This window comes from Tamandua tetradactyla, chromosome 6 (assembly GCF_023851605.1).
Source record: "Tamandua tetradactyla isolate mTamTet1 chromosome 6, mTamTet1.pri, whole genome shotgun sequence".
In the NCBI taxonomy this organism is placed as follows: domain Eukaryota; kingdom Metazoa; phylum Chordata; class Mammalia; order Pilosa; family Myrmecophagidae; genus Tamandua; species Tamandua tetradactyla.
Genome location: NC_135332.1, coordinates 84,177,673 through 84,244,490, shown reverse-complemented (window position 1 = coordinate 84,244,490; position 66,818 = coordinate 84,177,673). Strand labels below are relative to the sequence as shown.

Genomic DNA, 66,818 nt, shown 5'->3' with positions numbered 1-66,818 from the left:
GCTCTGGTTCTTTGGTGATTATTAATTTTCAGCTTTATTCTGTTGTGATCAGAGAAAGTGCTTTGGATAATTTCAATCTTATTAAATTTGTAAAGACTTCAGTTTGTGTCCCAGAATATGATCTATCCTGAAGAATTTTCATTGTGTGGTAGAGAAGAATGTATAGCCTGGTGTTTTTTGGGGGTGATCGTTATATGTCTATTAGGTCTAATTCATTCATCCCATTGTTTAAGTTCTCTACATCCTTGTTGATCCTCTGTGTGGCTGGTCTATCTATAACCAAGAGTAGTGTGTTGAAGTCTCCCACTATTACTGTTGAAATGTCTATAGCTTCCTTCAGTTTTTCCAATGTTTGCCCCATGTACTTTGGAGCTCCTTGATTGGAAGCATACACACTTATGATTGTTATACATTCTTGGTGAACTGTCCCCTTTATTAATATGTGGTGTCCTTCTTTGTCTCTTATGATGACTTTACAATTAAAATCTATTGTGTCTGATATTAGTATAACTACCCCTACTTTCTTTTGGTTACAGCTTGCATAAAAGATCTTTTTCCATCTTTTCACTTTCAATCTAATTGTGCCTTTGAGCCTAAGATGTATCTCTTGTAAATGGCATATAGATGGATTATGTTTTTTAATCCATTCTGCCAGCCTTTATCTTATAATTGGCAAGTTTGGTCTGTCAACATTCAAAGTAATTACTGCAAAAGCAGCTTTTTCCTCTACCATTTTATCCTTTAGTTTTTATTTGTCAGATCTATATATTCTTTCCTTCTGTCTCTTTTATCCTTTTAATTACTGTTACTTGTATTTTTCAATTATGTGCTCTCCTCCAGACTTCCCTTTCCGCTCTTTCTCTCTTTTTTTTTTTTCAGCTGACAGGACTCCTTTTAGTATTTCTTGTAGGGCAGGTCTTCTTTGTTGACCAGTTCTTTCAACTGTTGACCAGTTTTATGACTTTGAAGATTTTAATCTCTCTTTCAATTTTGAAGGATAACTTAGTCGGATGAAGAATTATTGGCTGAAAGCCTTTCTCATTCAGGATCTTAGATATATCATACCACTGCCTTCTTGTTTCCATGGTGCCTGTTGAGTAGTACAAAATTTGTGTTTTCCGTTGTATTTAGTAGATTGCTTTTCTCATGCTACTTTCAGGACTTTCAGTTTCTCTTCGACATTTGACGGTACCATTAGTATGTGTCTTGGAGTAAGCCTATTCTGTTTTATTCTATTTGGAGTTTGTTGGGCCTCTTTGATTTGCACATTTATGTCTTTTTTAAGGGTTGGGAAGTTTTCCCCAATTATATCTTCAACTAATTTTCCCAGCCTTTCCTCTTCTCCTTTGGGTACACCAATGATTCTTATATTTGTGCACCACTTGTTGTCTACCATTTCCCTAAGATCTGGTTGCATTTTTTCCATCTTTGTTGTCATTTGTTCTTTTGTCCACTCTAGTTCAACTGCTCTGCCTTCAAGCTCACTTATTCTGCCTTCTGCTTCTTTGAATCTGCTGTCATGTGTCTTTAGTATATTGCTAATTTGATCTATTGCATTTTTTCATTTCTGTGAGATCTGCCATTTTTCTATTTAATCTTTCAAATTCTTCTTTATGCCCTTCTAGTGTCTTCCTGATAGTCTTTACTTCTTTATAAATTTTCTTGAGTAGTTGTTCCATATTCTGTGTCCCATCTGACATTTTGACTTGGTTGTTTGGCTGGGTCATTTCTGTTTGGATCTTCACGTGCATTATGATTTTCTGTTGTGTTTTGAGTATTTGATTATCTTAATAAAGTTATTTTGCAAGTTGGTTTTCTTCACTTGTCTTTTAAGTTTTGTATTTACTTGGTTTTGCATTGAAGGTTTCCTTTTGCAGTTGGTTTGTCAATAACTCCCCATCAAACCAAGGTCTGGATCTCATGTAGGGGTATAATTTTTGTCGAGGGTTTGTTAAGAGCTAGACTGGGGTGCATAGGTACTTCAAGGGCAGATGCCCACCCACCACTCTGGAGACCTGGGCTTGATTCCTGACCCATACACCCCCCCCAAAATTTTTTTACGTAAGTAATAATAATAAAATAAAAATATGAAATATATAACAACAACAACAAAAATCTCACCAGTGTTAGGTTCCAAAGTCCGAAGAAGACACCCCAAGATCTACTGGGGATGAACTCAGATTGGTGCCCCAGAAGGGAAAAATTAAAATTAAAGAATAAGTAAATGCAATAAAACAAAATAGAATTTAAAATAAAAAATAAAAAAATCAATAAAAATGTAAATATATAAATAAAAAGTAAAAATAACAATAATACTGCTAATAAAGAATATACATATATTCTTGCCTTCCATGCAGGAGACCTGGGTTTGATTTCTGGTCCATGCACTTCCCAGTGCTGCCAGTTGTGGATCTGTACTGGGAGGCCTCCCTAGCCAGAAGCTGGGGCAGGCTGTAGGAGGGAGGTTAGCTCCCTCTGATCGCACCACCACAGGCCCTGGGTGAGGGTCCCTGCCAATGTGTTCCATCCCACTCTCCATGGTCCAATCCCCCTTGTCTCGCTCCTCCCCAAAACTTCCTGAGGACACTGCCCAATCACTCACCCCTCTGGGACCACAGTCTCAGTCATTCTCTCCCCATTCCCTATGTTGTCCCATGGAGAATGGGTGACTTGCATCCACCTCACTCCACCATCTTTCCGGAAGTCTAGATGCATATATTTTTATACTCTTTGTATCTTCTTTTCAAATTGAACCCTGTTCTAGTTTGCTAGTTGCCAGAATGCAATATACCAGAAACAAAATGGCTTTTAAAAAGGGGAATTTGATTAGTTGCTAGTTTACAGTTCTAAGGCCAAGACAATATCCCAATTAAAACAAGTCTATAGAAATGTCCAATCAAAGGCATCCAGATAAAGATATCCTGGTTCAAACAGGCTGATGAAGTTCAAAGTTTCTCTCTCAAGTGAGAAGGCACACGGTGAAGACAGTCAGGTTTTCTCTCTCAGCTGGAAGGGCACATGGCAAACACAACATCATCTGCTAGCTTTCTCTCCTCACTTCCTGTTTCATGAAGTTCCCTGGGAAGGTGTTTTCCTTCTTCTCCAAAGGTCATTGGCTGGTGGACTCTCTGCTTCCTGGTGCTGCAGCATTCTCTGCTCTCTCTGAATCTCTCATTCTCCAAAATGTTTCCTCTTTTATAGGACTTCAGAAATTAATCGAGACACACCCAAATGGGTGGAGACACACCACCCCTAATCCAGTTTAACAACCACTCTTGATTGGAAGACATCTCCAGGGAGATTATCTAATTACAGGTTCAAACATACAGTATTGAATAGGGATTATTCTGCCACTTTACGTAATGAGATTTTGATTAAAACACAGCTTTTCTAGGGTCCATAGATCCTTTCAAACCAGCACAAACCCTCTGTCAATACATAGTGATCTGTTCTGTCCCTTGCAACAGTTTTTTACTTAAAGTCTATTTTATCTGATATTAGTATAACTACCTCCTCTCTTTTTTGGTTATTATTTCCAAGATATATTTTTAGGATCCTCTCACTTTTGACCTACTAGTGTCTTTTAATTTAAGGTACTTCTCTTGTAAACAGCATATATTTGAATCATGCATTTTTATCAGTTCTGCCTGCATATGCTTTTTGATTAGAGAGATTAACACATTAACATTCAAAGTCACTACTGATATCGCATGACTTCCTTCTGTCATTTTGCTAGTTTTGGTAATTATTATACCCTTTTTGTCTCTCAGTTCTTCCATTACGATGTACTTAAATATTTGTATGATATATTGTATTATACCATTTTTGAGTTACTTCTCATTTCTTTCTGAATATATTTTTCATATATTTTCTTTGTGATTCACATGGGTCTAATATTTAACATCCTAAATCTATACCAATCACATTATATTTGAAATCAATTTAAGATCATTAGTATATGCATACACTGTTCCTCTATCTCTCCTACACACATAGTTTTATTATTCTTATTACAAAATATATTATACATTGTATGACCAAAACCATAGATTTATCATAACTTTGTATGTCTTCACCTTTTAGTACTTGTAACAAGCAAAAGTGGAGTTACATATCAAAATATATAATGCAATAGTACTGACATTTATAGTTACCCATATGGTTGCCTTCACCAGAGATTTTTATATCTTCATGCCAATTTGACCCTGTCTACCATTCTTTCCCTCTATAGACTTTGCATTGTATGTAAGGCAGGTCTAGTGGTGATGAATTCCCTAAGCTTTTGTGTCTCTGGGAATGACTTCATCTCTCCCTCATAATGAAAGAAACTCTCATTAGTTATGAAAATTCTTGGTCTGCAATTTTTTCTTTCAGCACTTTAAATATTTTGTCCCACTGCCTTCTTGCCTCCAAGGTTCCTGATGAGAAATTAGGACTCAATTTTATTGGGATTGTCTTGTATACAACTCACTAATTTTCACCTGCAGCTTTCAGAACTCTTTCCTTAGCCTTGGCATTGGAAAGTTTGATAACTATGTGCCTGAGCACGGTTCACTTTGATTTTTTCCTATTCGGGGGTCCACTGTTTCTCTTGAATACCATATTCATGTTTTTCATTCAATTGGGGTAGTTGACTGTCATCATTTCTTTGAATATTCCTTGTGCCCTATTTCTCACTTTCTTTCTGATCCATTGGTAACTTCCTTGATGCGTATATTGGTGCACTTAATTGTGTTCCACAGGTCTTGAAGCCTTCATTGGCACTTTTAAAAACTCTTTTTCTTTCTGCTACTCAGTCTGAAAATTTTCAATTGTTTTATCTCAGAAATCACAAATTCTTTCTTTTACCATTTCCAGCCTGCTGGTGGAGACTTTTTCAAAGGTTTTGTTCAGAATGGCCAAAGTTTGGTCCTATTTGCTGATGGTTTCTGTATTTTTACCTTCTTTTGTCTTGTAGTCGCTCGTGGCACATGGTTCATTTTAATAACTTAATGTATTAACGTTGGGATTTAGTCCCTGACATGTTTGATCCTTAAGTTTCAATCCAGGTAGTGACTTATTTATTGAGTGCTAGGAGGTAACAAAAATAAACAAAGCAAAGTAAAAACCAACTTTCACAGCATTTGCAAATTGGATCTCTTTTACCTGGTGGTGTTCTTCACAGCTTAGCCTTCCTATCAAGATGGGCCCTAGGTGAACTCAAAGCACAAGATCTTATCTGCATTATCTGGGCCAGAATGGAGCCATGGAGCATGCTTGTTTTCTTTCTTGTGCTTGCCCATGGCCTTAGAAAGTCAATTGTCACAAGAGTCTCAACGTTCCCTCTAATCTCTTGAAGTAATACTGACTGAGAGTTTTCCAAAATTAATGATGGGCACTGATGCACATTTCTAGAAGCTGAGAGAACACCAAGAGGGTAAAAATTTTTAAAAATGAAAGAAAAAAAAAGAAACTAAAAAACCCACACTATATGAGGGAATATTCATATCGTAGAATACCTATGAAGAATAGTAGAAATACACAAAAAGAAAGCCATGAAAAGGGTCAATTGATATACGTAACCTTAATTTTTCATTCCTTTCATGCCTAATAATGATAGTGACCAGAAGCAATGAGTGTGTCAGGAGCATCCCCAACTCTCCTTGACATTTCAAGTCAGTCCATAGCTGGCTTCAGGGCCCTCCTTCTTCTTAGACGTCAGCACCAGAAAAAGCACTGCATTACCTGTAGGAAACCAGGTGTCATTTTGAGAGGTAACTCCAGTTTCTGGAGACCAGGTCTCACTGGCCCACTAGACGGCTCTGAACATCATTGCCATGGACAATACGATCTATGTTTCACCTCATTTGCCGAACACAGCATCCTCTTCCATTGCTCCCTGACCTGAGGGTCTGGAAAGGATGGATGAGTCTTAGGTGGCCTCAGGAACTGGACTGAGACACAACTGGGACTATTGCCTTGACTGTTCTGCCTTTTCATTAAAATATGCAATGTCTTTATACTCAACTGGCAAGGTTTTACTAGCATACTTGAAAGATGAATTTTAACCCAGGTTCTCTAAGAAAAAGCAGCAGTTCAAATAGGAAAACCACAATGGTATCCCTAAGTTAGCAGGAAGGTGGCTTAACTGAGCACTCTTTTGGCAGCTCCTCCCAGCCTGACAGTCCCTTTCCCACCCACACCTCTCAAGCTATCTTTGTCTGTCCTTGGGGCTCTGGGCCTCTTGTCATGGGCTGCCTTCCCACCTGCCTGCTAATCTCACCCTTGGGGAGGGGGAGGCAAAGTACACGATGGCCCAAAGACTGCCATTCTGTGCCAAAAGGAATAGAGAGGAGGATCAAAACACCAAGGAGCCACCCAAACACCCGAAGAGTGGCGATGATCCCCGTTGCCTTCTCTATCCGCTATGGCCTTGTTGTCAATAACCAGGCCAGAATCGCCTTCTTCTTGTGCTCCTGTCATGACATGGTGTGATGAGGTGATAAAGGGGGAATCCCCAAGTCCCTGCTCCCTATTTCTCCAAGCTGACCCTTTCTTCACCCATTTGGCTGGCTACAATTCTTTTTCTGTACCCACTTTCTGCTCTGTGGGCCACACCGACTCTTACACAACGACTGCACTCCACCCTTGTGGGCCAAGAGGCGCCCAGACAGTCAGCAAAACAACGAGCGTACCTCCGGTCCACAGCGTGGGCACAGCCGGGCGTGCAGCTGCAGCCTGGGAACGGGGCGGGGCCTCAGCCACCAGACAGCTGGCGTGTGCCTCGCTGCCCCCCGGGTGGCTGGAGACCCCTTCTCCACAGGCACACAGGAGGGGGCTCCTGCGGTCAAGCCAAGCCACGGAGCCCCAGCAGCAGACCCCAGGCGGGGGCCCTTCCTCAGCATCCTGCTCCCCCACACTGGAGCGGGCAGAGGCTGCGAGGAGCCCCGACGGCTGGAGCGTCGGCTGACGGGGCGGACATCTAAGCTGCTCCAGGCGGCTTCGGTCTCGGGGCCGGGACCCCAGGGAGCGTGTCTGTGCAGGCTCCACGCATCAGCATCCACCACAGCCTTTACCATGGTGGACGGTAAGGCACAAATGAAAGACAAACTCCCTCCTTGGTTCCTTTCAGAAGAGGAGCGTGGGCCCTGACACATGGTCACCAAAATAGCACTTTTTACGAAAAGCACCTTTGGTGTCCCCAAGGCGAGGCGAGGCCGCACCTTCCCCTCCACACACGCTGGGCGTCCCCGGCAGGCTCCGGTGCTTCTAGAACCTTCCACGCTCTCCTGAGGAGCGGAGCGCGGCGACCAGGGTGCTGCGGGCAGCTCGGCGCCAGGGCCTTTCCGGAAGGTTCCCCACGGTGAGGCGGGAGGCCGGGGCGAAGGCGGCGGCTCAGGTGCTGTGGTGTCGGCGCAGCTCGGCCCGGAGGGCGCGGAGGGAGTGGGCGGCCGTGGAAGGTTCCAGAAGGCAGGCGGCGGCAGGTCGGGCCAGGAGCGCGCGGGCGGCGGGCGGAACTGCGGGCTGGGCCAGGTCAGTGTTGGGGCGGCCCGGCTTCGGGGTGGGGGTCCCGGGGGCGCTGCCCACAGCCTTGGGGACCAGGGACGGCCAGGGAGGGACCCCGCTCCCCTCGGGCTTCGCAGCGCCCCTGCGGACGGGCCGCTGAGATGCCGGGACCACGGCCCGCGCCTTGGCTCCCCTGAGGTCCCACCGGCGCCCCCGCGCCCCCCCTGACTCCACTTCTCTCGGGGGTCCCAGCGCCTACCTGAGCCCCCCGACTCCGCTCCCCTCCAGGTCTCAGCAACGCCGGGTCCGTCCGGCCCCTCTGCCCCCATCGGGGGATCTCCGTGCCTCCCCTGCCCACGCCCGTGTCTTCTTTTCCTTCTGCTTTGGAGGGAGATGATTTGCCGAAATCCCCTTCCTATTTTGGGACAGATGCTTAGATCAGTGATTTCCAAACTTCCTGCCTTTTCTATTGTGTGCTTTTAGGATGGCAGTTTTCCTTCCAAAGCTATTGGGGTACATCTGTCGGGTTTCAATCTGTCATATTTTTTGTGTGTGATTCTGTCTGAAGAATATTTTAAAAATTTCTGTTGGGAATGATTATTCCAGGGCCCGTTTATAATTTGGAAGTGTGTTCTTAATTTCCAAACGTGAACATTTACTAGTTTAAAAACGTCATAGTCTATTTCTTGGGTAATTCCACAGCGTCGGAAAAATGTGCTCCGCTAGGTTTCAAAAATCCCTTTTGGATGTGAAATATCCATCATTATCTGTTTTATTCCTTTAAATTTTTTATTTTCAAATAATCTCAAACGTAGAGGGCAGTTGGAAGAATAATTCAGTCTGGGTAGAGAACTGCAGTATACCCTACCCTTTAACCAGATCCACCAATTTCAACATTTTGCTACATTTCACATCTGCCTTATCAGTTCTTCCATCTATCAATCTATCCACCCACCCTCTGTCTATGTATGTTCTGCACATTTGAGAGTATGTTTGTAGTAGTCAAGATTCTCCAGAGACTCAAAACCAGCAAGATAGAGTTCGGTAGATTGGTAGCTAGATACATAGATAGCTTTTAGAAAGCTGATTTTATAAGTTGTAAGTTTATAGTTCTAAGCCTACAAAGATATCGAAAATAAGGCATCCAGGGAAAGATAACCTTATTCAAAGAAGGTTGATGCATCTGGAAGTCCTCTGCCAGCTGGGAAGGCATGTAGCTAGCATCTGCTGGTCCCTTGCCTCTAAGCTTTGTTGCTGTCAGCCTCTGTTTGCTGTGGAAGTTCTTCACTGGTGTCTGTGGGCCTTTGCTTAGCTCCTCAGGGACACAGCTCTGGGTTCTGGCCTGCTCAGCATTTCATGGAAAGGCACTTGAGGAAGTCCACCAGACCTTGCATCACAAACTTCCAGGTTTCTCACGTAGGCTCTGTTATCTCTGAAGCAGTTGCTTTCCAAGTGTTCACATCTGTTCTGATCATCTCAAAGATGTTTCCTTTTTGAAGGATTTTAGTAAACTAATTAAGACCCACCTTGAATGGGTGGAGTCGCATCTCATCTAATTAAAAGGTCACACCCATAATTGGGCATGCGGCATCACCATGGAGATAATCTAATCAGAAGTTTCCACCAACAATATTGAATTAGAATTAAAAGAAACAGCTGCACCCCCCTCCCAAGATAGGATCTGGATTAAAGCATGGCTTTTCTGGGGTACATGATAGTTCAAACTGGAGCAGACAGCTATTCAAGTTTTTTCATCTTTTTAAAAGTTTACTTCTTTATTCTTTTTGTTGTTGAGTTGAGGAGCTCCTGATGTATTCTGAATGTTAAACCCTTATTAGATATATGGGTTCCCAATATTTTCTCCCTTTCTATAAGTTGTCTTTTCACTTTTTCGATAATGTCCTTTGATGTCAAATGTTTTTAGTTTAAAAAGAAATAACCAATTTATATATTTTTATTTTGTTGTTCATGCTTTCAATATAAAAATCTGAGAATGCCTTGCATGGTACAAGGTCCTGAGAATTTTCCCTTTGTTTTCTTCTACGAGTTTCAGTATTAGTTCTTATTTGTAAGTCCTTGAAACATTTGAGTTAATTTTTTTAGGGTGCGAGGTTGGGTCAATTTTCATCCGTTTGCCTGTGGCTATCCAGTGTTCTTGGTTACCATTTGTTATTGAAAAAACTGTTCTTCCTTCTTTAGTGGACTTGGCACTCTGTCAAAAATCAATTGACCATATACAAAATAGTTATCACCTTGTTAGTTAAGATGTAATGGAGAGGCTGGAGGGAACTGCCTGAAAATGTAGAGCTGTGTTCCAGTAGCCATGTTTCTTGAAGATGACTGTATAGTGATATAGCTTTTGCGGTGTGACTGTGTGATTGTGAAAACCTTGTGTCTGATGCTCCTTTTATCTACCTTATCAACAGATAAGTAGAACATGTGGAATAAAAACAAATAATAGGGGGAACAAATGTTAAAATAAACTTAGACTGAAATGCTGGTGATCAATGAAAGGGAGGGGTAAGGGGTATGGTATGTATGAATTTTTTTCTGTTTTCATTTTATTTCTTTTGCTGAATTGATGCTAATGTTCTAAGAAATGATCATGATGATGAATATGCAACTATGTGATGATATTGTGAATTATTGATTACATATGTTAAGAATGTGTTTTTTTCTTGTCTTTTTTTAATTTAAAAATTAATTTTAAAAATTTTAAAAAATCAGTTGGCCATATAAGAAGGTAGGGGGAGGACCTATTTTAAGTGTCCAAAGCAAGAAATTGCTGATAGAGCATTGTATACTGGCAAAATTATCCTTCAGAAGTGAGAGAAATATTAAGATATCCCCAGGTAAACAAAAGTTGAGGGAATTCATGATCAGTATAGCAGCTCTCCAAGATATGTGGAAGAGAAATTAAAACTTTTCCTTTTACTAATCTTAAAAAAAAATGTGAAAGAGAGTGCTGCAGGTTGAAAGGAACAATAGACAACAGATTGATGCCAATAAAAATATAAAGCTATCTAGTAAAGGTAATAGTATGAAAGAAGTATAAAGATCAGTACTACTGTGTTTTTTGGCCTGTAGCTTTACTGTTTACTTCCTAGAGGATTTAAAAGGCGAATGCACAAAATGTTTTCATAAATCAGAGGTTTGGAACTCCTTATTTATAAATATGTAATATGTGAAAAGAATTACACTAAGGTGGGGGAGATGTGGGGCATAGGAAAAAAGTTCATGCTTATTATCGAAGTTAATTTGGTGACAAAGTGAATGAATTTTTTATAGATTTAGGACAATAAACCTAAGTCCTTTTGGTCACTATGAGAAATACTGGAGAATATACAAACTTGTAGAGACAGAAAGTAGAGTACAGGTTCCAGGGGCAAGGGGCAGGGGAAATGGGGAGTTAAAGCATGTTGGGTGTGGGGTTCCTCTTTGGGGAGTTGGGGAAGTTTTGGTTACAGAGAATGGTGATGGTATTGCAACACTGTGAATGTGATTAATCCCACTGAATGATATGCTTGGGAATGGTTAGATGGTAAAGCTTATGTTTTTAAATGTATTTTCCCAAAATTAAAAAAAAGAAGGAAAGAACTAGAGAGACAATGATAATTAAATGCAGCATATGATCCTGGACAGGATCCAACAAGGGGTTAAAAAAAATCACTCAAAGGACACTATGATGACATATGAAAAAATTGTCAATGTCAAATTTCTTGAACTTGATAATTACACAGAAGCTCGTATGTAAGTGAATATCCTTGTTCTTAGGAAATGATTATGGCAGCATTAAGTGTTCAAGGAAGTATATGTATACCAGCTACACTCAAGTGTTCAGAAAATGGGGTGATGGATAAATAGATTGGTGAATTGTTCGATAAATAGGTAGATGGAGAAAATAATATCGCAAATGTGACAAAATTAATGGATCTGGGTATCTGGGGATGTAGCAGTATATTGGAGTTCTCTGTTTGGTGTTTGCTTTATTTTTGTGGTTTGAACATATTTAGATGTAAAAAGTTTTAAAAAAATCAGTTAGCTGTAGATGTGATGGTTTATTTCTGAAGTCTCAATTTTTTATTCCATTAATCTGTGTATGTCACGGTACCAGCACCACAATATTTTGGCTCCTGTAGCTGCATAATAATTTCAAGATCTGGAAGTGTTAGTTCTCTAACTTTCTTCTTTTTTTTACAAGATAGTTTTGGCTTTCAGGGCATCTTATCATTCCGTGTGAATTCCATGATTTACTTTCTGTGTCTGCAAAGAATGATGTGGAATTTTTATTGGGATTTCTTTGAAAACTAAATTACTTTGGTTAGAATTGATAATATTCAGGCTTCCAATCAATGAATATGTAATGTCCTTCCATATATTTAGGTCTTCTGTCAGTTCTTTCAGCAGCATTCTCTAGTTTTCCATAAACAAATCCTTTACATCCTAGGTTCAGTCTATTCATTGATATTTGATTCTTTCAGTGTTTATTGTAAATGAAATTTTATCTTGATCCCCTCTTCAGATTGTTCATTATCAGTATATAGAAACAACACTGATTTTTTCCATCAAATATTTTTAAAGAAGTTATTAGTCATTTTATTTTTTTCCATTCTACATATATAATCAGTAATTCACAATATCATCACATAGTTGCATATTCATCATGAGGATCATTTCTTAGAACATTTGAATCAATTTAGAAAAAGAAATAAAATGAAAACAGAAAAAAAAATTATACACACCATACCCCTTATTCCTCCCTTTCATTGATCACTAGCATTTCAAACTAAATTTATTTTAACATTTGTTCCCCCTATTATTTATTTTTATTCCATACGTTCTACTCATCTATTAACAAGGTAGATAAAAGGAACATCAGACACAAGGTTTTCACAATCACACAGTCACATTGTGAAAGCTATATCATTATACAATCATCATCAAGAAACATGGTTACTGGAACACAGCTCTACATTTTCAGGCAGTTCCCTCCAGCCTCTCCATTACATCTTGAATAACAAGGTGATATCTACCTAATGCATAAGAGTAACCTCCAGGATACTCTCTGGACTCTGTTTGAAATCTCTCAGTCATTGACACTTTGTCTCATTTCACTCTTCCCCCTTTTGGTTGAGAAGGTTTTCTCAATCCCTTGATGCTGAGTCTCAGCTCATTCTAGGGTTTTTCTCAGTCATTTGATGCTGAGTCTCAGCTCTTTCTAGGATTTCTGTCCCATGTTGCCAGGAAGGTCCACACTCCTGGGAGTCATGTCCCACGTAGACGGGGGAGGGTGGTGAGTTTGCTTGTTGTGTTGGCTGGAGATAGAGGCCACATCTGAGCAACAAAAGAGGCTCTCTTGAGGGTGACTTTTAGATTAGGCTTGATCTATCCTTTGTGGGTTTTAGCCCCAATCCCAAGATTGGGGGCTCAGCCTATAGCTTTGGTTCTCCACACTGCTTGTGAGAATATCAAGAATTCATCTTGGGGAGGTTGAATTTTCCCCCGTTCTCACCATTCCCCAAAGGGAACTTTGCAAATACTTTTCCACTCGTGAAACACCACTGATTTTGTGTGTTGATCTTGTACCCCACCATTTTACTGAATTCATTTATTAGCTCTAGTAGCCTTTTTGTGGATCTTTCATCATTGTCTCTTTAAAGGATCATTTCATCTGACTTAGGAAATCTTTTACTTCTTCCATTCCCATTTGGATGCCTTGTATTTATATTTATCTCCTAAATCTTCTAGATAGAAATTCCAGTACAGTGTTTAATAACAGTGGTGACTATGGGGCATCCTTATCTTGTTCCTGATTTTAGAAGAAAAATGTTCACACTTTCAGTGAAAATTGAATAGGATGTTTCTTGTGGATTGTTCATCTGTGCCCTTTTTCATATCTCTTCTTAGTTTTCTAAGTTTTTTAAATAATGAGTGCTGTTTTTTTTTCAAATTGAGCAGATCATGTGGTTTTAGTCCTTAATTCTCTTAATGTATTTTATTACATTAATTATGTTGAACTACCTTTACATACCTGAGATAAATCCCACTTCAACATGTTGTATACTTCTTGTAATGTGCTGTAGGATTCAGTTTATAAGTGTTTTACTGAGGATTTTTTTCGTCTATATTTATGTGATAATGATTTGTGATTTCTTGTGCTATTTTTATCTGATTTTGGTGTTAGGGTGATGGTAGTCTTTTAGAATAAGTTAGGAAGTGTTCCCTTCTCTTCAATTTTTATAAGCAATTCAGCAGGATTGATGTTAGTTTTTCTTGGGAAGTTTAGAAAATTTTGCTTTAAGCCATTTAGTTCTGGGGTTTTCTTTGCTGAGAGGTTTAGGATTTCTGAGTCAGTCTTTTCTAAGTAATTGACTTGTTGAGATCCTCTATTTCTTATTAAATTAGTATAGGTGGTTTGTGTGTTTCTAAGAGTTTGTCCATTGTATCTACTGGTGTACAGTTGTTCACAGTATCCGCTTGTTGTACTTTTTATTTCAGTGGATTCGGTAGTTATGTCCACCTTTTTTTGTTTTTGTTACCACTTATATCTTTGTATGTCATATATCCAAACCATATATTTATTATAACTTTAAATGCATTTGCACTTTTAGCCCCTGTAGAAGGTAACAAGTAGAGTTACATACCAGAAAAGTACAATTGTATTGGCATTTATTAACCCAAATGATTACCTTTATTGGAGGTCTTATTTTTCATGTCACTTTGAACTACTATCTAGTGTCCTTTCTTTCCAGTCTGAAAAACTCCCTTTTAGCATTGCTTGTAAGGCAGGTCTAGTGGTGATGAATTTCCTCAGCTTTTGTTTTCTGAGACTGTCTTCATCTCTCCCTCACTTTTCAAAGAAAGTCTCGCCAAATATGAAATTCTCAGTTGGTAGCTGTTTTCTTTCAGCACTTTAAGTATTTCAGCCCACTACCTTCTTGCCTCTGTGGTTACTGATGAGAAATTGTATTTCAGTCTAATTGGGACACCCTTATACATAACACACTGCTTTTTTCAATTGCAGCTTTCAGATCCCTCTCCCTGTCCTTTGCATTTGATAGCATGATCAGTACATGGCAGTGCTTATTTTTCTTCATGTTTTTCCTATTGGATGTTCTTTGGCTTCTTGAATGTGAATATACATGCTTTGTGCTAAGTCTTGCAAGTTCTTTGTCATTATTTTTTTGACTACCCCTTCCTGCCCCTTTCTCTCCTTCTTCTCCTTCTGGAACTCCCACAAAGCCTAGACTGGTATGCTTGGAGCTTTCCCACATGTGTCTTGGGCGATTTTTGTTTTTTAAAATTATTTTTCTTTGTTCTCCTCTGCCTCATTCATTTCAATTGTCTTGTCTTCAAGTTCACTGATCCTTTCTTCTGCCAGCTCCAGTCTGCTCTTGAAACCCTCTCATTTTTCTTCTCAATTATCGTGGTCTTCAACTCCAGTGATTCTGTTTTGTTCCTTTTTAAAATTTCTGTCTCTTTACTAAGAATCTCATACTGCTCATTCGTTGTTTCCCTTCACCTATTTCTCTGTGGTTTTCTTCACCTCCTTGAGCATTTTTAAAGTCATTTTTTAAAGACTTTGTGCCATATATCTACATTCTGATCTTTTTAGTTGGTGTTTTCTGGATTTTTTTCCTCTTCCTTTGTATGGGCCATCATTTCCTACTTCTTTGGCTATTGTTTCACTCTGCCCTGGACAAGGGCCATGGCAGAGTAGTCCTAAGAGGAGTCCTAAAGAGGCTAAACTTCATCAGGGCTATGGAATGACGGTTATTTGAAGGGCTGCATTTGCTGGGCAGATTAATAAAACAAACCTTTAGGAAGCCTTGGTAGAAGCTATTTACACCTTTCCCTCTCCAAGGTTCTTTAGAACTGGTTTCAGCCCCTTTTGTGGGTTCTTGGCTCTGTTTTGGCTGGGAAATGCTGACTTACGAAATTCCTCTCTGGTATGCTGCCCCCCCCCCCCCCCGCCCTTCCCCACCACACTTCCAGAATTTGCCCTCCTGGCAAAAGAAACCTGAGACAATGAAAGGAGTGCACAGAAATATAGAGGCGGACAGTTTGGGGCCTTTGTCTGCAGTGGGTTGAAACAAGGCCATCCTCAGAGCCAACCCTGTAGTGATCCAAAGTTGCTGATCAAAAAACCATGATCAGTGAAGGGCTGTGCTCACAGCAGGGTACTTGAGGAAGGTAATTTTTAGGTCCCTTTCTCTCACCAGTGAATTAGCTAGGGCTGGATTTCAGGGTGGCCTGCCATGGGAATGGGGCATGAGTATCAGTAAGTGCTGTGTAGAGAGAGCAGTTTACAGCTCTTTACCATATTTTATCAGCCACTCCTCCTGCTCTTCTCCAGATGCTGTACAGTGTTCTTCTGGCCTCCAATTTCAAATTTTTTGCTTCAGACACTTCTTGCCTGTTTAATAGTTGTTCTTGTGAAAGAAGTGAGTCCCGGAGCTCCCTGTTCGGCCATCTTCACACAATACTCCCGTGGACTCCTCTTTGTTAGGAGGTTCTGATTACTGATACAATCTCTTTACTTGTATTACAATATTGAGGTCTTCCGTATCTCCTTGATTCAGTTTAGGTAATCTGATTTGTTTCTGGGAATTTGTCCATAGCATCTAAGATATCTAATTTGGTCGCATGCCATTGTTCATGTTATCTTTTTAAAATCCTTTTACTTTCTGTGGGGCTTGTAGTAATGCCCCCTTCCTTTCTAATTTTAGTTATTTGCATGCTATTTCTTTTTTTCTTTGTCATTCCAGTTAGTGGTTTTTTTATATTACTGGCCTTTAGAAGGAACCAAATATTGATTTTGTGGATTTTTTTATATTTTTTATTTTATGTTTATTTTAAATATTTTAACATTTTTATTGTGAACTATACATATATACAACAAAAGATAAAGCAATAATTTTCAAGTGCATTTTAACAAGTGGTTACAGAACAGATTTCAAAGTTGGGTATGTGTTACCATTTTACAGTTTCAGGTTTTTTCTTCCCTAACGGCTCCAAAACACTGGAGGCTAAAAGAAAGATCAATATAGTGATTCAGCACTCATACTCATTTGTTAAATCCTGTCTTCATTGTTATAACTCCTCCTTCTCTTTTGATCCTTCTCCAGATCTTTAGGGATATTTGGGTTATACCCATTCTAACTTTTTCATGTTGGAAAGGGGTGTCAGAAATATGGGATGGGGTCTGGAACTAGTTGATGTTCTTGGAGAGGCTAGCCCTCTGGGTTTCAGGACTTATTTAGCATAGGAACCCTTTGGAGGTTATGGGTTTCAGGAAAGTAAACTTAATGCATGAAACTTTTATAAATCTCAGAGTCTTAGGTGTTCTTTAAGATTAACAGGCATGGTGTTGGTTGGGGTTTGGCAAACCATGGCAATTAACAATATCTAGCTGAAACTTGCATAAGAGTAGCCTCCAGAATAGCCTCTCAACTTTATTTGAGCTCTCTGAGCCACTGATAACTTGTTTTGTTACCTCTCTTTTCTCCCCTTTGATCTGGAAGGCATTGTGGATCCCACAGTGCCAGGGCCAAGCTCATCCCTGGGGTATTAATTTGCTATTTCATTTATCTCTGCCTGACTTTGGTATTTCCTTCCTTACGCTCATGAGGGATTTCATTTGCTCTTCTCTTTCTCCTTCCTCCAGGTGTGAGCTTAGGTCCCATTTGTCACCCTTTTTCTTCTATAATGTAAGCACATAGAGCTGTAAATTTCCTTTTCAACAGAGCCTTTGCCGCATACCGTATGATTTGGTATGTTTTGTTTTTATTTGCCTGAAGATATTTCCTAATTTCCCCCATGATTTTTTTCTTTGACCCACTAGTTATATAAAAGTGTGTTGTTTATGTCCACATATTTGTGAATCATCCAGTTTCTCCTTCTGTCATTGATTTCTAGCTTCACTTCATAGTGTGGATAATACAAAATTTTATGATTTCTATCTTTTTAATTAATTAAGACTTGTTTTGTAACCTGACATAAGGTCTGTGCTAAGGAATGACCCTTGTGCTCTAGAGAAGAATGTGGGTTCTGTGGTTGTTTGGTGAAGTCAGGTCGAGTTGGTTTATTGTATCATTAAAGTTTTCTGTTTCCTTTTGATCTTCTGTATAGATGATCTTGCATTAGTGAAAATGGAGTATTGAAATCATTTATTGTTACTGTAGAATTATATGTTTCTCCTATAAAATCTATTCATATTTGCCTCATGTTTTCAGACTCTGCTATTATGTACATTTGTAGTTAAAATTTTTCCATGTTCTTGTTAAACTCACTCTCCTTTCACTATGTGGTGACCTTCTTTGTTTTTTGTAAGATTTTTTTACTTTGTGTTTTTTCTCTGACACTTATATAGTTACATCAGTCTCCTTCAGTTACTGATTGCATAAAACGTTTTTGTTTTTTTTTTTTCACTTCCAGAGAGGGTGTTATAGTGGCAGGAGCAGCTGTGATGTATGCATATGGCCATTGGTGCCTGGAAGGTGATGAAACTGGGTACCAAGGAGACATGGTATCACTCATGTGCCTTTTTGGTCTTCTCACCCATAGGGCTAAGCTTTTCCAGGAAATGATGATCCTCTTTGCCTTGCTACTGGCTGTGGGGTTTCCCCTGGTGGAAACACAACAGCCTACTCGTTGTAAGTATCGGCCACTCTCACATTCTTTGAGGTCATGGAAATTCATCTAGTTACCAAGAGTAATTGGAAGGATAGAGTGAAGTGTGGGCTACCTTGGCATACTTTGGTCTTCATTCTTAGTGCAGTTAGAATATCAAGTCTGTTGGAGGAGTGTTGCCAAGCAAGCGTATCAGGAGCCAAGAAGGTGTCAGGAGAGGGGAAGGCTTCTGAAAAGGGCATCAGATGAGGGGACCTTAGAGGGAGTCTCTACATAAGACTCCTCTCCACCTGAGGCAAGCAGGGGTGGCCTGAGTCCAGGGAAATCCAGGAAGGCATAGACTTCTTAAGAGAATTTCGACCCTCACTGAAGACAAGAATTCAGTCTGTAAAGTGCTATTCACCTGGACCAAGCTGACCAGGAGTATTCGCGAAAGCACTATCACTGAGAACAGGAGAAGGTATTGGGTGTAACTGGCTTCCAACCTGGGGGCTAGTTCTGTCCTGACACAGACCCCCATGGAGGGCTTAGCTGTGCAGGATTTGGGGAAGTCTGGGAGGCCGGGAAGAAGAGCCAGTCATGGGAGGAGGGCAGAGTAGGTGGAGAGTGCACACTGGAAATGACATCTGATGCCAAAATCTCCTTTCTCAGGGACATACAGGGTGAAATGCCTTGAATGTACTTCCATCAACACGTTCAGATGTGGCAGGATTGTGGAATGTCAATATGAAATTAGGCGTTGTATGACAATCGCCATTCGTAAGTACCAGTATGGCTTTATTACCAGTGAAGATTAGTGATCCTACATGAGCAGTTTGGGGTGTCAGGGCCAGCCTGGTTTCTTCTCTGCACATAGCCCCAAATGCCTTTACCATGAGGTTTGCGTATTCTGGAAGCATGTTCATAGGTACCAGGCACAGCCTGGTGATAAGGCAGTATGCATGATCTTGCTCCTCAGTAAGCTGTGAACTGCTTTTCCAAGAATTTCCATCCGTGTATGGCTGTGCTATCATTGACAAAGAGAGGGAGTTGAGTGAGATCTGCAAGGTTGAGGTAAAGCCGAGGCCATAACTCTGGAAGGTCTTAGTGGTTTTAGAAGATGATGGACGTTGGTGATTTCAGCATGACCTCAATCTTATCCCGTTCCTTGTCCATCTCATCTTTTGCTCTGCGAAATCTTCCAACCAACAGCAGTTCCCAAGATGCTCAGCAGGTGCTTAGCTGCTGGCATGCATATACAAAAGTTAGCACATGGAGCGGTTTAGACACATTTCTACAAGAACTCCCCCTACAAAGGCCGAATTGGGAAGCATGATGCCCTTGACTTTTGGTATTTTCCTGCAAAGTTTCACATTTACACCCAGCTTCTGCTTCTAGTGGACATGGTTCTGTACTGTTTTTCTAATCTTCAGAATTCCCTGGTGGAGCCCTTCACTATCTCAGCTCCTCCCACATTCATGTAAGCTGGAATTCCTGTATTGAATGATGCTATATCGGGCTCAGTTTTTCTAAATGAACTATGATGAATACAGGGACCATGAAACCGTAAGAGCCTTAAGCAAAAACTGGAAAGTCCCAAAACCCTTGAATGTTTATCCTTCAAGAAATTTGTTGATTTCCAGGAATGCACAGGATGGTAAGTGGAAACTCTATGTAGAAGGAGTTTGAAAATGAGAGACAGTCTTTACTTTACCAATTATCAAAAAGAGGCAGAATGAGGTGTTAGAGAGCCGGTGATTTAGTTTGCAAGCTCCCGGAATGCTCTATACTAGAACTGGAATGGCTTTTACAAAGCAGAATTTAGTAAGTTACAAGTTTACAGTTCTAAGGAAGTGAAAGTGTCCAAATTAAAGCATCAACGAGAGGTTACCTTCACTCAAGAAAGATCAACTGGGGCTCTGGGACTTTGGCTAGACCCCCAGCTTCCTGGGCTTTTCTGAGGAAGCCCAAAATGCAGATTTCCTCCCTGAATGGTCCTTCTCTTTAAGTGTTGCCAGCTACTTAAGAAATGAAGATGACCCCATGAGGGCCACACAGCCTGATCTATCTGTGCCCTGTGGCCAGGCAGCTTGTCGTTCCAGCTCCTGCTGCAGATGAGTCTGTCCCTTGGTAAGTCGCCATGTCCCGTAGAGCAGGGCCACTCTGGGCCCACCTTTGGGGAGATGGGGACGGCAGCCCCAGCGATGCAGGAAAGGCACTTAGCAGAGCAAAGTGTGAGAGTGCAAGTCTCCCTTTTTGCCTATGGCCATGGTGCTCCCTGGTATCTTGAGCTCCGATGGGCCTGACCGCCTGCCCCTCTAACCCACACCTCTCTCCCTCAGAAGGCTACTTGTCACAGTCCAACTACAACTCCCCAGGGTCTGGAAGAATTACAGTGGCCCTTCCAGCTCTTATCAGCCTGCAGACCACAGCATGAACTACCAGTACAAATGAGCCTCTCCCTGCAGTGTGGAGTTTGGTACCTTCTGCACATGCGGAAGAGGCAGTTTTATAACATGTCAACCAGTTCTCCCGGCCCTCTCATCCCCATCCCTATCCTGGTTCCACGTTGCCACGTTGTGAGGTGCAGCTGCTCAGGCCACAGCCTGTTCTGTGACCCATGTATAGCCGAGTTTGGGACTCTTGGTCTTCAGTAGTTTGTTATTTGCCATTACAACTTTGATTGAGTAGTCTTTTTGAGTTTTTTTCAGATAAGTATCCTTCTATTTACAATTGGTGTTTGTGTTAACTCAGTTTGTCTTTAAATAGTTTCAGAAGGGATACGTCATCTGTAATGCTTTTGTGAAGTGAGTCAAACAAGCTTTCTGTAAGAAAAAAGGTTGATTGGTCTGGCAAAAATAAAAACATGGTGACAATATGAAACCTGGCAAGACGCAGAGAACTTGGATCACTTATCCATACCCCTGGGAATGGGATGGTTGAGTCACTTTGGAAACCATGTGGCCATTTCTTGTGAAACTATATATCCATCTGTCCTCCAACCCCACAGTTGTGTACTTGAATATTTTTCCCAAGTGGAAGAAAACACATGTTCACGCAAAAACCTTTACGTGAATATTCATAGCAGCTCTATTTGTAATCCCCCAATACTGGTCACAACACAAGTTGCCATCAGTGGGTGAAAGGTTAAAAACCATGGCCTCCATACCATGGAATTCTACATCAATAGAAAGAAAAACATTATTGATACACATAACAACTTGCAAGAAGCTCCTGGAAATTATGCTGAGTGAAAAAAGCTAATCCCAAAAGATCACATACTATGTGATTCAATATTCATAGCATTCCACAAATGATTAACTTATAGATATAGAGAATGAAGTAGTTGGCATTGGAAAGGTACTTGTGACCAGCTCTGACTTTTCACTGTCAATATCCTGGTTGTGCTATTGTACTATGGTTTTGTGAGATATTGTCACCAGGAGAAACCAGGTAAAGGTTACAGAGGATCTCTCTGTATTATTTTTCACAAATATATTTCCATATACAAGTTTCTCAAAATATAATGATTAATTAAAAAGGAGCAAAAAAGATTAGCATAGCATTAATTACATGAATATTAAAAAGGCAAGAAAGAAGAGTCTAGAACTTTACTGTGGGATAAGGAATAAGTTATATTTGCTGTTTCCTAGAGATATGTCTTAAAAGAGCACAGAAATCTTGACAATAATGTATGGAAAATTCTATACTGTTTGAATAATGTGAAGACAAAACTCTTAATAGCCACACTCAAGGAAAGTAGACATTTACACAAGAATCATTAAAGATGTGAAGAGCAACATTTTGTGGTAATAAAGAGGTAACACCACTATCTGTAAAAAAAATACATCAAAAATCTAAACCCTAGACTTCAAGTAACATAGAATGATTATCTATCCAGATGAAAATTGATAGGACTTAGGAAAAGTAATCAAAGATCTAGGACTCATTAGCACTCCTCTCTTAGCTTTAGAATGCTAGAGCAATCAGACAAACTATTCATAGCTATACAATGGCTGTTGGCAAACTTTTTCTGTAGAGTACAGTTATTACTTAACTTTGACATTGTAGGTCAAAATTAGTCATGCATGAGAAGAGAACATAGGAGCAGGACTGTGGTCCACTAAAACCTTTTTTATGAAGAAATTCAGTGGCACCCCTGCTCTTGTTATCCAACCTCTGCATAATGTTCATCTGCTATATTCACAGTTGACATGATCCTGTATATAGAAAATTCCAAAGAATCCACAAGAAATCTTTTAGGTTTAATCAATAAGTTCTGCCAGTGGCAAGTGTGAGGTTTAAAACTGTTATGTACTAGAAAAGCCATGTTCTTTCAATCCTAATCCAGTCCTTTTGGGGGCAGCCCTATTGTAGGGTAGGACATCTTAATTAGATTGTTTCCATGGAGATATGACCTACCTAATTGTGGGTTGGGCTTTTGAGTAGGTTATTTCCATAGAGATGTGGCCTTGCCCATTCAAGGTGGGTATTAATTTACTGGAGTCCTTTAAAAGGGGAGATATTTTGTAAAAGTATAGATGCTTAGATAGCTGATACAGAGAGCAGAGAACCAGGACACAGAAACTTGAAGAGAAGAAATCTCTGGCCTTAGGAGATGCTAAGCTAAGAGATGGAATCCAGAGTTTTGCCCTAGAGAAGCTAAGAAAAGCCTGCATGAGCTGAGAGAGCTATTTGAAACCAAAAGCCGGTAGAGAAGGACAGGAGACATCACCATGTGCCTTCCCATGTGACAGAGGAACCTGGATGCTGCCTTTCCTCCAAGAAGGTATCCTCTTATTGGTGCCTTAATTTGAATACTTTTATGAACTTAAAATTGTGACTGGTAACTTAATAAAACTCCTGTATAAAAGCTGATCCATTTCTGGTATATTGCATTTTGACAGCTTTAGCAAACTGAAACAGCAATGTATATATCATCTCACAAAATTCAGTTGTGTTTCTCTGCACCAGTAATGAGCAATCTGAAAGGGAAATCTATAAAAGAATTCCATTTCCACAGGACAAATCATCCCTGAATAAATTTAACCAAAAAAGCTAAAAATCTATAAACCCAAACCTATAAAACATTGATTAAAGATATTAAAGAAGGGCAGGCCATGGTGGCTCAGTAGGCAGAGTTCTCACCTGCCATGCCAAAGACACGGGTTTGATTTCTCGTGCCTGCCCATACAAAAAAAAAGTATATATATATATATATATATATATATATATATATATATATATATATATATATATATATATATATATATATATATATATATATATATATATATATATATATATATATTAAAGAAGATTTGAACATGGAGGGACATCTCCATTCATGGATTTGGGAGACTTGATATTGTTAAGCTTTAATTCCACCTGTCTTTATTTGCCAGGGCTGCTGTGAAAAATAAACATACAGTGGGTCGGCTGAAACAACCAACACCATTGTTTCAGGGTTTCAGAGGCTAAAATTCGAAAATCAAGGCATCCTCAAGGTCATGACTACTCCAGAAGTATTCTGGTCCGGGGTGAACCAATCCTTGGGGTTCCTTGGTTGGCATCTGAGTCCTACCACGTGACTATCTCTTTGTGTTGCTCTTCTAGTTTCACTAAATTCTGGCTCTTTCCAATGGCTTTCTCTGACTGATTAGATCTGAATTTTATGTCTTTAAAAATCTCTAATAATATGGATTAGGCCCACCCTAATTCAGTTAGGTGACACCTAAAAATATTTTAGAAGATCCTATTTGCAAATACTCCTGTGTACATATGGGATCACACCCACTGGCATGTTGATTAAGATTAAAAACATGTCTTTGGTTGAAGTATATGATTCAACCTATGGCATTACCCAAAGGTATTTTCAAATTTGAGTCAATCCTTGTGTTGGTTTGAATCTGAAAGGCTATGTTCTTTTCCAGTCTTGTGAGTGCAGACTTACTGATGGGTGACACCTTTTAAATAGTGTGCTTCCATGCAGATGTGACCCTCCCCATTCAAGGTGAGTCTTAATCTGCTTTCTGGAGTCCTTTAAGAGGCAGACGTTTTTGGAGAGACCTCAGAATTGAAAGAAGCTAAGAAAGAAAACACATATAAAGACATTTTGGAGAGAAAGACTAGCAGACTTCACCATATGCCTTACCTGTGACAGAGGAACCCTGAATGCCAGCAGCCTTTCCTCTGAGAAGATATCCTCTTTCTGATGCCTTAATTTGGACGTTTTCATGGCTTTAGAATTGTAACTTGTAAATTCATAAGTCCCTTTTGTGAAAGCCAACCCATTTCTGGTATATTGTATTTTGGCAGCTTTAGCAAACCAAAATAGATTTTGGTACCAGAGAAGTGTGGTGCTACAATTTCCAAATACAAATAGGCTTGAATGACTCTTTTTTTTTTTTTTTTTTTTTTTTAGTGGGTAGAGGGAAGATTCTGGAAGAATCATGTGAAGTTTAATAAAAAAGGCCTAGAATGTTGGTAGAAATAGGTACTCTAAAGATGCTTCCGGTGAAAGACTTTAAATAGAAATGATGAATATATTGTTGTAAACTGTAAGGAAGGCAATCCTATTTTAAAGTGGCAGAGAATTTAGCAAAATTGAGTACTGGTATTGGATGGAAGGGAGAATTTGAAAGCAACAAGCTGAGGTACTCAGCTGAAGAGATTTCCAAATTAAAGGTGGAAAATGAAGCCTGGATTCTCCTTGTAGTTTACAGTAAAATGTGAAAAGAAAGACATAAGGTGAGAATGGAACTCTTGGGTACAAAGGAACCAGAAATGGAAAATTGTGGGCTTTCAGAAATTGAGAAGCTAAAGAATAGTACTCCACATGAGTATTTAACCAAACATGGAATCCATTAGCCATTTCAGAAAAAACCAGGATTGGGACTATAGTTATCCAGGAAGGAATTGTGGAAAGTCATGTTGTCTGATGATTGGGATCCTTGTTTTCTGCATTGAAAACCAACAAGTTTATTGTGGGTTGGTATAAACGGAAACACTGCCAGTCTAGTCTAAACAAGACAGAAAAGGGACAGATCAAAGGAAAGATAACTTCAAATACAGAACCATGAAAATTTTGGTCAGGAGCAAAGAAACCTTAGGCCAGGAGAGCAGACTTACCATGACCATGGAGAGGGTGAAATTGTCTTGGAGTTTGCAGAGGGTGGTGCACGTTCTCTGGGGATCGAGGAAAGTCTGGCCATGACCCTACTGTTCAGAAAGGGGTGAGACTCTGCCCTAGATTGCAAAGAGTCCAGGTGCCACTCAAATACTTGAATATGGTAGAATGAAGAACAAGGTGATCTCCCCAATGCTCTCCAATGTTGCAACCCTCACCAGTATTTGGAGAGAGCAGAGCTACTGTGTAAGCCCCTGGAGAGGGTGTACTGCCTGTCTCTCAAGCCCCAAGGATAGAACATGATGCTATAAATGATTCTCAGACCTTAACATTTAATGGAGTTTGCTCTATGATTTTTTTTAACTGCTTGGGAACTTTCACCATTGTTTCTCTTCCAATTTCTCCCTATGGCAATGGGAATGTTTATTCTATGACTGTTCTTCTTTTGTATATATGTAGAAGAAAACTTGTTCTAAGGTTCACAGGTCCACAGCTAGAGGAGAATTTTGCCTTAGGACTAGCCATGCCTGTAACTGATTTTGATAGACTTTGTACTTAATATTGTTACTGAAATGATTTAAGGATTTTGTGATATTGTGATAGAATGAATGTATTCTACATATGGGAAAAGAATGTCTTTGGGGGTTCCACAGGGTGGAGGGTGCTCATTTGAATCTGTTATGTGCCACCGAAAAGGCTATTTTTAAATTTTATTTAATCTTGTGGAGGCACACCTATTGTTCAAGTGAGAACTTTTGATTAGGTTGTTTCCGTGGAGATGTGAACCTGGCCATTCAAGGTGGGTCTTAATCTGCTTGCTGGAGTCCTGTAAGGGAGATTCATTTTTGAGCGAGCTTAGAACCAACATAAACTAAGGGAGAAAGAAAACACCCATGGAGACATTTTGGAGAGAAGGACCAGCAGGTGTTGCCATGTAACTTTCCCTGTGGCAGAGGAACCACAGATACCCGCAGCCTTTCCTCTGAGAAGGGTTCCTCATGTTCCTGCTTTAATTTGGACATTTTCACAGCTTTAGAACTGTAACTTGTAACTTCACAAATTCCCTTTGTAAAAGCCAACCCATTTCTGGTATATTGTATTTTTGAAGCTTTAGCAAACCAAAACAATCCTGATATAAATTACATGAGTCTTTTTTGTAAAAATGGAAGAATCAGTACTCAAGTGCATATGGAATTACAAGGGGCCCACATAGCCAAGCAATCTGGAAAGTGAAGTAGAAAGTTGAAGAATTCACACTTCCCATTTCAAACCTTACAGAGTTACAGTAATCAAAGTAGTGTGGTTCTGCTATAATAGCCAACATATAGACCAGTGGAGTGAATTTAGCATTCAAAAGTAAACCTGTACATCTATGGAAGAAGTCCTTGAAATAGAAACAAAAGTTCAACAGATCAATCTTTTGAAAGAGTCATGGTACTGGTAGAATGTAAGAGAAATAAAAAACAAAGAAAAAACCCAAATTTGCAAATGGCTCTGAGTGGGCTATTGTTTGTTGGTTGTGGTAGTAATGGGGGAAGCAGTCAGCAACTGTGGCCATTAGCCTGGCAGGAGAAGGAGGAGAAAGGTAGATGCAGAGTGTGGTCCTGACCTGCCTCCCTGAGCCGTGGGAAGATGAGACCGTAATCTGTGCCACCCAAATTGTTGGATCCAGTCAATGTGAAAGGAAAGGTCTCTGAGGCCCCCTTCTACTGAGTGCATGACAAACCCTAAAAGATGGCCTGGGATCTAGAGAAAACAGCATCATTCTCAGAGGATGAGGAGGTGGTAGGCAAAGAGGTTCATCTGTTTATCATGTGGACTGGTGACTGCAGCAGAATTCCAGTTTTGGTGTTTCCTTGCTGGGGCTAGTCTGACAAAGGACAACCATATTCGAGTAATTGGAGCTTTTTTTTTGGAACTTTTTTTGAAGAGACTAAGTGTGTGATCCCCTCAGTCATCTCAGTGGATCCCAAAATAGAGATGGGATTATCCAGTTAAGATCTGTAGAGGAATCTTTGTCTAATGTAGTGAATCTTAGCAACTGTGCTGGTTTGAAATATTATGAACCCCAGAAAAGCCATGCTTTAATCCTGATCCAATTTTGTGGACGCAGCCATTTCTTTTAATCCTGATTCATTGCTGTGGGTTGGAAACTTTTGATTAGATTATATCCACGGGGATCTGACATACCCAAATGTGGATGTGACCCTTGATTAGCTGTAGATATGGCTCCACCCATTCCAGTGTCTTGATTAGATTACTGAAATCTTTTAAAAGAAGAAACATTTTGGTGAGAGAAGTAACAGAAGCTCAGAGCCAACAGAGAGAGAGCCTACAGAAATGACAGGGCCGACAGAAACTTCAGAGCAGAGTTGACAGAAATTATGGAAACCTCAACTGACAGAGAGAGAGCCAACAGAAACGTCAGAGCAGAGCTGACATAGATGTTGACATTTGGAGAACAGAGACATGGCTGTTTGGAGATGCTTGGAGCCCAGCAAACATTGCCATGAGATGTAAAGCAAGCCAGAACCGGGAGAGAGCCAAGGAAGCAAAGTGAGGAACCCCCATTGGAACAGAGACTGAGAACAACAGAGCCCAGGAGCAAGGGACCAGCAGATGCCAGCCACATGACTACTCAGCTGACAGAGGTGTTCCTGACCTATCAGCTTTTGGTGAATTAAGGTATCTTTCCCTGGATGCCTTAGTTTGGACAAGTTTATAGGCCTAGAACTATAAACTAGTTACTTATTAAATTCCCCTTTTTAAAAGCTGCTCCAGTTCCAGTATATCACATTCCAGTGGCTTGCAAACTAGAACAGCAATGTACACAGGTAGCCCATGAAGTTCTTGAGGATGTCATACCAGCAAAAACACTGCTAGCTCTCTCTGTAAGCCATGTCAGCAGTTGAACTCACTGCTCTCTGCACCCCCCCCCCCCACAACATGGGACATGACTCCCAGGGTATAAATCTCCCATGGGACAGAAATCCTGGAATGAGCTGGGACCTGGCATCTTGACCAAAAGGGGGAAGGGAGTAATTAGACAATATAAAGTTTCATTGGCTGAGAGATTTCAAACGGAGTCAAGAAGTTATCCTGAAGATTATTCTTATGTATTATGTAAATATCACTTTCTAGTTTATGGTGTATTGGAGTGGCTGGAGGGAAGTACATGAAACTTTTAAGCTATGTTCCCGTAGCCTTGAGTCTTGAAGATGATTGTATAAAGATATAACCTTTACAATGTGACTGTGGGATTCTGAAAACCTTGTGTCTGTTGCCCCTTTTATCCAGGGTATGAACGGATAAGTAAAAAAAATATGGATAAATAATAGAAGGGACATAGGATAAAATGAATTGGGTAGATGGCAATACTAGTGCTTAATGAGAGGGAGGGGTATGGTGTATGGTGTGTATGAGTTTTTTTCTTTTTTCTTCTTATTTCTTTTTCTGGAATGATGTAAATGTTCTAAAAGATTATTATGATAATTAATATACAACCATGTGATGATATTGTGAGCCATTGATTGTATACCGTGTATGGAATGTTTCTGTGTGAAGATTTAGCAATAAAAATATTTAAAAAGAAAGAAAAACACTGCCAGCCTGGACTGCAAGAAACAGAGAGAGGAGGAAATGTAATAAGACTGATGGATCACCAAAATTCTACAGAAAAGAAACAAGGTGAAAAATACTCAGCTTCAAGCCCACATTACCTTTCATGAAATAGGTAGGATGACGCCCAAGGTGGAGCCACAAGCCCTGTGAATCACAGGGAATTCTTCTTAGGTCTTGAAACCTAATGTATTTTCCCTGCCTATCTTTTGAAATTACTTGTGCCATCTGTTTCCTTTTTCCTCCCATTTTCTTCCACTTTGAACTGGAATGTCTATAACTGATATACAATGCCCATGACACAACTGTATTTTGGAACCAGATAACTTGTTCTTATCTCACAGATTCACAGGTGGAGAGGCATTTTGCCTCAGGATAAATCAAACTGACTCTCACCCATACCTGATTCGGATGTTGAGGTATGGGACTTTTGAAGTGATCAACCTTAGATGAGATTTTAGAAATTGAGTTGATGCTTTAATGGGTTGAGACTCATAGGAACACTGGAACAGGGTTAATGTGTTTCACAGGTGGAAAGGACAAGAATCTTTGAGGGACAAAGGAACACTTATAGGCAGAGTAATGGTTCCCCCAAAATGTCCACATCCTAATCCTCAGAATATGTGGATATGTTACCTTAAATTGAAAAAATGAAGGAATATTGCAGAAGAAATTAAGGTTGTTTATCAGATGACTCTTAGGATAAGGAGATTTTCTGGATTATCCATGTGGATCCAATATAATCACAAAGGTCTTTTAACATGGAAGAGTGGTGCAGAAAAGGGGTCAGAGTGGTGTGATATGATAAGGATTAGATCTCTCATTGGTAGCTCTGAAGATGGAGAGAGGACCACTCTCTCTAAGGAATGGAGTAACTCCCAGAAGCTGGAAAAGGGAAGGAAACAGATTCTATCCAGAGTTTATGGAAAGGAATGCAGCTTTGCTGATACTTTGATTTTGGCTTAGATAGATTTGTGTTAGGTTTCTGACTTACAGAAATGTTAGACAATAAACCTGTGTTATTTTTAAGTTGAAATTTACAATATCAGAAATGAAAATGTAGATATCTATCGAGACCCTATGACTTTTTTAATAACACAAAAGTACATTTTCATAACATTATAGTGATGTTTGTGATTTCTGATGAAATTAACAAAGACTTGAGAAATAGAACATCATAAATGACCAAAGAAAAAACAGTAAAGCTGAAATGCCCTATTACTGTAATTGGTAATTGAAACGTCCATGAAAATCTTACCTACTTAAAAAATTCCAGACCTGTATTGCTTCTCTGGGAAAAATTCCCAATTGCTTGTGGGAAAACTAACATCCGGCTTACACAAACTCTTCCAGATAATAGATGGAATAATAACTTCCCATTACCTTTTTTTTCCATTACCTTTTATGATGCCAGCTTAATCCTAAAACTAACCCCCCTAGCAAAGACATTACAAGAAAGGGAAGTTATAGACCAACCTCTCATATGAATAGAGTTGCAAAAAATTTTTTTATTGTGAATACTGAGGTATTCACAATAAAATCTTGGTATATATAAAATGAAATACAAATGCAATGTGGTGTCCTGGATTGTGTTCCAGAATACATAGTTCATATTTATCACTACCTTTTTCTATTACCCCTTCCATGTTCCCTTTATCTTCAGCAAGCACTTCAGCTGGCCGTGGTTCTTTGCCAGGTGGGGTGATCCAGACCTTCATTCCTGGAGTTTCTGGGCCATTAATAGTCCTGCCTGGATTGAGTTATTGCAGTTTTCCATTGACTTTAATCACAGTGTATGGTAGTACTAAGAGACGCCTTAGGGGATCTCCTGTATTCCAGGAAAACTCTTCTTTACCTCCATTATGTAGTTACAGTCTTAGTTCCACCTTGATAGTTAAGTTTAGTCATCCCAGACAGAACCATAATCCCCTTTTGTGGCTGTTGATTCAGTGGCATGAGAAGCCCAGAGTGTACCAGATGGCAGTCTTACCTTCTAGTTCAATAAGATCATTGTTGTGTCTCCTGGTAGGATCACTCTTCCTTTTGGAACTAAGACAGTTGACCAGGAAAGCTTAAGGTTTCAGGGACAGGGAGCAAAATTTTCCTATTGGATCACTAGGAGTGATAGTGAATGTTACCACTCCTACTTCCACCCTTTGATTCCTGGACCCATGAATCCCGTCTATGGGAGAAACAGCACCATACAGTGAATGCTGATTCACAGTATATACAACCTCCTGGAGAACACTGCCCCAACCCTTCAAGATATTCCTAATTAGTTGGAACATAATTTGGTCTTCAAAACTCCATTCCACCATTCTATCAACCCAGCTGCCTCTGGATGATGGATAACATGGTACAACCAGAGAATTCCATGAGCATGTGCCCATTCGACATGCCATTTGCTGTAAAGTGGGTTCTTTGAACAGAAGCAGTGCTATGTGGAAAACTATGATGGTGGATAAGGCATTCTGTAAGTCCATGGATGGTAGTTTCTGCAGAGCATTGTGTGTATGGAAGGCAAACTCATATCTGGAGTATGTATCTGTTCCAATTAGAACAAATCACTGCCTCTTCCATGATGGAAGTGGTCCAAGGTAATCAACCTACCACCATGTAGCAGGCTGATCACCTCAGGGAATGGTACCATATTGGGGACTGAGTGCAGATCTCTGCTGCTGGCAGATAGGGCACTCAGCAGTGGCTGTAGCCAAGTCTGCCTTGGTGAATGGGAGTCTGTGTTGCTGAGCCCATGTGTAGCCTTCATCCCTACCACCATTCCCAACATGTTCATGAGCCCATTAGGCAGTGACAGGAGTAGGTGAGGAAAGAGGATGACTTGGATCCCCTGGACAGGTCATTTTACCCACTTGATTATTAAAACTTTCCTCTGTTGAATTCACCCTCTGTGAGCATTCCCATGGGGCACAAATATTTTCATGTTCTTTTTCCATTCAGAAAAGTCTATCCGCATACCTTTTCCCCAAACCTCTTTGTCACCAGTTTGCCAATCATGCTCCTTCCAACTCCCTGACCATCCAGCCAAATCATTAGCAACAGCTCATGATTCAGTACATAAACACACCTCTTGCCAGACCTCCTTCCAAGCAAAATGAACAACCAGGTAAACTGCTTGAAGTTTTGCCCACTGGGAGGATTTCCCCTCACCAACGTCCTTCAAGCATACCCCAGAAAGGGGTTGTAGTGCTGCAGCTGTCCATTTCCAGGTGGTCCCTGCATATCGTGTGGGGCCTGAGTTTTGTGTAAACCAGGCCTCAGTTTTCTCTTACTCAGTCAACTGTCTATAAGGAACTCCCCAAGAGGCCAGAGCTCTGGTCAGGGAAAGAGAAGGTAATGTGGCAGAAGTGGTGACCATGGGCATTTGGGTCACGTCTTCATATAACTTACTTCTGCCTTCAGGACCTGCTGGATCCCTATCTCTTATGTACCATTTCCCATTTTATGACTGAGTGCTACTGCACATGCTCAACTTCATGGTTGGTGGGTCAGGCAATACCCAGCACATGATAGGCAACTGGGTCTCATGACAGCTTGGCCTGTGGTTAAGCATTCATTCTCTTTTAAAGCCAAAACTTATGGCAGACTAAAAGCTGTTTCTCAAAAGGAGAGTAATCTGCAGAGGATGGTAAGGCTTAGTTCCAAAACCCTAAGGATCTGTGTTCTGATATGGGCCTGCCAAAGGCTTCAGAAAGCATCCCTGTTTACCACTGACACTTCCAACACCGTTGGATCTGCTCATATGGCCCAAGTGGCAGAGCAGCTTGCACAGCAGCCTGGACATGTTGCAGAGCCTCCTCTTATTCAGTCCCCACTCAAAACTAGCAGCTTTTCTGGTCACTAGAAAAATGGGCCAGACTAGCACACCCAAATGGGGATATGTTGTCTCTGAAACAACATATTTTGGACATAGGAGGGGCCAGATGCAAAAGCTTATCCTTCACCTTAGAAGGGGTATCTTGACATGCCCCATATCATTGGATACCTAGAAATTTCACTGAGGTAGAAGTCCCCTGTATTTTTGTTGGATTTATCTCTCACCCCCTGACATGCAAATGCCTTACCAATATAAGTCTAGAGTAGTTGATACTTCTTGCTTATTAGGTCCAGTCAGCATGATACCATCAATATAATGGACCTGTGTGATGTCTTATGTGAGGGAGAAACGATCAAGATTGTTGATTGTCTGAAAAGATTGTGACATAGGTCTGGAAGATTGATATATCCCTGAGGCAGAACAATGAAGATATACTACTGGCCTTACCAGCTGAATGAAAACTGTTTCTGGTGGTCCTTAATGATAGCTATTGAGAAAAAAGCATTTGCCAGATCAATAGCTACATACCAGGTACCAGGTGATGTGTTGATTTGCTCAAACAATAATATCACATCTGCCACAGCAGCTGCAACTGGAGTCACCACCTGGTTAAGTTTACAAAAATCTACTGTCATCCTCCAAGACCCATCTGTTTTCTGCATAGGCCAGATATGAGAGTTGAATGGGGATTTGGTGGGAATCACCACCCCTACATCATTCAAGTCCTTAAGAGTGGCACTAATATTGGCAGTCCCTTCAGTATATAGCATTGCTTCTGAATCACTATTTTTGCTAGGTGTGCTGGTTTGAAAGGATTATATACCCTAGAAAAGCCATGTTTTAATCCTGATCCAATCTTGTGGGAGCAACCGTTTCTTTTAATCCCAGATTCCAGGGATTCTGTCTCTCTATTGCCATCATTATCAAGCCATATATCACCAACCCATGTTTCAGGACCCATCTTTTTCTAATTAAAGCCCTTCCTTTAACAGCAGACACCCTGCAAGATTGAGATTTTAGTTTATGTTCTAAATCTGCTACTTGCACAGTGAGGCGCTGTGTCTGGTTTTCAGGAATCTCAAGTCTTCAACCACAGAGTTCTAGTTTGCTAGCTGCTGGAATGCAACACACCAGAGATGGATTGGCTTTCGGTAAAAGGGGATTTATTTAGTTAACATATAGTTCTTCAGAGAAAAGGCAGCCAACTTTCAACTGAGGTTCTTTTCCTACGTGGGAAGGCATGGGGCAATCTCTGCTGGCCTTCTCTCCAGGCCTGTGGGTTCCAGCAACTTTCCCTGGGGAGATTCCTTTCTGCATCTCCAAAGGCCTGAGCTGAGCTGCGAGTGCTTAGATGAGGTATGCTGAGCTGCTTGGGCTGTGCTATGTTGAGCTCTTTCATTTAAGCACCAGCCAATTAAATCAAATATCATTCATTGCAGAAGGCATGCCTCCTACCCGACTGCAGATGTAATCAGCAACAGATAAGGTTCACATGCCATTGGCTCATGTCCATAGCAATAGAACTAGGCACCTTCATCTAGCCAAGTTGACACCTGAACCTAACTACCACACACAGGAAATAAAATTCTCTTTCAGGGCACACATGGAAACTCTTACAACATTCATACAGGGCTTAAGATGCAAATTTGAAGCCTTCAGCTCATCCCTTTCCCTCATCACTGTATCCAGTGTACCTAATAACAAGCCAACATCACTATACCTCTTAATTCCACAAAACTCTATAAAGGTGTCAAAAATTCTCTAACCCAGAGCTTTGCCTTATATAAGTGTATAATTAGCAGAATCTAATGGTGATATTTTGAGTATCTTTCTTGCCAACTCACTCCATGGACAGTGAATGTCATTTTCACTATTGGAAACAGAGTTATTAGTGCCTCTGAGTCTAATCAGAGTAGAAAAACAATTGTAAATCCCATTTTTCAGATTCTGTTTCTCAAGAACCACTCCTGGTACCAAGCTGTTTGAGACAGGGTTCTCCTGAGAAACAGAACCAACAGGAGATACCTGTAAATATGAGATATATCAAGGTGTCTCATGCAGTGTGGGAATGAAAGAGTCCAAAATTTGTAGGGCAGGCTGTGAAGCTGGCAGCTCTGATGAAGGGTCTGGGTGAACTCCATGGGAGAGGCTCACTGGCTGAAAAAGTCTCTCTTCTTCTTTAAAAGCTTTCAACTGGTTGGATTATCTCATTGTGGGAGGCATGCCTTAGTTGATCACAGATGTAATCAGCCCACATGCAATCAACTGATGTGGTTTAACACACCAGCCTTCCAGTTCATCAACCAGCCATGAAATATCCTTGCAGCAATGATCAGGCCAGTGCCTGCCTGACCAGACGTCTGGGCATAATCAGTTGGCAAAATTGATTCCAGAATCTAACCATCACAGTAACATTCATTCAGAATTAATAAGTGAATTTAGCAAGTGCCTTGGATAGAGGACAAATACGCAAAATCAGTGATAAAAAAGAAAGTCAATTGTAGGTCTATACACCACCAACAACAAAAAATTAATAATGAAATTTGTAAAACAATACCACTTTAAAAGCACCACAATGATTAATAGCCAAGAATGAATCTAACTAAACCTGTGCAAGTTTACAACACTGAAAATGGAAAACTATCATTGAAATTAAACACTTAGACAAATGAAAGAATTCTACCATTCTTATGGATTGCAAGATGCACTAGAGACAGCTGTTGTTCTGACATTATTGAATGGATTAAAAAATACTCCCATCAGAATCTTAGAGGTTGTGCATGTATGTGTTCATATGTGTATGTACATTGACAAGTTGGTTCCAAATATTTATGGAATTATAAATGCCTAGGACTAGCCAAGGCAATCTTAGGAAAGAAGAAAGAGTTGGAGAGCCTGTGCTCTGAAGTATTCAGACAAGTATTCATCAAATGAGGCAGCATGATTTTAGTGTTAGGAGAGAACAAGAGTGAATAGAAAATAATTCAGAAAGGACCACTATGTCCAGTTACTTGATTTCTAACAAAGACCCTGCTGTGCAGTGGGAAAACCCTTGTTTGCATCAACTATTGGTATATATATTAGAATGTCATGCAAAATGTTTATACTATATGACATAGGAAATTGTGTCAGCTTATTGGTGAATTTAAATTTGTGTAATAAACCAATAATGTTTTCAGAGGAAAATGTAGACAGAAATGTCTGTGTCCTTTGGATCAGGAAAGATTTTTTCAGTTGAACAAAATCATGCTATTCAGAAAAGAAATAAAAGGTTATGGTGGATTACATTAATGTTGACAATTTCTGATTCTGAGAAGACACTGATAGTAAAAATCCAAGCCACAGTTGTGGCAGAAATATTTCAAACCTGTATCTGCTAAGGACTCATATTCTGAACATAAAACGAAATTCTTCCTACAAATCAATGAAATCAAGAAAATCACCCTACACAATAGTGGGCACAAATCTTGAAGGCACGTATCAGAAAAGGGCTTCCAAAATACTAATAAAAATATTAAATGTTCAATGTCATTTTTCTTTGGAAAAAAGTGCAATTTAACATAATTAATGATACCACTGCAAAGAGTCCTAAACATGGAAAGAAGAAAATGCTACCTGTTGGTCAAGTTGTGAAGCATCTTAAACCTTATACATAAAGATTGAGCATAAAAGGAGGTACAACCATTTGAGAAAATTGGTCTGCCACACGTGCTAAAGCTGAACTGATGCTTTTCGATCACCCAGCATTTCTGATCCTAGGCATATAGCTAACTTAAAAAACACCTCAGGAAAACTACAAAAACATTCATGGAAGGACTATTTGTAGTACACAAAAAACAGTAAAATCCTAATGTTCAACAATAAATTGTACTATATTCATCAATGGAATAGTGTACAACTATGAGAATGAGTACAACAATGTGCAAACATTTGAGTGTATATCAGAAATACAAAGTAGAGCAAAAGAAGCAAAATCATACTTAATGGATGATTTTACTTCATAAATTAAAACACTGGCAAATTAATTAGTGGCCTTAAAAATCCACACAGTTGGACTTCCAGAAAGATGATAGAGCACGGTATGTTAGCTTCACCCCTGCTCCATGGAACAATAAGAAAGGGGACAGAAAAAAAAACTGGGACTGCAGTCCTAGGGGGTGAATGATCAAAGATAGTCTTCAGCATTTTGTAGGGAGGAGAGAGGTGGAAAGATGAGGCAAGGAGAGCAGGGTGGGTCTGAATGGCTGTGACCCCCTTAGGATGGGCAGTGGCATGTGGACAAGTACAGATCCAAGGAAACTGACCATCCCTCTGCTCCAGCCTGCCCAGAGTGCTAGCTGGAGAGACTTCCCTGCATGGCACCAAACCCGGAAGCACCCCTGGGGAACTTGGAAACATGCCTAGCCACCCACCCTCTGGATGCCATGAATAGCCATGCTTACCAGATGCTGGAATTGGTCACTGGTATCGGTCAACCTGGTGGGTACCACAAGTAGCCATCCCATCAGGAGTGATGAGTGGTGGATCTACCAGGTTCAGGCATTGTGATCAGTTGCCCCACTAGGTGTTCTGATCAGCTGCTCAATCCCATCTGCTGGGACTGGCCACCCTACCACCGTATGCCAGGAGCAGCCTCCCTGCTGTGCATGCCATTTTGCCCAGCTGGCTGCTGCAGTTGGAGTGAGGTGGGCCTGAGAGGAAGAGGCGGCTCAGTGGTGCCATCTGCTAGGAAGAAACAGTAAGTACAGTCTGGCAAACTCTCTACCTGCCTAGTTTTTTCTTAATCTTGTTATTATTATTTTTATTATTATTGTTTTTATATTTAATTTTTTTTTTTCCTCTTTTCTCTTCTGGGGCCACCAGTTTGAGTTCATTCTAGCATATCTTGGGGAGTCTCCTTCTGGATTCAGGCCATACTATTGCTGAAGTGTTTAGTTTTGTTTTTGGTGCATGGGCTGAAAGTTGAGCCTGGGTCTGCCACATGGCAGGCAGGTGTTCTGCCACTGAACTACCTGTGCACCTCTGCCTAGATTTTAGTAGATCCTTAGGTAGAATTGCACCCCTTCCATGAGATCTGGGTCTTGGTTTGGCAGGCAATTACTGGCAAATCAAGTGCAAAAAGGGACCTTGAATGCAAACCCAAGTAAACACAAATCTTTAGACAAGTGAAGGAAACCAACTTGCCGAACAGCTTCATTAAGATAATCAAATGCCCTGAATACCGCTGAAAATCACAAAGCACATCAAGATCCAGGCAGAAATGCCCAAGCCAAATGACCAAATCAGAACACTGGGAGGTACACCGAATATGGACAACTTCTAGTATATTCGTAAAAAAATAAAGGATATCAGGAATGCACTAGAAGAGCAAAACGAAGTTGAAAGGTTAAATAGAAAAACAGGAGCTCTCACAGAGATGAAAGATAAAGTAGACCAAATTGAAAACATACTAGACACACAATAGCTGATTCGAAGAAGTGGAAGGAAGAATAAGTGAGCTAAGAAGGCAAAACAATTGAACTAGAGCACACAAAAGAAAATATGACAACAAAGATGGGAAAAATGGTACTGGATATCAGGGAAATGATGTACAACAAAAGGCATACAAACATCAGAATCATTGGTGTTCCAGAAGAAGAGAAAGTCAAGGCCTGGAAAGTTAGTTGAAGATCTATTTGGAGAAAACGTCTCAACTCTTATAAGAGACGTAAATATGCAAACCAAAGGGGCCCAATGAACCCCAAATAGAATAAATCCAAATAGGCCTACTCCAAGACACATACTAATCAGACTGTCAAATGTTGAAGAGAAGCGGAAAGTCCTGAAAGCTGCATGAGAAAACCTGTCTACTACAAACAAGGAAAACCACATAAGACTGAGTTTCCACTACTCAACAGGCACCATGGAGGCAAGAAGGCAGTGGTAAGACATATTTGAATCCTGAATGAGAAAGATTTCTAGCCAAGAATTCTTTATCCAGTCAAGTTGGTCTTCAAAATTAAAGGAGAGATTAAAATCTTCCAAGACAAAGACAGAGAACTAGTCAATAAGAGACCTACCCTACAAGAAATACTAAAGGAGCCTTGTCAGCTGAAAAAAAATACAGGGGAGGGAGGTCTGGAGGAGGGCAGAGAATTGAAAAGTATCAGTAAGGGTAATTTGAAGGATAAAAAGGCAGAGAGGAATGTACCAGTTTGAAACTGTTGTGTACTCCAGAAAACACATGTTCTTTAATCCTCATTCAATACTGTTGGGTGGGATCTTTTTTATTAAGTTGTTTCCAAGGGTCCTTTAAGAAGGAATCATTTTGGAAAAAGCTGTAGAGCCCACACAGCCAAGACCTTTGGTGATGCATAAAGAAAATACCCATGGGGAAGCCTTAGGAAACTTGAAGTTGGGAAAGAAAGCTAGCAAACATTGCCTTATGCAGTCCAAGCTGACAGAGGAGCCCAGAAGCCAAAGACCCCAGCAAACACCACCCATATGCCTTCCTAGCTGACAGAGGTGTTCCAAATAGCCTCATCCTTTCTTGAGTGAAGGTAACCTCTTGTTAGTGCCTTAATTTGGATATTTTCATAGCCTTAGAACAGTAAACTTGCAACTGAATAAATCCCCTTTATAAAAACTGATCCATTTCTGGTATATTGCCTCTGGCAGCTTTACAAACTAAGATGGGGGAAAATAATATACAGATCTCACAAATTAAAAACTACAGGATCTGATGGTAGATTCAAGAACTGCTTTTGCAGTAATAACTTTCAACATTAATGGACTTAACTCAGCAGTTAAAAGATACAGATTGGCAGAGTGAATTTAAAAATATAATCCATCTACATGCTGTTGACAAGAGATGCAGCTTAGACCCAAAGTCGCAAATAGATTGAAAGTGAAAGGATGGAAGATGTTATATGCAAGCTGTAACCAAAAGAAAGCAGGAGTAGCTATGGTAATATCAGACAAAATAGACAAAGTAAAGATGTCATAAGAGACAAAGAAGGACACTGCATATTAATAAAAGGGACAATTCACCAAGTATATATAACCATCATAATATTTATACTCCCAATCAAGGAGCTCCAAAGTAAATGAGGCAAACATTGGCAAAGCTAAAGGGTGCTATAGATGTTTCAACAATAGTAGTGGGATACTTCAATACATCACTTTCAACTATAGATAGAACAACTAAACAGAGGGCCAACAAGGAAATAGAGAACTTAAACAATGCAATAAATGAATTAGACCTAATAGACATTGCTCTAGTTTGCTAGCTGCTGGAATGCAATATACCAGAAATGGAATGGCTTTTAAAAAAGGGAATTTGATAAGTTTCTAGTTTACAGTTCTAAGGCCAAGAAAATGTCCCAATTAAAATAAGTCTATAGAAATGTCTAGTCTAGGACATCCAGGGAAAGATACCTTGGTTCAAGAAAGCCTATGAAGTTCAGGGTTTCTCTCTCAAGTGAAAAGGCACATGGTGAACATGGTCAGAGTTTCTCTCTCATCTGGAAAGTCACATGGCGAACACAGCTAGCTTTCTCTCCTGGCTTCCTGTTTTATGAGGCTCCCTGGGAGGCATTTTCCTTCTTCATCTCCCAAACTCTGGCTGGTAGATTCTGCTTCATGGTGCTGCATCAATCTTTGCTCTCTCTGAATCTCCTTCTTTCTCCAAAATGTTTCCTCTTTTTATAGGATTCGAGTAAAGTAATCAAGACCCACCTAAAATGGGTGGAGACATGTCTCCACCTAATTCAGTTTAACAACCATTTTTGGTTGAGTCTTATCTCCAGGGAAATGATATAATTAAAGTTTCAAACATACACTACTGAATAGGGATTAGAAGAAATGGCTGCCTTTACAAAATGGGATTAGGATTAAAACATGGCTTTGTATCCTTGCAAACTGGCACCAACATATATAGATCATGACCTCCCAAAACACCAGGATATGCATCCTTCTCTAGTGCTCATGAAATGTTCTCCAGGATCTGGATAGAAAGTAAGTCTTTATAAATTTAATAAAATTGAGATTATCCAAAATGCTTTCTCTGACCACAACAGAGTGAAGCTAGAAATTAAAAATCACCAAAGAACCAGAGCTTTCACAAATATATGGTGAAAATAATTAAACAGTACATTCTTAAACAGTCAGTGGGTCAAAGAAGAAATTACTGGAGAAATCAGAAAAAATCTTGAGATGAATGATAATGAGAATACAACATATCAAAATTTATGGGATGCAGCAAAGGCATTATTGAGAGAGACACTTATCGCCCTAAATGCCTATATTAAAAAAGAACAAGCAAAAATCAACAACTTAACTGCTCACCTGGATATATTAGAGAAAGAACAGCAAACTAACCCCAAAACAAATAGATGAAAAAGAAATAAAGATTAAAGCAGAAATAAATGAACTAGAGAACAAAAAAACAAGAGAAAAAACCAACAAAACCAAAAGTTGGTTCTTTGAGAAAAATCAATAAAATCGATGGATCCCTACCTAGGCTTTAACAAAGAAAAGGAGAGAGAGGATGCAAATAAACAAAATCATAAAAGAGAAGGGGATCTATACCATGGGTCCTGAAGAAATTTTTAAAATCATGAGAGAATACTATGAACAAATGTATGCCAACAAACTAGACAACTGAGATGAAATGGACAAATTCCTAGAAATACATAAACTACATATACTGACTAAAGAAGAAATAGAAGATTTCAGTGAGCCAATTATAAGTCCAGAGATTCAATCAGTCATCAAAAATCTTCCCACAAAGAAAAGCCCAGGACCAGATGACTTCACAGGGGAATTTTATTCAATGCTCCAAAAAGAACTAACACCTGCTCGAAGTCTTCCAAAGAGTTGAGGAAAAATGAATACTACCTAATTCATTTTATGAAGCTATTATCACTCTAATAACAAAACTAGATAAAGATGCTACAAGAAAGGAAAACCACAGACCAATCTCTCTAATGAACATAGATGCAAAAACTCTGACGCTCCATGAATTCTTATGACTGATAATGAATTGCACATTTCCTTTTGTTACCTACATGACACGGTGCCATAATACTTTTCAGAGAGGGCTGGAGAGGGAGATTAGGATGGAAGCATGGGTAGAAAACTACCTCTGCAATAACTGGAAGTCGCCATGTGACTTTCCAGATGAGAGAGAAACTCTGACCATGTTCGCCATGTGCCTTTTCACTTGAGAGAGAAACCCTCAGACTGTCTACTGGGCCTGGACATGAACTCTCAGTAAATAATTCTAGGTGATTTTAATACACTTTGGGATGTAGAATGTGAGCATGGAACTATTTATGCTTGAATATAAGGTTTAAGAGCTTTAATATTTACAAGCAAAACCCCAGAAATCAATGATTTTCATCTCTACTTCTTTTTTAGGTTTGAATCCTCGTGAACTACTCGTTTACAAGTCGTGTACACAAAATTGCACATTTGTATATGAAAAGGAAGTGCCACCTCCAACACCAAAACATTCCCCAAATCCGAATAGATACTATTTTGTTCGTTGTTGTTCAGGCATGCAATGCAACGAAGGAGGACCTACTAATGTTGAGAGAGACATCATACCTGATTATGCAATCGAAGAGGCGCTACCAGAAGGAACTGTGTGTGGAGAGGCAACATTTTCCCTGACTTTTGCCTCCATGATAGTCAGCAATATACTGACATGAGAATTTCCCCCTGTAGGGTCTCATAATCTCCCCTCATCCTCAGAGAAAGTGCATTCTCTGTTGCTATCTCTTGAACCAGAGACAGTGATCCCCTGGGGCCCTCACTTGGAGAGCTGCCCATCTATGATTTATTTTAAGAGCCAAATAAAGAGCATCATTGTTTGGAGAAATTGACATGAACACTTTATTTGTCTGCACAATATTTGGTACCTACAGAGGTGTCCATACTAAGATCTGCTCTCCTAACCCTTCCTGCTGACTCAGGGATAACTTTTGTGGTCTTAGTATTTGAACGGTTTCTTCTTTAAAGATCCTGGGTTAAATATTCATCTTCCAGGTATGCCTGTAAAACCCTGCCACTTTAGAATAAAGACATTACATATTTTAATGAAAAAAGGCAGACCAGTCAAGGCGATAGTCTTAGCTGTGTCTCAGTCCAATTCCTGAGACCACCTGGCACTCCATCCGTCCTTTCCAGACTCTCAGGTCAGGGAGCAATGGAAAGAGGATGTGGTACTCAGCGAATGATGTGAAACATAGATCACGTTGTCCTTGGCAATGATGTTCAGTGTCTTCGAGTGGTTCAGTGATACTGGTTTCTGCAGGAACTGGAGTTGCCTCTCAAAATGGCACCTGGTTTCCTACAGACAATAGACTGCTTCTTTTGATGCTGACATCTGAGAAGAAGGACGGCCCTGAAGCCAGCTGTGGACTGACTTGATGTGTCAGGGAGAGTTGGGGATGCTCCTAACACACTCATTGCTTCTGGTCACTATCAACAAAGAGGCATGAAAGGAATGGAAAATGAAGATTACAAAAATCAGTTGACCTTTTTCACAGCTTTCTTTTTGTGTATTTCTACTTTTCTTGACAGGTTTTATGTGGATATGCCTACATGTGGTTTTGAGTTTTTGTTTTGTTTCATTTATTTTTGAGTGTTTATCCTAATTGGTGTCTCTGATCTTCTAACATGTGGTTCAGTATCTGTCATTAATTTTGGAAAATTCTTAGCCATTATTACTTTAAATATTTTTTGTGGCTGTTCCTTCCTTCTCCTTTAGGGCTTCCAGTTACATATAAGTTAGATATGTGTAATTTACATACATATACATATATAATGATGTGTATATCCATAATCCTTGAATGTTCTGGTTTTTTTGCATTTCAGTGTGATTAGTTTATATTGACCTATCTTCTTATTCTGTGAATCATTGCTCACTTGTGTCCAAACTGTTGTTCAACCCCTCAATAATATTCCTTATTCCTGTTAATCTTTTCTATTTCTAGCATTTCTTTCTTATTTTTTATTAGAGTTTCTGCTTCTCTGCTTCCCTTACATATGTTTTTTCATATTGTCTATGTTTTCTATTGGATCTCCTAACATATCAATCATACTTACTTTACATTCCTTGTCCTATAATTCAATGTTTCTGTCACACCTACCTCTGTTTCTGATGATTGCTTTGTCTCTTCAAACAATCTTTTTCTTGGTTTTTGGCATGTCTTGTAATTTTTTGTTGAATGCTGGGCATGTCGTTTCAGGTAATTGTCTTATTGTGTGGATTTATGTTTACCTGGTTTGAAATTGGACTGGGTTTAATGTCTTCTGGAGCTATAGGTGCTAGAGGCTTCCAGTTGTTCAGGTATCCTCATTTTTATCTCCCCCTTTTGTTTTGTGAATTTTCTAATTATTGCTCCTAGGGGAAGTGTGTATCCTGCAGCTGCTTTAGCTTTAATCCACTGTTTTCACATTGGATCTATGTTTATGTGGTGATCAGGGAGGGGATAGGAGGAGAATTCTATACTTTTTCCTATTATATCTCTGTCTTGTATTGCACTGTGTCTTGGAGCTGTTACCCTCACAAATATTTCTGTGGAAATATTGTTTTACTTCCTTATTTGGATGCAGTATTTCTAGTCTTTTCTCTCGAAACAGCACCCTCTATTGACATTTTTGTGTTTCACACTGCTTAGCTCATAGAAGAAAGCTGCATGGGTGTAATGGAAGGAATTCCTTTTCTCCAGCTAGGATAATGTTCTGGTATAGTCCTGTCTCTTAGACAATAGACTTTTATTATGGAAGAGGATCTGGGCTAATTTCACAATGGCTACTCTTTCTGCCTCCCTGCCAGGACCGCAAGGGTATGACACTTTACTTGGCGTCTTCTCATCCTGTGAGAAACTTGGGTGCCCTTGGAAGGAAATTCCATGAAAAAGTAAGGAGCCCTCTAAGACTCTAAACTCACTCTGGAGTTTCTCTCATCCTATAGTCCATGCCTGGCCTCAAACAATTCATCTCAGTTACCACTTAATTGTTCCTGCCAGTGTATGGCTACAACAGTCTGTGCTTCAGTTAAGTTGATCTCTTCTCTGTCTCTCTGGATGCACTTGTCCACTAAGATTTCAGAGTGGGAGTTTACCCTGTGACCTCCACTTCCTTTTTTTTGTTTTAATGTTTTAAGAATATTCATTTTTTGTGTCCCATGTTCATAAAGAATACCTTATAAGAACAAGCATGGTAAAAATTTTAAGAGATTATTGTATGAATGTATGTATGAAGGTTGTATTTTTTTTAATTAAGCATCTTGCAATATATATAAAGCAAGAACAAGGTAAGATGAGATTTACTTTTTTTAACAGTACTATCTGATTGCATAGTAAATACTTACTAATGTATATGAAATCCATAAGAACCATAGTTTAATATACTTCTGTCAGCAACTTTACTTTTTTTTACTTTAAAGACAAAAAATCAAAACCTCTGAACTTATAATTTTGAATTTGAAAGAATTAAGAATGGTTATAATTTAAAACAGTATCAATAAAGCAAATGTTCTCATGAGAACCAATGGGTGATACTGAAACAGAAGAAAGTATAAATATCTTATTTTGTTCTTAATTTGAAGTTCCCAATGAAATCAATTACAGAAATTTATTCTGAAAGATGCTACTATGAATTCAGGCTGCACATTCAAGTATTAATAATGACAATTCAAAATTAAATTTATGGAATACCTAGAAAATGGATTTAATCGAAGCCTGCAGGGCAGATTTATAATATTCATTTGCAGTGGTTTTTTAAAGACTTAGAAGGCCACTGTTTTAATATAAACTGACTTTAAAATCAGCTTCCTTTAGTGTTTTCAATTGTCACATGACCATAAACCAAATGACCAAATAATTTCAAATGATCATTGATAAGATTAAAGCAAAAATTTCCATGTGTCAGTATTTTTAATGTTGTGCACTTCTAATTATAGTAGAAAGACAACTATAAACAAGATGCAGTTACTATTTTCATAAACAGCACAACTGTAGTACAGTATATCAAGTTTATAGTCAACCATCAAATATGGTTGTCCCATTACTTCATTTTGTGATGGATCATTAAGAATGTCTTCAAAACTAATAGCCTTATCACTACCCGTCAAAATATCCAGTGAAAAGTTTGAGCTTGGAAGAAATGGAAGCCGCTGAGCCTGCTGCACCGCTTTGAATTCCATCTGTAATTTTAGTGGAGCAAACAGACCCTGGATGTTTCTCAGTGTGGAAATATTCATTTTATCTTGGTTGAGTTTGGAAGTTCTCTTCTGATAATTCAAGAGGATGACTGGGCAAAAGTTCATTTTTCACACAAGGAAATCCTTCCCAAAGAAGATTTTGACTTTCAGAAGGACCATTTGCTGAAAGTTCAGTAACTGGAATACTGTCCTTTAGCTCAGATCCAAGTCCGCTGGCATTTATCTTGAGCCCGCTGCCTGCACCGCCTCTAGGTCCCGTTACTGTCAGCTGACCTCCACTTTCTGACGGGTCCAAGAAAAGTTATTGGTTTTTGGTCTGTCAAGCTCTTCTTCTTATTTTTTTCCTGAGAAATGATGACTTCCAGGATCTCTATATATCATGGCTGAAAGAGAAAGTTTTCCATTATCTGTTCTGATGAGACAGAAATAATGGAATTAAATGAGAGGGTAAGAAAAGGAAAAGATAATAATCTTTGACTATAAAGCAGGCAATCAACAGGATAAAAAGGACACCATTAAAGACTGTAAGATCAGGGAGGAAAAGATTAAATTGGAAAATTCAGAAAAAGAATGTCATTTTAAAAGCTATTAGTCTGAAGTTGAAAATTGGAAAAAATTTTGAAACCTTATATAAGAACAAAAGAAATTTTTAAAAGGAGAGAGGACAACATATCAGATAAAGTAGTATCCAACTAACATAATATACATAATAATCATAACATGGAAGGTGGCCAAGAGAGTTAAAAGCAAAGATATCGGTTCTAGCAGTATATTGAATGGCTTAATTTGCCTATTAGAGAAAAAGAATTTCAACTGGCCTCTAAATACATAAAGTGTACAAAGAACACACCTAAATCACAGTGACAACTGAAAGTCTAAAATAACGGCATGTGAAAGTTATACCAGGTGAAGATGTACATAAGAAGGTGGGGCTGGAAATTCTGATATCAAACCAAGTAGAATGTGAATTAAATGCATTAAATGCGGAATGAAGAACAATTTTTGTTGTTGAAAACCATTCATAATGAAGACATTACAAATATGAATATTTACACGCAAAATAATAGAGCACCTGAGGTAAAATGTACATAAGATATGAGGAGATACAGATAGAAACACAGTAATAATAAGTAGACACTTATCCACCACTCTCCTTCCGAGACAGGTGACATAGACCAAAAATAAGGAAGGATAATGAAGAACTAAACATTATAATCAACAAAGTAGATCCTATATACATGTATAGAACTTTACACCCTAGTAATAGTGATACAATTTCTAAAGCAAACATGGAGCATTCATCTTCTATAGAAACTATCAGTAAGTTCCATAACATTAAACTATTGTAAACCGTAGTCTATGAACATGAGCAAAACCAAAAGGGCACCTAGCCCATTTTACTCCACAGGAGTATTTTTAAGACCAGATAATTCCAATGCCCCACGAATTGAAAATGAAGGAAAATTTACTAAGTATTTTTATGAAATAAGCATAATATGATAAAGATATTAGAAAACAAGAGAAAGTTATAGATGAATTTATTTTATGGATATGATGGAAAATCTAGAAAAAATATTTGTGAACAGAATTTAACATCACATCTAAAAATTAATGCATGTGGAATTCATTCCAGTGATGCAATAGGTTCAATAATTGGTAATCTATTATATAATATAGTATATTAATAGATTTATGTGATTGTATCCACAAATGATGAAAAAGTGTTTGATGAAATTCAACACTGATTCCTGGTCTTAAAAAAGTCCTAGGAGAAGAAATAGATGGATACTTTTCTAATATGATACATATTTTCAAAATGATACCTATACATATATGCGTGTTTATATATAATATATCCATCCTAAAGCTGACATTGGAAATATTGTGGAAACTCTAAAAGGGTTTACACTATGATCAAGGAAAATGCAAAATCTCCCCTATGTCCATTACTAGTTAACATTTTACTGAAGATGTTATCCAGTGCTCACAGCCAAGAGAAAGCCATTGAGTATCTAAAAATTTAGCAAAGTTTCTATTTGCAGACGGCATGACAGTATGCCTGGAAATGTCTGGAGAAAAGATTTGCAGACTACATCCTACTAGCCAAAACATGTCTGCTGCCTTAGTAAATAAAATTTTATTGGAAAATAGCAATGCCTGTTCATTTTCTATGGCACTTTTGTGCTACAATTTGTAGAGCTCAGTAGTTTGCACAGAGACCATAAGGCCCTCAAAGTCTTAATTATTTACAACCTGACGTGGAAGTCAGAATTCTAAGATCCTGGCCAGGATCCCTATTCCCTGGGGGACAGTACCCCCTGGTGGACGTGTCCTGTATAGTCCCCTCCCCATAGGTCTGGGACCTATGACTGCGATGAAACATCACTGCTGTGATTAGGTTCCTTAGATAGCAAAATTGAAGGAGTTTCACAGATGTAATGAAGGTCCTAACCAGTTGATTTTACTTAAAATGGAATATCCTGAGTAAGCAAGACCTCATCAGATGAGCCTTTTAAAAGAGGGTGAAGAGTGATGTCACCAAAATGATGGGCTAGGCAGCTCCAAACTCCTGTTCCTGCACACAAACATTGAAAACAAGCAGAAACTGTCAGAACCAATTTTCTCAGAACTCTGGAAAACAGTCAAGGTTTACAGCAACCATGTAAATGCTGAACCAAGAAAAAGACAACTTAAAAACATTCCTGGTGTTCAAGTAAATACAACAGCCAGTTGTTATATTTTTGGATTCCAACTCTACTTTTTATTTCCTACATGCAAATTAAAACCAGCCCAAGACACTACTGCATACCTATTAGAATAGCTAAAATTAAAACCAGTAATAAAACCAAATGCAGGCAAGGATATGGAGCAACTGGACAACTCACCTGGGAAAAAGTTAGCCTATTTCTTTTTTTTTTTTTTAGGCCGTTTCTTTTAATACTAAAATGGGACCTCCTAGATGACCCAGTAATTGTACCTTGTACTGTTGGGCATTTATCCGAAAGAAATGAAAACTTAATTTCACACAGATATTTGTACCCAAATGTTCTCAGCAGCTTTATTTGTTATAACCCTAAACTGTAACCTACCCAAGTGTCGTTTAATGGGTGAATTGTTATACAAACCACGCTGTATTGGTAGCATGGAACTGGCCAGAAATGAAGTATTGATACAATCAATAATTTGAACAGAGGGGATCAGTGTGAGTATAAAACAGGAGGAGGGGAGACTCGTCATGGGACAGCTCTGTATCTCAATGGGCTGTGGTTACAAACCTACACATGTGACACCATTGCACAAAACTGCTCTCTCTCACACACACAAGTGTGTACAGAACTGGAGCAATCTGAATAAACTCAGCAGGTTATACTAATGTCAATTTCCTGGCTTTACAGTGTAGTGTAGTTACACAAGGTATTAACTTCTGGAAAACAGTTTGAATGGCGCAAGATACCAATCAGTAAATATTTTTGCACATTTCCGTGACTCTTAATTACTTCAAAATGAAGTTTAAAACCAAAGATACTTACCAGCCTCTTCTGAAGATCCTTGTGATCCCATTTTGACCAATGAAGTTGATGCTGCTGGATGAGGCTCTAGGGAGCTCTTTGAATGGGAGAACCGGCCTCTCTGCCTTTTTTGCACTGGTACAGCAGTGCACTGCCCAGGGAGAGCAGCAGTCTTGTGACTCCAAGGTGACCCGGAGTCCCTAAGTGCATCATAAAGCCATCCACCAGCCTGGGCTGTAGGCTCAGGGTTTCCGCATGTGGGGGAAATAAACCCTCCACTCTTCACCAGCCACTCTTCTGATTTCAGTACCTGGGTCCCAGTGAAAACCCTTAGGACAAAGATGATGTGGCCAGGGGTGCTCTTAGCAAGGGGCGACCCACCCTCCCCACCCTGGTGCTCTGTGCAGTGAGCAGTGGCCTGCCTGTTGGCTCAGCTGGCTTAGGAGTGCGGGAGGGCTGGGGGTGTGTCTGCTGGCTCACGGTGCTCTGCCAGCACCCACCCCAGGGCACACATGGCCAGAAGAACCAGGGAGCAGTGGCGATGTGTGAACACCGCGAGTATCGTTCAGCTCACCATCCACCTGTGCTGCCTCAGCTGCTGCCATCGTTCCCGAAAACCCCCCTGACCACACCTCTCTACAGGCTCCGCACTGGGGCTTTGGCCACAGTGGCAGAAGTGTGTCCCAGGGCAAGCTGAGCAGGACAGGCAGGTGGCCAAGTACCACCAGCCCAGTCCTGAAGGTCCAGGGTCAACAGGCAGTAGCACTGTGGGCAGAGTATGGGATGTGTCATGGCAACAGAGCCGGACAGGGCCCCCCTGCCCCTCAGGTTGTCAGTTGTGCTTGGGGAAGGGGGAGGATTAATGGAAAGCTATTGGGTCAGACAGGTAAGCCGGGGCAGGATCTGAGGGCCTTGGATGGTCACATGAGGATCTGGCACACAGATGTACTCCTTCCTGGGCAAGAAACTAAACCCCTCATGTGAGCCTCAGCTCTTCCATTTGCTCTAGGGAGCTGGCTGGCAGGTGTGGGTGTCGGGGTGTACTGACCCCTGGGGAAGGGGGGAGGGTGCCTGTGGGTACACGTGGGAGGGAGGCTGGCAGCGGGCAGAGGGCTAGTTGCAGGCCCGGAAGGTGAGGAGAGGGATGGTGCTAGGTATAAGTACGAAATAGTAGACTGTCTTTATGTCCTCTTGGTTCAGCGTCTCCACGTGGAAGTTTTTCAGCACCTAGGAGAGAGGCGCGGCTCCTACAGGGCCCTCCCAGCTTCCCAGGGGCTGACAAGCCCTGGCACCACCAAGACCACGCCCGGGTCGCATCACCCACCGAACAGGCCACCCCACCTCACCCCCCAACCACTCCCGGACCCACTAAAGAGGTGCAGGAGGAGGAGCCCAGTCCGCTCATTCACCAAGCCCCGCCCCGGCCCCTTGCCACGCCCAGGCCGCTCACGTGGTGCAGGAAGAGCAGCATCTGGACCTCTGCCAGGCGCCGGCCCAGGCACCGGCGCATGCCGAAGCCGAAGGCCAGGTGTCGGAAGCTGGTCTCCGAGGCGTTCTTGCCCAGCCAGCGCTGGGGGTCGTAGTGCTTCGGCCTCGGGAACACCACAGGGTTGCGGCCCAAGGAGTAGAGGCACACCTGGACCAAGGTCTGCGGACAAGTGCGGACGGCCATGGTCAGCCGGCCCAAAAGCATGGATGGGGGAGGGGGTTCTCTGCCTGGAGGGGCGGCGGCTCCTTTACTCACCCCGGCCGGGATGTGGTAGTTCTGCAGCACCAAGTCTGAGCTCACATGTCGCTGGAGAGTGAGACCCTTGGGGCACAGCCTGGGAAAGGGGGCGGCGAATGCAGGCCTCAGCTGTGCCCCTCCTGTCCCTTAGCTTCAGAGCCTGCCCAGCCCAGCGTCCCCCAGCAGTCACACCCCAGGCCCTCCGTGGAAAGCCCAGAGTGTGATAAATTGCTTCTTTGCACATGCTGTGCTCTGCCAACCTTCCACCAACCTGGGTAGTTCAGTGCCCGGAGATTGGTGCCCAGGCGTTGAAGTGGGATCCCAGAGGGTTGGGAGTGGCCTACCAGGACAAGGCTGCTGCTGAATCCTATTTCCTGCCCCCAGTGAGCTCGGGTCTGTGGCGCCTACCGCAAGGTCTCCTTGAGGGCCACCCACAGCAGGGGCAGCTCTGTGGGGGCCCACTAGGAGCTGTCAGTGATCACGGCCTTGGCAGCCAGGCTCACCTGGCGTAGGGCCTACTGCATGTTGGGGTTCCGTGACAGCTCGTAGAGCATCATCAACAAGGGGAGGTGGTCTGCAGGAGAAAGTTCATAGGGTGAGGGAGTGGGAGAGTGTGCAATCTCTGGCCCAGGAGAGTCCACTCTAGGGTGAGGCGGTAGATAGAACCCTGACCCACCCATGCAGAACTCTAGATCCTGATCCCCACGTCACTTTTTGCTTGACCCACACCAAGGTTGGGACCTCCCCAGACTCCTGGGTAACTGGGCCTTTCGGAACTCCCAGGCCCTTTGGAGGTGCTGCAGGAGGAAGGCCCAGCTTGCAGGCAGCCTGGGGCCAGAAACCTGACTCCTTCAGCTCTCCCTGCCCCACCCTGTCCCCCACCCAGCTCTGGTGCCTGGTGGGGTGTTGTGGACTGGTGAGCCACCTCTCCAGGCCCCAGAAGCCCCTCTGCCCTAAGGCTTCTCTGGACCTGAGGCCTTGCCCCAGTGACCTTAAGAAAGATTGATTTTTATATAGTTTCCAAGAAATAATCTTTGTTTAGAGGCACTCATCTTATTATGAGAAAAGTCAGTGTAAGGTATATGCAAATGCTTGAACTGAAAGGTACTGGGTGTTGTGGGGCAGGTATGGACAGATGTTTTGCTTTCCTTCCTTCCTCACTGAACAAGGTGGAGAGACTTCTGACCTTTCACTACTTCTTGAATCTATGAAAACCAGACACTGGTGACTGGCAGTTGAGACGAAGATGCTTTTGTCTTCCTCCTGTTAGTGAGCTGGGGAGATGCAGCTGCATGAGCCAGGTTGGGGCTGGCCTTGCTGCCCAAAGACCTGAGGATGTCACCTGTGGGCCCAGGCATTCTCCAAAGGTGGAAGTGCCCACAGTTGTGTGGTCTCTGGGCCTGTGAGTGCCTTTCCTCCATGAGCCTCTAGCATGCCCACCTTGAGGGTATTCTCCTCTCATCCTGAGTGGGGAGGAGTCCTTTCTGTACCTCCTCCCAGCACCTGCTGGGGTGTGACAGGTGAGCTGTGCCTCAGCCCCACTAGGGCTCCATGGGGGCTTGGGCGTTGGGTCCTTAGGGATAGGGAAACCATAGCAGGAGGGAGCGGGCCCTCTGCAGCTCTCTTGCCAGAGCCAGGATGAGGGGGAAGTGAGCCTCCCACTCTCCACCTTGCCCTGTCCTCCTTGCACAGCTGGTGCCCAGATGGAGCTGGCCCTACCCGAGATGGAACTTGGCTGAGCCAGCAAGCGCGGGGGTGGTGGGGAGGGTGGCATGCTCTTGGTCAGAGGCTTAGCTCATCTGGGGTCCAGCCCAGTGCCCCTCACCTTGAGCTTTCTTAGCCAAACCCTAACACCTCCACAGGCCCTGAGCAGATCTCCCATGGCCAGAACCAGTAGCCCACTGTCCCCAGCCGTCAGGGGCAGGACTGGGCCAGCAGGGCTTTATCTTCATATTGCTTTCTTCTTTCTCTCTTATTTCCTTTCTTCTTCCCTTCCTTCCTCCTTTCCTACCTGCTTCTCCTCCTCCTCCTTTGCCTTCTCTTTCTCCTCCTCCTCCTCCTCTCTCTCTCTTTTTCTCTCATTGTAAGTCATCTCCTATCTTCCTCACCCCTCAAGGAACCTTGATCTGAAATCGGAACCTGCCTTTGGGGATCTCCATTGGACCGTTGTGTTTCAGAGAGGATGAAGCAGGGCCCAGACACAGGCTCTTGGCTGAGGCCTGGAGGTGGCACCCCAGCCTAAACCCTCTCTGTCTCTGTCTCTGTCTCCATTGGGTATGAAACAGAGGATAGGACCTTGTGTCTTAGGTTCCAGTGAGGCAGGCTGAGACTTTGGGTGGTGGCGATGGGCAGAGCCACAGCCCTAGCCCCTCTGCTCACCTCCTCACCTGAGTCCACCCCATTGGCAGGTAAGCCACACAACGCAAAGTCGCTACCGCCCTGCAGTAAACGCACACCCTGACATGCACCTGTCCTAAAGAATGCACACTCTCTGTGTTCTCAGCTGCTGCACCAATGGCAATTCGTGGAAGAGGAGATCCGTTTGCAGAATTTCAGGGACTGGGAGCTAAGGTCCCCTTCACTCATGACTTTCGGGCAACATAGTATTGTATTTTAAATAAGAAAGCAAAACACAAGTTTCATATTTAAGAGTTGCAGGATTTGTGGGGGCAGGGTGGGATTAACACAACACATAGTTTTGTTTTCCTCTGCCTTTGATCTCATGTTGAGTGTGTGCTTGTGAGTGTGCACATGGAGTTGTGTTCAGAGCCTCGGGAGAAAGTTTAGGCTATTGACTGCCAAGGGTGGCTTACAGTTCTCTGCATTAGTCACTTAATTCCTGAATGTTTCAGAGAAACAGGAAACAGAAAAGCGTAGGAAAGAGAGGATTCAAACAAACAAAAAACTCACGCCCAAATTCATAAAACTTGTTTTTACACCAAAGCACATTTTGGTTTAAAGCAAAGCACGTTGAAGATGGAACCTCAGTGGGCTCAGAAAATAGATTCTAATCTATTTATCTCATTGTTTACATAAATGTTTACAGTTTTAGACCTCAGCAGCTGTAAGGCCAGCCCCAGTGACTCCTCACCTTCCGCAGGGGCCCACAGGAGTTGGCCCTCTTGGTTTGTGAACAAAGAGAGGGAGCTGGGAGAGGTAACTGCCCTGGACTCACCCGAGTCTCCTCCGCAGCCCCAGGGGCCTCGCCAAACCCAGATGGCACCAAAGAGTAAGGGCCTGTGCTGACCAGCCCCAAAGGCCACCTGGCCGGACCATGGCTGTCCTGGCCAGCTGCTACCTGCGGCCCAGACCCTGGACTGGGAGGTGACCCTCCTGCTTCTCTGCCCGTGACCCTCAGGGTGGAGAATGTGAGGGTCCCCTCAAGCTGAAAAGCCGAGACTTCATGCAGCTCCATGACCTCAGGCTGCACTGCCCCATCTTGAAGGACCCCCCACCCACCCCACCCTTCCTCGGAAGGGCTGCCTGGGCCTGGGCCTTACTTCATAGATGCTGCAAACACTCTCAGCAGTGTTGTTTTTGTATCCGTATGTTTGTGCGATGATGAATGTATTTATTTCTCAGACTGGGGTGAGCAAGTGGTGGGGTCTGTGCTCTGCGACCTGTGCTCCCTCCAGACCCAGCCATGGCAAGGGCCCCTCCAGAATTGTAAAAAAGGAAAAAAAGAACTGACGAACCTTTAAGAGCCATGGTCTGATATTCCAGATTGGGATTGGGGGGGAAGGGGGACAGTTGCATGAACTGGGAGGATTGAGGCTGCCCAGAACCCCCCAGCTTCAGTCAACCCACTTGATATTCTACCGTGTGCCCCTCACCCATCTCCCCTTGCTATTTATTGACCTCAAAACTGCTGCATGACAGACCTCATTTGGGGCAGGGAGTGTCCCTGGGGCTTCCCTTCCTCCACTTGGAGGGGCTCTGTGGAGCCAGATGCTAAGGGGGCCTCTCTGTACCCCTACCCATCACTTGCTCTCCCCATCCCCCTGGGGTCCCAGGCTGGGCACTGACCCATTCGCAAATCAAGGGACAGGAGGAGGGCTGCAGTTACAGCTATTCTCTTGATTAGAACTGGAGAGGGATCATGTCCTACTTTCTGTCCTTCCCAGAAAGGTGGTGAGACATGCAGGGCCACACTCCTATACTGGCCACTGCCACTGTCAGCCATCAACTTGAGCTTATTTCCCTTGAGAGTTTGAATAAATTCAGGTCAGAGCTGCACGGCCACTCCATCCCACCCCCAGTCACAGAAAAGCACTGACCTCTCCTTTCAGAAGCATGCTGGCTTCATGCACTGTGATGAGAAACTGGTATTTTATATTTTCATTAAAAGTCTGATTGCTGGAAAAAAGCACAATGAGACACAACTTCACTCCCACTAGGATGGCTATAATCATTTTTTAAAAAAGAAAATAAGTGCTGGCAGTGATGTGGAGAAATTAGAACAGTCATAAATTGCTGATATGAATGTAAAATTGTGCATCCACTGTGAAACGGTCTGGCAGTTCCTCAAACACTTAAACAGAATTACCATATAATCCAGCAATTCTACTCCTAGATCCATACCCCAAATAATTGAAAACAGGTACTCAAACAAACACACGCGCACCCATGTTCATAGCAGCACTATTCGCAGCCACCCAGAGTGGGCCTGCATTGGGTGTCCATCAGCCAATGAAATATGGACCATGCACACAATGGAATAAGATTCATTCATAAAATGGAATGAAGTACTGACATGCTGTAACAAGGATGGACGTCAGAAATCTGGTAAGTCAAAGAAGCTAGTTGCAAAAGGTCACATCTTATATGATTCCTTTTATTTGAATTGTACAGAATAGATAACCATACGGAGATGGGGGGAAAATTGGGGATTCCCATTCTGGGTGTGGGGTGGAATGGGAGTGACTGCTTAATTGGTAGAAGGGTTTCCTGTGGGATGTTGAACTCATTTGGAAATAGACAGGAGTGGGGTCGCATAACACTGTGATGGTACTAAATGCCACTGAATTTTACACTTTAAAATGGTGAGTTTTTCAAATAAAATGCCTCACTTAGTGACCTGACTTGCTTTTCCTTGTCCCTCCCTCATGATATTATCTTTGTATGTTGTTTATTGTCTATCCCATTCCTCTTGTACATTTGCCACAACATTGGGTCAGGTTCTCATGAACTTTTTGTTTGCTTTGTTTTTGCATGGGCAGGCACTGGGAATGGAACCCAGGTCTCTGGCATGGCAGGCGAGAACTCTGCCTGCTGAGCCGCCATGGCCCGCCCTCTCATGAACCTTTAATTGTTTCATCACGGTTAACTTGATCTTTCTCTCTCCAGGTCTGCCTTCCTCCAAGCCATCTGTTCTAGTTTGCTAGCTGCTGGCATGCAACACACCAGAGACGGATTCGCTTTTAATAGAAGGGGATTTATTTTGTTGGTTCTTCAGAGGAAAGGCAGCTAACTTTCCACTGAGGTTCTTTCTTACGTGGGAGGCACAAGATGGTCTCTGCTGGCCTTCTTTCCAGGCCCCTGGGTTCCAACAACTTTCCCCAGGGTGACTTCTTTCTGCAGCTCCAAAGGCCTGGGCTGAGCTGCTAGTGCTGAGATGAGATGAGAAATGCTGAGCTGCTTAGCAGTGCTACGTTGCAATCTCTCATTTAAGCACCAGTCAATTAAGTCAAACATCACTCATTGCAGCAGACACGCCTCCTAGCTGACTGCAGATGTAATTGGCAACAGATGAGGTTCACGTACCGTTGGCTTATGTCCGCAGCAACAAGACTAGATATGCTCACCTGGCCAAGTTGACAACTGAATCTAACTAACACACCATCTTACACATTACTTCTAGTTTCATCGTCCTAAAGCGCAAATGGTTTCTGTACTGCTCAAATTTTTCAGTGACCTTCACTCCCTACCAACTGAAGTATAAAATCTTTCCCTGGCTTTCCGTAAACTGTTCTCAATCAACTACTTCCTCCTTTCACCTTTCACCACAACCTGGAGGAGTGACCGTGTCCTCCCCTGGAGCACACACTTCAAGTGGGGCCTTTACAGCCATGTTTAAAGCAACAGGTTAGCACAATAATAACTAAGAATTGAATGAAAAAACATTACAGGACTGAGTATAAAAGTGAAACGAAAAGACACATGAGTAGGTGTTCAGAAAGAAGTGCTTTTTTGTTCCAGTTTCTTGGGAGTGTAATTTACATACAATAAAATCCACCCGTTGCATAATTTTGGCAATTGTATACTGTTGTCTACACACTACCACAATCCAGATATGGAACAGTTCCATCTCCCTAAAAAGTTTCCCTGTACTCCTTTGCAGTGGATTCTCCTTCCACCCCCAAGCTCCAGGCAACATCTGATCTGTTTTTTGTTGCTATAATTTTGCCTCTTGCAGGATTTCATATAAATGGAATAATACAGTACATAGTCTTTTGTGTTTGGCTTCTTACATCTAACTTCTTTTCACTTTCACTTGTTTTTGAGGTTCACCAATATTATTGAATATAGTGATATTTTTGTTACTTTTTACTATTGAGTAAAATTATACAGTATGGATATGCCGTAATTTGTTTTTATCTGTTCACCAATTGATGGGCATTTAGGTTGTTTTCAGTTGTTGGCTATTACAAATAATGTTGCTATGAACATTTGTGTGATGTCTTTCATTTCTCTTGGGTAAGTGTCCTAGTTTGCTAGCTGCCAAAATGCAACACACCAGAGATGGGTTGATTTTTAATAAAAGGGGATTTATTTCATTAATTCTTCAGAGGAAAGGCAGCTAACTTTCCACTGGGGTTCTTTCTTATGTGGGAAGGCACAGGATGGTCTCTGCTGGCCTTCTCTCCAGGCCTCTGGGTTCCAACGACTTTCCCCAGGGTGATTTCTTTCTGCATCTCCAAAGGCCTGAGCTGAGCTGCGAGTGGTAAGATGAGGTATGCTGAGCTGCTTGGCCTATGCTACATTGAGCTCTCTCATTTAAGGATTAGCCAATTAAGTCAAACATCATTCATTGAAGCAGGCACACCTCCTAGCCGACTGCAGTTGTAATGAGCAACAGATGACGTTCACGTACCATTGGCTCATGTCCACAGTGATAGAACTAGGCAGCTTCACTTGGCCAAGTTGACACCTGAATCTAACTACCACAGTAAGTTCCTAGGAGTGAGCATCAATAATATAGGTGGGTATAAGGTATATGGGATTTTTTTTTCAGAGAAATGAGAATGTTCTCATATTGATTATGCTGGTGAATGTATAACTATGTGATTATACAAGAGCTATTGATTTTATACTTTGGACAGATTGTATGATATGTGACTAAAACAGTTAAAAAAAATTCCTAGGAGTGGGAATGAGGGCTTGTGTGCTAAGGGTAGCTTTACTGTTATAAGATACTGCCATATTGTTTTCCAAAGTGGCTCTACTATCTGCATTTCCACCAACTGGATGAGAATTCCAGTTATTCCACATCACTGCCAACACTTGATATTAAAAATCTTTTTGATAATAAAAATGGTTGGTTTGATGTTATATTAATTTCAGGTCAACCGAAAAAAAGAAACACTATACAGCTACCATCCACTATCCTCCCAGCTCCCCAGCCCCAGACAACCACTTGCCTATTTTCTGTCTATAAATTTGCCTATTCTGGACATTTCACATAAATGGAATCATATAATATGCGGTCTTTTTTTTTTAACATGGGCAGGCACTGGGAATCAAACCCGGGTCTCTGGCATGGCAGGAGAGAACTCTGCCTTCTGAGCCACCATGGCCCACCCTAATGTGCAGTCTTTAGTGATTGGCTTCTGTCATTGGCATAATGTTTTCAAGATTCATCTGTGTTGTAGTATATATCAGTACTTCATTCCTTTTTATAGCCAAATGATATTCCATTATATGGTTGTACCACATTATGCATACCCATTCATCAGTTGGTGTACATTTAAGATGTTCCTGCCTTTTGGATATTATGAAATATTGTTTTAAAATATGTGTACACGATTTTGTGTGGACATATATTTTAATTTACTTTGGTCGTGTATAACATGGAGTAAAATTGCTGAGCAACAAAGCAAACACCAGAACAAGAAAAAGTCACCATAAAAATAGTAGGAAAGTTTTGTGGCACTTTTGCTAGCCCTTTCCTCACTCCCTCCCTAGCTAGGTGTGGTCACATGTAAGGCAGCAGTCAGTGCCTCCGTGCAGGCTCCTGGTCCCTGCTGTGCAGTGGGCAGACATATCTTATCTGCACATCAAGGTGCAGGCATGTCTGTTCCAGCCTGTCTGGGGGCTGCATGGAGGACTTCCCCACAGTGCTCCTCATTGTCTCATCTACCCCTGACCTCACTCAGACAGAGAAACAGAAGGTATTGCTGCAAACACTGTAAGGGAACAGTCCAATCAATCACAGCTGCCTCGGGTGAAAGTTTATGGTTGAAACATAGAATCAAGTGTCTGGGGCATGGAGAGAAAGGCTGTGGAGAGCTTTGTATAGGAACTTGTGGCATTGAGAATACCCGGGTATATAGTGGAAATTCGAGAGCCACATCTATACCCAGTATGGGTTCTCTAGGCTCAGGCTCAGTACAAGCATGGCTAAGTACTGCAGGAGAGCATCAGCACAGAGCAAACATGCAAAGATTGGGAGAGGAGGATTTTAGTTGTTGTTTTGTTTTGTTTTTATTTTGTTTTTTAGCTCCTGGCATTCAAGGAAATCTTTGTCATAACACTAGCTGATTATACACTAAAGGAACAGAGACTTCAGTGACAAGATATTACAAAGAATACAATCTTTGCAAAAGAAGTTTGGAAAACGTACTAAGCAAATAGATGATAGCCTTCAACAACAACAACAAAAAGTTGTCAAATGGGGATAATTTGACTTCCAAAGTTAACATTTTAAAATATTCAAATGTCCACTTATTTTTTTTTTTAATAAAAAAATGCAATGGGCAGTGCAGCTGTGACTCAGTGGCAGAATTCTCGCCTGCCACGCTGGAGACTCGGCTTCGATTACCAGAGCCTACCCATGCCAAAAATAAACAAGCAAACATACAAACAAACAAAAAAACACAAAGCATACAAAGAAACAGGAAAAGATGACCGATTCAAAGGAAGAAAAAAAGTGACAGAAACCATCCTTGAGAAATTTCTAACATTGGAGTTACTAGTCAAAGACATTAAATCAAATGTCCTCAATATTTTCAATGAGCTAAATACAAATATGGGCAAAAAGCTAAAGGAACTCAGGAAAACAATCCTGTGTCTATCTTCATGTCAGTACCTTAATTTTCATTAAAACTACAGTGTTTTGTAGAAAGTTTTGAAATTAGGAAATAATAGTCTTCCAGTGTAGTGAATTAAAATAAAATAGGGACTTTTCACACTTCCATGCTGCTTGAGCATTTCCAGGTCGGTAGTAACATAAGGGGCTTTTGCATTGTCATAATGCCCTAGTATCATAGACCCTATGGTTAGGTCCCTCAGTGACCATCCCTCCCATCTGCTTATATAAGACAAGGCTTCTTCCTCTCCTCACTGCATCCTCCTTTAGCTCACACCCCCCAGAATTCCAATGCATATCCTCCAACACTCGCTCTCGCTTGACCAAATACCACAGCCCCACCCCTGTAACACTGTAGAGGCAGATGACCTTTGCTCCCCACCTGCTTGGTTAAGCGTGCACACCTGACTTGTTCCCCAGGTGTCCCTGTGAGGGCTGCTGCCCCTCACTGTTCTCCATCACATAACTTCTCCTCCTAGCTTCTTCTGACTCCTGCCTTATACTGGCTGGCTGTGTTCAATTTCCTCCATGCGGCCTCCAATAATGTAATTAAGCTTCACCTGGTTCAGTTTGGCCTCATCTAAATAGGACCTTTGAAGATCCGAGTCACAAATAAGTCCACACATTAACTGGTAAAGCACATCTCCAAAGGTCCTGTATACAAATGGGTTCACACCCAGGGGGGCACACATTAAGACTTGAACATGTCTTTTCAGGAAAACTGATTCAATCCCCAACAGTTCTTTGGACCTCCAAAAGACATGTTACTACCATATGCAAAATATATTCACCCATCTCAATATCCAAAAGCTTTAAGCTATTTCAGTAACAACTAAGTCCAAAGTTGCATCAAAATCAGTTATGGACATGGTACATCTTGGTGCAAAATTCCTCATCCCCATGGACCTGTGAAACTTAGAAAACAAATTATCTACTTCCAAAAGACAAGTCTGGGACAAGCAAGGAGAGACATTTCCATTCCCTAAGGGATATATTGGAAGGAAAATCGGAGTCATGGGTTCCAAGCAAGTCTAAAATCCATCCGGGCAAACTCCACTAAATCCCACAGTCTCAGAGGCATCTGTGGATTGATGCTTGGTCCTTTGGGCCTGGTAGGATAGCAGTCCCACACTTTACAAGTGCTGAGGCAGTGTCCATGCTCTTCCTGGACATCAGGGCATAGGCCCCTTTCCCTCCCTCTATTGTGGTCAAGGTCACACCCACAGTTGAGTGTGTCACATCTTATAGAAGCAATCTAACCAAAAGGTTACACCCACAACTGGGTATGTCACATCTCCATGGAAACAATCCAATCAAAGTTTCCCACCCTAAACAATAGGTCTGGCCACACAAGATTGGATCAAGATTAAAACATGGCTTTTCTGGGGTACATAATGGTTTCAAACCTGCACAATTAATATTGATATTTATAGTTTATTTATAAACTCTGCTTTAGCTGGTTCTCATAAGATTTGCTAAATTGCCTCTTCATTGTCTTTCATATTGAAGTATTTTATAATTTCCTTTTTGATTTCTTCTTTGATCCATTTGTATTTAGGAGTACGCTGTTTAATTTCCACATATTTGTGATTTTCCCAAATTTCATTGTTACTGATTTCTGATTTCATCCCAACTGGCTGGAGAACATACTTTGTATTATTTCTCTCCTTTTAATATAATTGTGGTTTGTCAGTGGCCTAGAATATTGTTTACTCTGGGGAATGTTGGATGTGCAGTTGAGAAGAAGGATGCATTCTGCTGTTGTTGGGTAGAATGTTCTAGAGATGTCCATTAGATCTCGTTAACTTATCATGTTATTCAAGTCTTTTTCCTTGCTGTTCTCTTGCTTAGTTGTTCTATCCATACTGATAGTTGAATATTGAAGTGTAATGCTATACTTGTTGGATTGTGTATTTCTTTCTTTGTTTCTGTCAGATTTTACTTCAGGAATTTTGGTGCCCTGTCGTTAGGTACATATACATTTATATTATGACTTACAAATGAATTGGCCTTTTTATCTTTATAAAAAGGTGTCATTCTTTATCTCTAGAAGTGTTTTTTGTTTTGAAGTCTATCTTATCTAATAATCGCATTGTCACTCCAACTTTCTTGTGGTTGTTCTTTGCTAGATACATCTTTTCCATCTTTTACTTTTAATCTGTTTGTATCTTTGAATATAAAGTCTGTCAGTTTCAGGCAGGGTATAGATGCCTCCTGTGTTTTTATCCAATCTGATAATCTCTGTCTTATGATTGGGTTGTTTAGTCCATTCATTCCCATTTAATGTTATTATTGACACATTTGAGCTTGTCTTCCATATTTTTTATTTCTACATGTCTCATGTCATTTTTGTACCTTTCCTCCTTTTAATATGTTATCCCATATTAAAGGAATGTTTTCTCACTATGCTTTTAATTTGTTCAAGGGCTTACCATATAGATCTTAACTTACCTGAATCGGCTTCATATTATACTAATTTATTTCTAATGAGGATTGAAACTTTGTTCCTCCCTAGCTTTATTTTATTTCTGCATTTTTGTGGTATGATTGTTACAAATATTACAAGCTGTAATGTTACAAACCCAACAATATCTTGTTATAATTTTTACTTTATATGAATATATACCTTTTAGAGAGGTTGAGATGAGAAAGGAGAGCAAGTCTATATTTATAGCTTTTCTTATATTAACCTATTATTTCTGGTTCTCTCCCCTTATTCCTGTTTATTCAAGCTATCATTTGGAGTCATTTCTTAAGCATGATGCAGCTTTTCTAGTACCCAACTCCTCCGTGCTAGTATTCAGAAAGTAATTTACATTTCTATATGTTATAGGCCTCTACATACATTATTGATCTTTAAATAAATTAAGAGAAGAAAGGAGGAAAATATGCATTCAAACATGTTGAGCTTCCTGGATGTGTAGATGATTGTTTTTAAAAATAATTTTGGGCAATTTTCACTATTATTTCTTTGAATATTTTTCCTATTCCTTTCTCCTCCCCCTTTCCCCCGTCCCCTCCTTCTGGTACACCTTATATGCATGTGTTGATATGTTTAATGCCCCACATGTCCCTGAAGATCTGTCCGTTTTTCTTTCTTTCCATTATTTGGATTGCATAATCTCTACACATTTACCCTTAGGTTCAGTAACTCTTCTGCCAGTTCATATAGCACCTCTAGTGAATTTTCATTTCAGTTATTGTAATTTTCCACTCTGAAATTTCCATTTGATTCCTTTTTATAATTTTATTAAGTAAAAATCAAATGACCACCTGCATTGGGCATTGTCACGCTAAGGCCCCTTACAAGAAGGGATTTTCCAGAAGACGAAAACAATTGCCCTGCAGGGGTTTCCGAGAAAATGGAACAGAAGAGCACCCACGGCAGAACTGCAGCTAAGCAACACCTGGTGATAAATCATTTCAGTCCAGGAGAGACAGCTTAGCAGATTGGACATACCGGATGTGGTGCTTAGAAACTGTATGTCCCCCAGAAAATCACGCCTTTAAAGCTAATCCATTCCTGTGGGTGTAGACCTATTGTAAGCGGGACCTTTTGATGAGGTTACTTCAGTGAAAGCATGGCCCAGGATAGGTCTTAATCCTCTTACTGGAGTCTTTTATAGGAGATTGAAATTCAGACACACACAGAAAGCCACAGTGCAAGAAGCCGAAATCAGTGGAACCCAGAAGAGAAGAGAGAGACCAGCAGACATCGCCATGTGCCTTGCCACGTGGCAGAGAAGCCAAACATCAGCAGCAGCCAGTCTTCAGGAAAAAAACATCGCCTTGATGATGCCTTGATTTGGACATTTTTCTTGGCTTCAAAACTGTAAGCTTGCAAGCTAATAAATTCCTATTGTAAAGCCAACATATTTCATGATCTGCTTTGGGCAGCCTAGCAAATTAAACACTACACTAACCAATGTATATCTGCTTCCTACTCAGTAAGACCCCCTTATGTAAAACGGAAACTCAATGTCAGTCAGTCAAAACATTTCCTTCCTTGTGTCTGTGTTCATACGATATAAGATCCCTCTTCCCATCCCCACAGCAGAGCTCCCTTCTACTTTCTGAATGGGATGCTGCCGGATGCATGAATCATTCAAAAAGCTGTGAGATCCTACATTACCTGAAAAGTTTTTCTTTTATCAGTTTCTATCTCCTTGTTACTATTCTGAATTTGATGAGAGATTGTCTTCATCCTTTCCTTTATTTCTTTAATCATGGTTTCCTTTAGTGCTTTTAACATTTTAATAATGGCTGCTTTGAAGTCTTCAGTTAAATCCAACATCTGGTCATTTTCACAGGCAGTTTCTTTCACCTGCATTTTTTCCGGTGGATGCATACTTCCCTGTTTTTTGGAGTGTCTTGAAAACTTTTTTTTGGATACTGGACATTCTAGATGATATATTGCTCCAACTTTAGGTACTGGTCTCTCCCACACCCCCAGCCCCTGAGGTTTACCATTTTCCTTGCTTTTTTTATTTGTTAAGTGACTGGCTGGATTTTTAGTGATGTTCCTTTCCACCTTCCACTCCAGTTTTGTTCCTCAGGGCAGCAGCCTTGGGTTTGCCTGCAGTCCCCTGAACTGTCACCCAGAGTTAAGGATTAACAAAGGATTATGATCACTGAATAGTTACTAGGCAAGGTTAGAATAAAAGGGGTGGCTGGCTGATGAACAAACAGCAAATTCTAAGAAGTGGCAGGCCTTCAAAAGAAGGATGTCTCTTAGGAGAATAACAATAAACAGCACCTGGAGGCCAGGGACCCCACCTGAGTGAATCATCTACCATCAAGCATCAGGAAGCAAAGGAAAAGGGGAAGGTAGTAAAAGAGCTTTTAAAAAATTACGAAAGGAACAAATGTTTAAAAGCAGATTGCCCCACAGTGCTGGGCCCCTGACCTCTCACCTCTCTTTCCGTGCGAGAGTGTCCACAGGTCCTCTCACATGCATTCTTAATGAATTTTCTGCCTGCTTACTCTTTGTGCTGTGCCCTTGAATTCCTTCTTGTGGCATGGCCAAGGACTTAGGAAATCAAATCCGGCAGCAATTATGTAGATGCTTTTTTTTTTTAACTGTCTAGTGTGTTGAATGATCAAAAGCTAACACCTGAAATTACGGTAACTAGTCCCAGCCTTTGTTTATACTTGCTATTGTTATTTTAAACGCTCCACTTTCCCTTGTTTGAACCCATAAAACACTCGAAACTTTTCAGACTCTAGGAGACAAACTTTTAGGCTTTTAGGCCGCCTGCCCTCCTGCTTCGTGCACAGTAGTGCACTCTTTCTTTCTTCGAGACTCCCGTGTCATGGAGATGTCGTGTGCATTGGGCAGAGAACCTGCCTCTGCTGGGTTTCAGGATTATAGTGGTTCTGGCAGGGCTCTCTTTGATTATCTGTTTCCCTGGACACATTCAGATGTGAAGCTCCGCTAATGGTGGCTGACTGCACTTATGTTTTCAACCATGACTGGGGCATAAATTTTTCACAGATGAATCGATCACATTTGGTCTCCTCTGAAGATGGTTCCTGATGTTGGTGCTTGTCTCTTCTTACAATAGGAGGACTCCTCCCAGCTGTCTCCTTCTCCAGTTCTCTCCTTCAAACAAGAAAGCATGTAGTCTTGCCTCTGTGTCCAACGAGTATACCGGTCACCTCCCAGTTGCTTTCACCACCAGCTCCACTGCATTAAAGAGAATCCTCAGACTCGAACTTCTCCAAATTCTTTGGCAAATGAGGTCAATGCAATTGAGAGATTAGGAGCTTTCTGTTTTACAGTTTTCTTCTCCTTTAGGCAAAAATCTCTGAGCCTTGGCTGTGGATCCAGGGTTGGGGCAGAGGACAAGGTGGCTTCTCTCCAAGTGATACACTCCCCCTACTCCGCCACTTCTATAAGCTAAGTGCTCAGTGGCCTCAGGTCTTCTCAACTTACCTCTCCCAGTGTGGAGCCAGAGCTTTATGAGCTTGGCAGGGGTGCCAGATTTCAAGTACTTGCAGCAATTCTATGCCCAAGGGAGAAACTACCTCTGCGCTTAGACCCAGGAAGGGAGCCCTACTTCTCAGCTACCTTCTCCTGAAACTTAGGTTAGGAAAAGGTAACTGGGGACAGGATTTGAAATGCTGACCTTCTGCTCCTCCTGTCAAGAGAGCCCTCGCACTGCAGGTTAGCCCGGTGTACTTGGCTGCATCCGTTTGGAATAGGGGAGGGGGTGGAAAGTGGATCTCTGTTTGAATCTCATAAACATTCACTTTCCTTACTGAAATTGAATGGAATTCTTTGAATAAATGTTTCTTTATTTTCTGTATGTTCTTACTACTGTTTCCAGAGATGTTAAGTGGTTGTTGTTTGTTTTTACAATTTTCATCTGTTTCACTGGAGAGC

General features: G+C 41.2%; 1 long non-coding RNA gene and 1 pseudogene across 2 annotated transcripts; one reads left to right on the top strand and one right to left on the bottom strand.

The window, feature by feature from the left end:
- Window positions 1–7,262: 7,262 nt before the first annotated feature.
- On the top strand, window positions 7,263–42,540 carry LOC143688556 (uncharacterized). 2 transcript variants are annotated; one of them, XR_013178124.1, is made up of 4 exons: window positions 7,263–7,342; window positions 18,052–18,140; window positions 18,769–18,876; window positions 42,078–42,540. It is a non-coding gene; the product is annotated as an uncharacterized LOC143688556 (long non-coding RNA). The 2 variants fall into 2 exon arrangements; XR_013178125.1 differs by having other exon boundaries at window positions 7,272–7,378.
- A 3,060-nt stretch (window positions 42,541–45,600) lies between these two features.
- Window positions 45,601–48,243, bottom strand: LOC143686741 (proteasome maturation protein pseudogene; annotated as a pseudogene).
- Between the last annotated feature and the right edge of the window lie 18,575 nt (window positions 48,244–66,818).